Source organism: Homalodisca vitripennis, chromosome 7, assembly GCF_021130785.1.
Source record: "Homalodisca vitripennis isolate AUS2020 chromosome 7, UT_GWSS_2.1, whole genome shotgun sequence".
Taxonomy (NCBI): domain Eukaryota; kingdom Metazoa; phylum Arthropoda; class Insecta; order Hemiptera; family Cicadellidae; genus Homalodisca; species Homalodisca vitripennis.
In genome coordinates this window covers 74,861,899-74,933,987 of record NC_060213.1, presented here as the reverse complement: position 1 = coordinate 74,933,987, position 72,089 = coordinate 74,861,899, and positions in this window count along the sequence as shown.

The following is a 72,089-nucleotide window of genomic DNA, read 5'->3' as shown; positions in this document are numbered from 1 at the left end:
TACAGTTTTTTTATCACATATTACAAGCCTAATAATAGTATAATATGTAATAATAATAATAATATGTAAATAATAATAAGTATATGTACAGTTTCATTTCTAAAGTTAACTTAGTTCTCATGACAATATTCTATCATGCATTTATTAGTAATTTTTGGAATTCATGAAAAATTTACTCCACAGGCCTTTCATGTATTTTTGTGAGAAACTTCGTCTTTAAACGATGGGATTTGCGAGAAACAACGATAATCTGCACAGCTAACATTATATACACAGCTCATACACATGGCATTCTTTATTTGGATTCATTAGCATTACATCGGATTAGGAGTCCTACGTTTAAGAGCCCATAGCAGTATGCTTTTTAAAAGTACTCCGTATGAATCAACCATATGCATTTCATTAGATGAACAAGAACATATTAGTTTTGGTTCATTCTAGAGGTTATGGGCCGCCTCCTGTCGAGATCCTGACAAATCGGATTTTATTCTACCCAGTTTACTTTCAAATGGAAGGAACCCTCCAGAGACAATTATTTAACTATGTAACTAGTCGCATTTTTTATGTAACTCAAAGCCTGGGTTAATGGCAAACAGTTGGCATGAAAACATATCTTGTTATTGACTCTTGTTCAGTATCATCCACGATCCATCAGCATTACAGCAACTTATGTAATAGAAAAGGAAAATGAATAGTTAGTAATTAATAGTGGCCATCAAAATGAACCGATATGATAGGTATCATCATGTACTGCGCTTTGACCTCTTGACCTAAAAACCAATACAGTTCTCCTTAGGATTAAGAGTTACCTATGTACCAAGATACAAATCTCTGTCTTTTCTATCAATAATAATTTATCGTTACCAAAACGGACAAACGGACGTCAGCTGGATAACGACACGGATTTTTAGAAGGACCTGTCGGGTTATATGGATATTATGTTAAAATATGATCTCGTTTGCAAAGGTGCAATGAAGTGGCCTGTTATTCTAATGTAACACATTAAGAAACATTATAATTACTGGTTTCTTGAAAGTTTGATGCTTAAAAAGCGTTTATACTCATGAATGGCTGATGTAATCTTAGAGAGCATGTAATGTGTAGTTGTCCTTCATCTCTATTACGTATATTTCTCTGGCATTGTGCCATCTTGGTTGGTACACAGTGGGGCAGTTTGCCTTGGCAGAAACCGAATGACGTCACTAACACTGATATACAGCTATGAATTACTGCCTCAATCGATTAATTTTCTATAAATAGTTCTATAAACGGCTGAGTCTTCTACTGCTCAATCGATTAATGAAATCGAGGGATATGATCAGTTTTAATTTAGCATTATAAATATTACGAGTATCATATGGTAAAGTTTGAAACTCACAATTTTATTTATTACTTTGATTTTAACATAAAAAGTAACGAAAGTTGATGAGGATGAGGAATTTTTTAGAAATACACACAAAAAGAGCATAAAAACAAAAAAGGAACCTATTAGCTATCTATATACTGCTACTTAATACTGCATCTCTACAATAAATAATGCAGCTTATTTTAATTGCATATATATATAATTATATTATATATATATATATATATATATATATATATAAAATTCCATCGTAAATAGTAAGGGCTATGTGGTTCACCTTAATCAGCTCATTAAATTTAAATCAGCTGTTCAGAGTAAAACAGTTTAGAAAACTATACTTCCTGTTGTGTAGTGTTTAAAACATGGTATTATGTTTAATAGTACTAATCAGTTGTTTTTTATCCGATTTTAATGAAAAAACCACTTTTAGATTTAGAATAAAGTTCCTCAACATTTTAATATTCATGTAAAATTTTCATACAGGGTATCGATTTTGCGGAATTGAACATCAAAATTTATGATTGACTGCCATTTTGAAACGGGTAAAGTTAATTTGTTCATATTTCTTTCCCAAATGGGCATAAAAAGGCCAACACAACTGCAAAGTTTCATAACTTTATCTTTACTGGTATAAAAGATATAACTTTTTTGGTAAAAATCACATACAGGCAGATAGACGGAAAACTAAACGTTTTAGGTCATACCTCCATATGAAGTTTTTTGCTCATTTTCACGTCTAGGACAAAATACCAAAATATTGGAACACCTTTAGGAAACACCCTGTATATATATATTTAAATAAATAAATATATATGTATATATATATATATATATATATATATATATATATATATATATATATATATATATATATATATATATATATATATAAAACAGCATAGCAAACCCTACAGATTGGCAAAAGGTATAACATTTTATTAGACGAATGTAGCGTACAATATTTAAACTGAAGGAAAGTCAACCACAGTGACTTTAGTTTATATGCTAGTTCCTATCTGTAGGCTTGGTTTATATTATATTATCATCCTAATATAATAAATCCTAACATCCTAACATCCTAAAGTCTGCTGCACCATAAAAGTCTGAGAGGACATTAAACTTTAATATAGTTTCTGTGACACTTTAATGAGGATTATGCAAAGTGGAAATAAACATAAAAAGTATTATGACGTCACTGCACCGTGGATATCAGGAATTAGTTCAACAGCCTAGAGACAATTTGCATTGTATATATTCAAAGTTATATCACTCTAGGAATTGGGATATTAACGGAATCGTCTATATTAATGGAAATCATTAATTAGACATAAAGACTTGGCGAAAAGTAAAAAAACGTTAGATATTGTTGGCGTTGTATCAAGACCTCCTACTTAATACTAGATCACACCTGTTACAGCGCAGGTTAATTAGCGTAGCCAGCAAGAGGGCTCTAGTACAAGGACAGCATGCCTGTTCTGGCTTCCATCCAACTTGGTACACTAGTTACCACCATGCTGGCATTAGTCCAAAAGACGAAATCATTGACATTCTACTCTTGACTTCTACGAAATTGTTTGTACAGAATTATGCATTGTAGTACATCGTGCATTTACCATATTTGAGTGATTAAGACAATACGTATATATTGAGCTACTCCTGAAAAATAGGAACGATTTGTAGAGAGTCCTCCAACCCAAAATGGACGAACGATTTTGTATTTCTTAGCAGTGGCGTAACTAGTACTTACTCTTGGGGGAGGGGATGGATATACCGAAGTGCATAGCAAATCTGGGAGAAATTTAATAAGCCTAGTTAAAGGTAAACCTCTGTATTTAAAATAAGTTGCATTGTTGTTAAAAAAAATATTTTTTAATTATTAAGACTCATTAGGGGGAGTATCCTATTCCCCGCATCCCCCTCCATGGTTTACGCCAATGTTCTTTTCTTAGAGGCCCATATACACCGATTGATTTTCCACTCGCATTTCGATATGCAGCCTGCCTGCGTAGGAACAACGTAAGGAAAATGTATTATCGATAAAGTGGAGCAAGTAGTTGAAAAATTAGGATTATCTGAAAACCATACTAGTATTTGTTTTAAGAATTCGATTCTACAAGCTTGCTTTCAGCTATAGTTCAGATTAATACTTCATTAACAGTACTACGAAACCGACACTTGGAATATTGATTGACCATTCCTGGGTGAAAGTAATTGAAATGAACTTATAGAACTTTTAAAACATAAATTCATTCTTGGTGCTGTTTTTAGTTATCCAAGTAATGCAAACCACCTTAAGGTACTATAAAGCTGAAACTTTACGCATAGTAAAAATAAATTAAATTGAGAACAAATTTGATTGAGATTTAAAATGCTTAATGTTTATCTTACACGAGATAAATAATATCTTAGTGAATCATTACAGTACTATGGCGTAATTTAGCAACAACAGATGAGTTTTTTTAAGGAACTAGACGATGTTCGTTGAGGAATGGACGTCAAGAAGATTTTCATTGTATGGTTGTATTAGAGATTTACCGGGTCTCATAATCCTTTGATGGACCCCTCCCCAATCAAAGGCCTGAGGCAATCTGGATCTCAATTGATACTTTTCCTTTGTCTGCCCAATAGCTTATTATGCCTTGATGTATTATCTATCTGTAAAAAATAAAGGAGTTTTATTATAGAATATAGAGAACAGACAAAAAATTACTCTTATTTTACACTATTAAAAACATGTATTTTACAGACTGTGTATTAAATCCACTTAATAAAATAACAATCTCGTAGAAGAGTTTTATAAGATATTTATTTGCAACATCTATAATATTTTACAATAATGTTAGTTCTCATTTAAATAGACTGAAGCGGAAATGAAGTACAGCTAACGTCACGAGGAAATGTCATGACAACTCATCTTGTCACTTACAGATGTTTGGTTCTCTGACATTCATACATTTGTTATAATTATTCTAGCTGCATCCCACACATTCTATCGTACTATTTTAAAATTTTCATTCACAGCTTTCCCAACCCCTTGTGTGTAAACGAAATACCATAACCACCATATCGTCTAATTTACTATGTCATGGGGTTAAATAATTAAAAATAGTTTGCAAATGTCCCTAGGGGATTAACAACAGGTTGCTTTAAAATTGTTGATTTAGACCCAGTATATAAAACCAAAAAATATTTAAATTACGAAGTATTCTTAAAGTATTTGGAACATATACTTAATTTACGCTTAGGTCACATATAAATGATTGCTAAGCAAACTCTTAAACATTTCTCAATTACTGGTCTTACATCAGGTAAAATAGTCTTGTATGTCACGAGTTTTTAAATAATAATAAGTATAAGTACAGGTTCGATGGTAAATTTAATTTAGTTCTCAAGATGATGTTCTACCATCCATTTTGTTAATAACTGTTGGATTTCTTGGAAGCCGCATTGGCTTTTATGTTAGATTTCTTACTGTTGACTCCAAAAACATAAAAAAGTACTTTTAAGATCATATGAAATATAATTCACAAGCTTGCAACGTAATTACGATATATTCATCAGCAGGGTTCACCTGGTTGGTTTATACCTTCCTGTTAAACCTGCACTGGGTGCAGCAAAAACTGATTTGTCACTTAAATCTGAGCAACCTTATAAGTGTCCAAGAGTGGTGCATCACTAACCGCAAATGTCAAGATATTGGGTTGCAAGAGTAGATTGATAGGTCTTGTTTACTATGGAGGATGACGGAGTTTATGAGGTTTCTTAATCTTTTAACTCAGTTGTTAGCCCAAAATAAGGGCGTCCCACCCCCAGGTCTTGTTTACTATGGAGGATGACGGAGTTTATGAGGTTTCTTAATCTTTTAACTCAGTTGTTAGCCCAAAATAAGGGTGTCCCACCCCCAGGTCTTGTTTACTATGGAGGATGACGGAGTTTATGAGGTTTCTTAATCTTTTAACTCAGTTGTTAGCCCAAAATAAGGGTGTCCCACCCCCAGGTCTTGTTTACTATGGAGGATGACGGAGTTTATGAGGTTTCTTAATCTTTCAACTCAGTTGTTAGCCCAAAATAAGGGTGTCCCCACCCCCAGGTCTTGTTTACTATGGAGGATGACGGAGTTTATGAGGTTTCTTAATCTTTTAACTCAGTTGTTAGCCCAAAATAAGAACGTCCCACCCCCAGGTATTGTTTAATATGGAGGATGACGGAGTTTATGAGGTTTCTTAATCTTTTAACTCAGTTGTTAGCCCAAAATAAGGGCATCCCACCCCTGCCTGATTTGACTGGTGAGGCTGGTAAAGAGCTGGCCTCTCATTCTTTCAAGAAGAATACTGAGAATAATGTCCTAAATTCTTCCTCATGGATCTCGACTGAAGGCGGTCCTACCCCATTCTTACCCATCTAGAATGTCCTGTTACTCCAGCAGCAGGTACTTTTAGGACTAAGTGTTCTATACTAAGTACCAGGTACCCTAAACAACGTCCTATAATGGGACTACTGCTTATTAACTTTCCTTCTAGACCCCTGATTTGACCATTCGTTACACTGTTTTTATAGAACAGTGTTGATCCACGTCAAGGGGCCATTGGTGAAAATAATGTTTAGTCTTCATTTGGAATCATTTTAAAGTTAATAACGTTAAAGTACAGCATGATTAAGTAATTACGTATTATGTGTCTATTAAAACTTTTTTGCAGAAATTTCACTATATACGCTAAAATATAATATTTATATATAATATATATATAATAAATATATAATATAATATATATATATATATATATATATATATATATATAGTTTTACAACTACGAACAGTCTGAAATTTCCTTACGCGTGAAAGGTCGTAACTAAAAGCATGTACTTTTTGCGTGATTGTTTAAAGTTTAAACATTATGTTTTTATTTGGTAGACTAGTATATATATTGTTGTTTTATTTTTAACTAAAACATAAAATACATGGTTCGGAATGCACAAATCAATAGAAAAATTATTTAAAATTTTATTTCGCACATTGCCCCCTCTGCATACACCCCATGAGTGTGACAAATAAGCGTTCAGATCAACACAACGATTGTAGGATCAACACAGTGCTGGAACAAGAAGGCAGGGGTTTGGATCGATGTACGCCTTGCAGAGTCTGTCCTTTTTGTCCTGGTAGTGAATAAGTCTGGAGGCTGACTTATCACGGATCTCTATTTGCTCTTCTCTCTAGACCTAGCCACTTTTCTCGCTAACTTAAATCAGTAGTAATTTCCCTGTTCGACTTCTATCACAGCACTAAAAAAGCTTTAATTAATAAACATGACAAGACAATATTACTAATTACTCACTGAGTCACTGAAGTACAGAATTAAATACCTTTATACAATTCCAGTACCTATGTAAATACTTTTGTATTTGTTTAATTATTTACTTTGTTAAAGAACTTATTTTACTATGAAAATGAGATAATAACGAAACGAGCGATTTGTTTTAATACAATGTTAAAAACCTTAGCTAAGAGTTTGCTATTTATTGACTGAGCTTTAGAATCGTCTTTAGAATATTTCATTTGTGTTTATTTGTCTGCGTAGACCATATCTCAAGAACGAATTTTCCCATAGAGTTGGAATTTTCCATGTTGCTTCTTTTCTATACAGACAACAACATGTTTTATGGTTTTGTATTTTACTCCATGGAACAGGTCCATGGCTGGGCGTTAGCGAATATTTTCACGCTGGTTTTATGGAAAGCCAATATGACAACGAAAACTTTTTGCAGAAATAATAAAATTTGTAAACACACTACAAGAATATGACATATTAACATGTGGCATACTAACACGAGTAGCCTTTGAGAATTAAAGTAACTATAAACTTTTAATTTATCTTGCATGTAATCTCAGGGAAGTCTTACGAGTATATTAGAAAAGTGACGTGAGGCGTACTTCTACTCAGTACTAATAGTTAATTTTTAGTGTGCCGAAAACTATTACTATACAAGTATAAAAAAATGTAATATTAAAATTTATTGAAATATAATTGAATCATCACTTTCACTAGTTATGAACTTCGTACACATTTCAACGTTATGCAAGGTGAAGGATTAAAACTGGATAGAGAAACAAAGTATGAAGACGTTCCCGTATGAGACGCCATATTTACACTGACTATTACAGTCGTTATTAGTGTACATTAATCATATTTTCTTGATACCTTGCCAATTCTTGGGTGAGAACAATATTACTTCCAGAAATATGTGGAAATTAGCAAGAACCCAGAAATGCACTGCTCGGAACATTGATACACTGTTGTATATTGTAGTCTACATTCGGCAGATTATGTGGTGTCTTCAATGACGTCTTGTACACCACTAGCTGGTACTTAGCTCGTCTTAATTTCCCCTTATAGTAATGTTTGATAAAATGGAGGAATATACCAAAATGACGATTAATTTTAGATACGAAATAAAGTTTTCAAGTACTCTCAGTTTTAGTCGAGTTAATTTTTTTAAGAATTCTTACTTGCATGTATTTTTTATGTGTTTAAAAATACATCTGGCACTAAATAATATTAAGGCTTTATCCGAAAATTGTTTTAAAAAAAATAACTTATAACAGTATTGCTTCAATTTAGCGAATTTTTACCAAATAAAACTATTTAATTGTTATGAAATCATCTGAAATGGAAAACCTTGATGGTAAAAAAGGGACATTTTGTAAATATTATGTTCTTTTTTTCTCCAGACAAAGTTGTAAAAGATTACCAATCTTTCGGATCATCAGTAACTAAACCTTGTTAATTGGTTTTGGTTAATTACCAATTTATATTCTTGAGGAATTGTTAAACATGTATAAAAATGCAGATGAACCTTTACACACGAACACAGACACAGCAGACACATGCAGACTCATTAAATCGAATGAATAGAATTCACTGAGAAAATGAATGTCAAGGAAGAAATCTGTATACGTTGTCGCCTGAAGTGTGACCGACAGAATGTATCCTACAAGACTCTAGAAGGATACTGTTGGCGGGCTGTGTTCATACCATATTTGGATGACTTCTGCAATCCCACAAAAAAAAAAAAAAATCTGCAATTATAAACAAATTAAAAGCTTGGTTGAAAACCATTTTGGTGCACAAACATACACAACATCGTATTGCCGGACCTGTAACCTGTAAGAGAGAAGTAAGGATGTCAAGTATGTTTGAGTGGATCATTGTCAGCGAGAATGGTTAGGTTAGATATAAGACGATTGTTATAAAAAATGCTGTATTGTATTCTCACAATAAACGACATTATTTGTATTATTATTAATTCTCCTAAAGAGCGTTTTGAAGATCATAAAAAAACAATTGTGTCATTACAGCACGTCCTTTCTGCTTTAATGAACAATGCATTAAAGCAGAAGTTTCTCCCTTGTCCCCACATTTACGTTTTAGGAAGAGGACATCTTTCAAGGATATTATAGAAAGTAAATTTATTTTATGACAACCAAAATGGGCTCGGGAAGATTGTTTGTCTAAGACTGCTGTTTTCGGGTATATTTAATTATGACAGGTAATTTTTTCACAATATCTTCATTCTGTTGACGCTGTCCTTCCAATTTCAGTAGCTTCTTCTTTAAGAGAAGCTTTCCGTCTTTAAGATGGCTATAAACCTACTTAAGAAATACCACTTCAGACACCATATTAAACGGTTTTGCTCTTTTATCCATACATAGAGACATTAATATCACTGACGATTAAGTCATAAATAAGTTTGCAACCCATGTAAGATAGAACTTTAATATTGTCGTACAGAAAAAAATGGTTCTCATTACCTACATAACCAATACTTATAATGAACACGAAATAAAAAAGAATTTATTCATGACTGTGCTGTATTTTATAGTTCATAGTTGTTTTTTATACAATTTGTTGTATATCACCAACAATTAAAATATTTAAGATCGCCAAAAACATAAAAAATATTAAATATGCCATTTAGACTAATTTTCAGGTATCCTTCAAAATAATACCTCATTATCAATATTAGGAAACTGATTGTTGGAATATTGGTTGACCATTATTGATTGAAAGTAATTATTTGACTTTATTGTATGACAGGTATATGAGTAGGACGTAAAGAAAAACAAAACCTTTTTGAACCTTTGAAATATGAAATATTGCTTTGTGCTGTTTTGGGTTATTTAAGTAATGCAAACCAGTACAAGTTACTAAAACACTTGCATTGTGCGTATAGTAAATATAAATTAACATGAGAACAACTTTGATTGAAATTTAAATTCTTAACGGTTTTCTTACATAGGACGAATAATGATCAATTTAACAAGTATTTTAATACATTACACGAGTATGGACTAATTTAGCAACAACAAATGATTTATGAAAAACTGTATGAACAGTCCTAAACGATGAATTATTCGTTGACGAATGAATGTCAAGAAAGTTTTCATCATATGGTTGTATTAGAGATTTATCGGGTCTTATCAGCCTTTGATGGACTCCTCCCCAATCAAAGGCCTGAGGCAATCTGGATCTCAATTGATATGTTTATTTTGTCCACACAATAGGTTATTATGCCTTGATGTATTTTCTGTACAAAAACAAGGGTTTGCATTATATAATATAGACTACAGACCACAATTTACACTTATTTTACACGATTGAAATAATATGTTTTACACACTGAAATTCATTTAATGGAATAACAATCTCGTAGAAGAGTTTTATAGGAAATTTTACTTACAATGTTATCTCATTCAAGTAGAGACTGAAGTGAGAATGAAATACAGCTAACGTAAGAGGAAATCTCATGCTGACATAAGTTGTCACTTACAGATGTTTGGTTCTCTGACATTCATACATTTGACGTAATTCTAGCTGCATCCCGCACATTCTATGCATACTATTTTAAAATGGTCATTCAAACCTTTTCAACTTTTTTTACAAACGATCTACAAAAAATCACGAAATCGCCTAATTGACTACGTTATACCACGTGGAGGCTTTAAAATTGTTGATATACGACAATAACAGTTATGTAATACTATCAAAGATTTCAATTACGAAGACTTTTAACTCTGACGAACAAATACTTAAGTTCCTTTGAGATCGAAAATGGTCGCTAAAAACAATTTTAATCGTTTATCAATTGGAGGTCTAAAATCCGTTAAAATAGCAAGAGCATTGTTACAGTTTTTGTATCACATGTTACGAGCCTAATAATAGTATAATATGTAATAATAATAATATGTAAATAATAACAAGTATATGTACAGGTTCATTTCTAAAGTTAATTTAGTTCTCAAGACTATATTTTATCATGCATTTATTAATAATTTTTGGAATTCGTGAAAAATGTACTTCACAGGCCTTCCATGTAATTGTGTGAGAAACTTCGTGTTTAAACAAAAGGATTTGCGAGAAACAACGATAATCTGCACAGCTAACATTATGTACACAGCTCTTACACATGAAATTCTTTATTTGGATTCATTAGCATTACATCTTAAGGATTAAGAGTCCTACGTTTAAGGGCCGATAGTAATATGCTTTTTAAAAGTACTCCATATGAATCAACCATATGCATTTCATTAGATGAACAAAAACCCATTAGTTTTCGTTCATTCCAGAGGTTAGGAGCCGCCTCCTGTCGAGATCTTGATAAATTGGTTTCAATTGTACCCAGTTTACGTTCAAATGGAAAGTATAAACGACCCAGAAGTAAACCCTCCAGGGACAATTTTACTATGTAACTAGTCGCACCTTTTACGTAACTCAAAGCTCGGGTTAACGACAAACAAGACAGGCTGGTTGGTTGTGTTAGTTGGTATGGCAAACATATCTTGTTATTTACTCTTGTTCAGTATCATCCACGATTCATCAGCATTACAGCAACTTATGAAATAGAAATGGAAAATGAACAGTTAGTAATTAATAGTGGCCATCAAAATGAACCGATTTGATAGGTGTCACCATTTACTGACTGCGCTTTGACCTCTTGATCTTAAAACCAATAAAGTTCTCCGTAGGATCATGAGTTACCTATGTACTAAGATACAAATCTCTCTCTTTTCTATCAATAATAATTTATCGTTACCAAAACGGACAAACGAACCGTCACCTGGATAACGAAACGGATTTTTAGAAGGACCTGTCGGGTTTTATGGGTATTATGTTAAAATATGATCTCATTTGTAAAGGTGCAATGAAACGGTCTATGCTATTCTAATGTAACACATTAAGAAACATTATAATTACTGGTTTTTTAAATTTGATATTTAAAAAGTGTTTATACTCATGAATGGCTGATGTAATCTTAGAGAGCATGTAATGTGTAGTTGTCCTTCATCTCTATTACGTATATTTCTCTGGCATTGTGCCATATTGGTTGGTACACAGTGGGGCAGTTTGCCTTGGCAGAAACCGAATGACGTCACTACCACTGATATACAGCTATGAATTACTGCCTCAATCGATTAATATTCTATAAATAGTTCTATAAACGGCTGAATCTTTTACTGCTCAATCGATTAATGAAATCGAGGAATATGATCAGTTTTAATTTAGCATTATAAACATTACGAGTACGATACGGTAAAGTTTGAAACACACAATTTTATTTATTGCTTTGATTTTAATATAAAAATAACGAAAGTTGATGAGGAAGAGGATTGTTTTAGAAATACACACAAAAAGGGCTAAAAAAGGAAACTATTAGCTATCTATATACTGCTACTTAATACAACATCTCTACAATAAATAATGTAACCTATTTTAATTGCATATATTATTGGTAGCACATTCACCCGGCAAGTGAGAGATCCGGGTTCGACTCCCGGCAGAGCAAATACTTTTTGCGATTCAATGTTTATTGAAATTAAATAAGGCTATTGCCATTTATACAAATTAATGTAAATAAAAGTCGTTTGACAACTATTTGGTCTTCCGATCATATGTTAGTTTGCTTATTTAAACGCATATGTGACAGATACGGCCAAATACAAAATAATTGAATCGGAAAAAGTAAGCGCTTTTTATATATATAAAACAGCCTAGCAAACCCTACAGATTGGCAAAAGGTATAACATTTTATTAGACGGATGTAGCGTACAATATTTAAACTGAAGAAAAGTCAACCACAGTGACTTTAGTTTATATGCTAGTTCCTATCTGTAGTCTTGGTTTATATTATGTTGTCTGCTATCACTATAACTAATTCCTCTAAAAGTCTGCTGCACCATAAAAGTCTGAGAGGACATAAAACTTTAATATAGTTTCTGTAACACTTTAATGAGGATTATGCAGAGTGGAAATAAAGTAACCTGCCTTCATCCTTTTGTATTAATATAATAATTATAATAACTCAATAATGCAAATGTTTCAGAGTGAATTGTTTAGAGAACTTAAAGGTTATTGGAACCTAGTCAACATGTATTTTGTACATTAGTGTAATTTTAGAATTACTTCAGACGTGAGTACATTCAATCTGTTATCTCATCTTTTCTTACTTGCTTTTATCATCACGTACATCTGTGGTTCATTTTAAACGTTGAAATGTCGTGGCTAACTTGTATTCTAATCGTAAAAACAAGTTTGGACCTCAAAACATTTTTATTTCACAAGTACAGTTTATTTAAATTTTCCCTTTTTTCCCTCTTCCCTGCAAATCACTATTACTATTCCAACCTATTCTGATCGCTACTGAAGACTGACTAATATCATATAGCAGGAGATGAAAGTGCAAAGAAATTATTTTTTAAAAGTTCTGGTTCCTTCCAAAATAGCTCATTCCATTAAAACCTTTAAAACACTATAACTTTTGTATAAATTGATACATAATGATACAGCAACAACTCATGTTAAAGTAAGTTCAATTCTCTACAACTTATTGTCTGGCAAAAGTTCCTATTGAATGAAGACTTGAAGCACCTGAAAGATATTGTTGACGAAAGACGTGTTGCTTTAACGGTATTTTCGAAAAATTACCAATTTACGAGAGCTTACATGTCATTAATAATAAATAACAAAAAACAAAAAACTATAGTAAAACGAGATGTAGAAATAATTATTTTAAATTTAAGTTTGCACACATTGAAAGTTTTCGTACGACCACATTCTTATGATAAATAGGCAAAAAATGTAAAAGGGATATTTGTTTATATCCCTTCCTGTCTTCCCCCACCACCAGAGGCTTTTAGTATGTTATACTACCAGGTACCCTAAACAACGTTCCATAGATTGTCTTTCTGCTTGTTGACTTACATTCTAGACAACTTATTTACATGTGAATAAGTAAATATTCTATTCCATAACATAAATCAATACACATAACGTAGGATTGATGCAATGTGAATTTTGAGTTCACTTTAATCTTATTGCAGCTTTTAGACTCTGACACTCACACAGACTTGACTCCTGAAATCTGGAGTCATGTTCGCCTGAAGAGATCCAAAAAAGATGAAGAAGCTCAAACGAACTCCTTACATCGTTTCGACATCAGGGAAGCATGAACTACAATATATAGTGTAATCTAGGTGAAGAGGTATTCTCATTGTCTCATCAGGTACACAATTGAGTGCACTACGATGTTTAAGACACGATTTCAAAGCACGGTTTAACAACCGAGTTTTTTTACACATGACGTAAATATGGTGGGAAATGTTGATACAATGTGAATGTTTAGTTTCGATTCAGTTAAGCTTCCTGTTATTGCATAATCTGGAAAGTTCCATAGAACTTATATTTCTTCCCACAATACACTTCCAGGAGTTTAGTCTGTGACTCCAGACTGTGATATTCCAGACACTGCATTAAGAGGAAGCTGAAATGGCTCTAAATTTAAACATTCACACGTATATTATAATATTAAGAACCATGTCCAGAAATTCATCTATGTTAAGGAATAATAAATCCTAATATAAAATGTTTGATTTTTGCAAAATTAAAACATTAGTTGTTGGCTAAAAATGATTGGTACTTTATATCTAAATTCGATTGGAGGGATTGCATTATTTAAAACAGCTCAAAAACCCATTGTGAATTTTGAATTTGGCTCCACTTCCACTTAGAACAGCGACGGAAATCTGTCACACCTCTGAGAACAACTCTTTACTTTTATTATACACTGGATGGCTGCAGAGTAAACGACACTCTTCGTTGTGTAGGTATCTCTTAGATGTCGAAATGATGCACTCTCCCAATACTGTATAATATGGAAAAAGTAAAAAAAATAAAAATGAAGTAAAAATGTTTTTATTCATAAAAAAGAAAAGTAGTTTACAAATATTCTTTGTTATTTATTAATTAATAGGTGTCACAAATAGGGCCCTATGCACCAGGATTACATTGCTTACGCAAGTCTCTGCTATGCTGAGTTCTTCTTTTTTTATAAAAAACAAGGTATTACAAAAAATAAAGATTAAAATAGTTTATTTATATGAATAAAAATGTTTAAATGCCACTTGTAATATGCTAGAACTAACTTAGATATAAATTGATATTTCCATTTTTGTTACACATTAAAAACAGTATTTATATTTGTTTTTATGATAGTTCATAATATGTTTAGGGCGATACCCCAATGGTTTTCATTTTCCAGAATCTAATGGTCAACAGTGTTACAATGCAGCTCTATTAGCGGTTTAGGCGATATTTTTCTTTGAATCCGTGGCTTTATTACCTTTTTTTTAATAATCAATGTCTAGTATAAAATCAGCAATGGTCTAAAAACTTTAGAATATGAGTAGTTGAAAGTACAGAGTAATAGTAATACATGATGCGAAAGAATTTGCACAAAATTATATATATATATAAAAGAGTATAGGGATAAAAATTTAAGTACAAAAAAGCAACATGTGACAATGACTATTACATTACAAATAACAGACTATTGTTTGTACTGGCAGCAAAAGAACAATGATTGTGAGGCAGCACCGTATTGCTGTGAAACTTTAGGTGCATAGCGTCACATGTTTATTGAATACTTCATAGGCAACTAATTTTGAGCAATATTACAAATTATTATAATCTCTAAGTGCATAGAAACAACAATATAATATTCTAATAATTTTACTAAACATTCCAAGTTGTCATAATTAAAACCTTAGCTGTCATGTATGAAAACAATATCTAAGCAAGGTTATGTCTGCTTGAACGTTTGACACAATTTAGAGGAAATAATGGGTATATTTTCAACCGCCTAGAAAGCGCAATGTCGTAGTTTGTTGTCGGTCTGGCACCTTGAGATGGATTTATGACCTTTCTCATTTATTAAGTCTTTCCCTGCTTCCAGCCATTCTATTTTTTCTTCTCACCCAGTATGTATCTGAAAAATTGTCTCCCTAATCACCGAAATTACCGCATCACTTCAGAACAGAAATATAAGGTTTATTAAAATTCAAAGGAACAGATAAGAAACTCTTTTCAAATGGTGATAGTGGATTCCGGTCACGGGCAATACATACACCACTGTTACAGATGGCCTGTTACAGGTGGCCTGTTAAAACTGTAAAATTGTGGTTGTCTTAAGGGACTAAGGTGATCACCTCTATGCAAAGCTAGTAAACACAATGAAAAGAGAGTGGTGTATGTAATATTATCTAAGAATACATCGCATGATCTGTAAAAGAGGTTGACAGTCTGGTTTAGTGGGGTTGCTATGTTAAGTAATTTCCGTGCCCTAATAGTGGTGATAAGTTAGTGATAACTCGTCATTTACGCTTGATCTGTATCATAAAAGTAAAATTTCCAGGTAAAGTAAATCATCCTTACATCGTGATCAATTGGAAAAAAATCTGATCAGCTCCGAGTTCTTATTACGTTTTAGTTTTACGTATATGCTGCTTGGTCTATAATAGGAAATTTTATATTGATGTTATAAGGTCATCAGAGCTGTGAATGCTCACGAGGACCCACCTAGCCCATGTTTCAGAGATCAGTGAATAAAAAGAGGATAGGATTGCGTGGCATTGGAACTATTTCCATCAATCCTTTCCTCTTTTATCACTATACCACTTTCAGTCTTCAAAAGGGAATGATAATTTTGTTACTGAACGTTTTAGTGAGAGGCTGATTAGTAAAATATTAAAACTTAACAATTATGCACCTTTACAAGAAATATAGTTTTCTCATTTATTAAGATGGAGAACATTATTCGGTCCTATGGTCCTTTTTAGGGTTTAATATTCATATGAAGGCAATGAAATATTGGTTAGGTAATAGATGCCCAGTTCATCTCCAAATATTAGTATAGAAGTGATACTTCTTGTAGGTTATCTCTCATAGATACTGGTCAGCCTGCGGCTTTCAACGCTTCCTCAGGAGTGCCTCCATTGTGTAACATTATCCTATTACATTTTTATGTTTTATCTCTTACTTACGGTGAGTAAAACGCTCTTAATTTGAAATAGAGATTGAGTTGTTTTTGTTAAAATGTAATTTTATTCTAAATAGTCTACAGATTACGTATTACAGGAAACCCAGTATTTTGTAATTTTTATTAGTCATTTGTGTAAACGTGATAGTAGCAACAAAATAGAAGAATACATAAATTCAAACACAAACTGGTTACAATAATATGTTATTTAACGTGTGATATGTTATCATTTTGATAATTGAATAGATTAATAGAGTGGAAACTCAATATTCAAAGTTGATGATAAGATTTGGTTTCAGTCACTTAAGCATTGTAGTATCCTGCCTAATTCAAAATGAGTTATATGGACCATAGTCCATGTCCAATAATGGAATTCAGCAAAGCGTCATTAGAGCCTGTATCTCAGTACGCTGAAATAATATTCTTCTCGTGTACCGGGGGGGAGGGGGATTTTACGCATTTATTGTCTGTGTGATTGGTCGTCTGTATATCGGACCGTAGGCCTTGAAAGGATCCATAATCAAGGCCGTAGGTCTTCTCGAGAAGTATATATTTGAAAGTTTGCAAGCAAATTCAGCGAAGCCCGTTACGCGACACGTGGTGTGGCATAAGATTAATTAATACCTTGTTTACGTTACAATAATATTAATGTTTTCAATAATAGTTTTGATTTTAAGACCTGATAGTGAGGATTAAGATTTATAAAATACGTATACTTATTTAAATTTTAATTGGGGCTGCCGCCCACCGTTATAGTCCAATTCTAATTGTTAGTGTATACCTAGTCAGTAGAACTGCCAAGCATTTAAAACTCAAAATATGCATGCTTGTAGATCCCTGAGGTATAACGAAATGAGGTCTTAAACAAAACGAACGTCGTTAATTCTCCAAACTGTAGTAGCTCGCATACTATATTGTGAACGTTCTTTATGTGAAACAGCGTAACGCAGGGTGTCACGTAAATAGTCCCAAAAATATTTCTAAAATTTAATTTATATATCCTTGTAATTTAGGAACAAAATTTATTTTTAACATAATAGGTATCATGACGTCACCCTACCGTGGACCTTATAATATCCATATGATTGTATTACCTTTTATCCACGTAAACTTGATCCAATGGAATAAAAGGGGTAAGATGATTTGTATATTGGCGTACATATTATGGCTTGTATATAGTGGGCCTTTTGCCATCTTGGTAAACAATTGAACAGATTTGGCGAGAGCCTGTAGAGCCTGCACAAAAGGACTATTATCGCCATCACTACACAAGTGTAAATTATAGCATTCATCAAAAGACTGCCCACTAATATTGTGGAATGAAAAATAATATTCACACAAATATAAGCATTTTTGTAATCGCGTGAAATCCAGGAAAAACCTTTTCTCCATAGCTATTTTAATTTAATTACAGTTTGTATTATTGCGTGAGTGAATATTGGTCTTTAATAAATGTTCAGAAACAAACGTATATCACCAGTAGCGTAGCCAGAAATTTCGTTCGGGGGGGGGGTCCGAAACCCGGGGATCCGGGGGACGTTTTGTGTGTTATTTGCCAATGAGTTCACTGGTAAAAGGTAATTAACAAAAATATGGAGCTTTAGTAACTACGCTTTATAGAAAGTGGAAAGATGTAATAGGCAAATTCAACTCTCACAGCAACTCTAGTACCACAAATTTTCTTGTATAGCTACAGAAACTTTACGAAGTTCGATTCTGGCCGAGTAGAAGGCACCAAAGTGATGTTGGATTCACTGGATAAGAAAGAAAAAGAACAAAACAGAGCATCACTCAAGCGTATAACTGACACAACTATATTCTGAGGAGAAAATGAAATACCCCTTCAGGGACATAGGGCCATTGACGGCCGAAAACCCTTTAGAAAAGGAGGGAACAGTCGGAAAATGCACAGAAAAACTCTACTAATTAGAAGTTCGGCTACTTTGGCTTTCACTGATTGAGGTATTTTGAATGAGTTGTAATGACGATTTTTTGTATCATTACACTGTAGACGAGTATATAATTATCGGAAAAAATAAAAAAAATCACTTTCTGTCGGAAATAAAATACACCTGAAAAACTCTAATGATTAGAACTTCAACTACTTCGGACTTCGGTTATTGAGGTAAACGTGGTATTTTTGATTGAGTTAGGACGACGATTTTTTGTTATCATTAAACTGTACTCGACTACCTATATAATTATCGAGAAATAAATCACTTCCGGTCGGTAAATACCGAAGAAAAGCTCTCTACTGATTCAAGTTTTGACAATTTTGGATTTCATTGGTTGAGTGGTTGAAATAAAAGTAGTACTTATAATTATGTTAGGACATTGATTTTAGGTATTAATTCAACGCCGACTAATAAATATATAATTATCGAAAAAAAAAAACAAAAATAATCACTTCCGATCGGAATATACTAAGGAAAATGAAATAATATCTCAGTCAGTGAAATCCAAAGTAGTCGGAACTTCTTATCAGTAGAGTTTTTCCGGTGTATTAACCGACAGGAAGTGATTTTTTCAATTTTCCTTCTATAATTATATAGGTATTAGTCGGCGTTCAATTGATACCTAAAATCAATGTTCTAACATAATTCTAAGTACCACTTTTATCTAAACGACTCAACCAATGAAATCCAAAATCGTCAAAATCTGAATCAGTAGAGCTTTTCTCGGTATTTTCCGACCGGAAGTGATTTAATTGTTTTTCTCTCGATAATTATGTATGTATTAGTCAGCGTTGAACTAATACCTTAAATCACCGTCCTAACATAATAATTATTATAAGTACCACTTTTACCTCAACCACTCAACCAGTGAAATCCAAAACCTTGAATCTGTAGAGAGCTTTTCTTCGTTATTTACCGACCGGAAGTGAATTTTTTATCGATAATTATATAGGTACAGTGTACAGTCTAATGATAACAAAAATCGTCGTCCTAACTAAATCGAAAACACCACGTTTACCTCAATAACTGAAGTCCATATTAGGTGAAGTTCTAATCAGTAGAGTTTTTAAACTGTATTTTCCGACCGAAAGTGATTTTTTATATTTTTTCTATAATTATTTACACGTTTACAGTTTAATGACATCTAAAAATCAACGTCGTAACTTAATTCTAAGCAGTCATTTTACGTCCCCAAGACGAATTTGAACGAAGTGGTCGCTAATTTAAACTGTTCGCCGTGTTACGGTTCAGGTTACTTTGCGACGTCACGTGACCGCGCTCTATAGAAATACCGTGATTACACTACACTATCCGAAAGGCCGAGCCCAAAAGTATCGTTTGATACTATATGATTTAACGAAAGGACAATTATATTTTTAACAAATTTTTAACAACGGCCACTTCAATCAATTAAATCAATCAATTTAATGTTTGTAGACAAGAGTAATGATAACTCTCCTTTTTTCTCCTGCTCCATGCTTTATTTTTTAATATGTCTTAAAATTTCGGGGGGGGGGGTCCGGACCCCCTGGACCCCCCCCTTCGCTATGCCACTGTATATCACTCGTCTATATTTATCAAAAAATATGGCCTTAATGTTAACAAAATAAATATTTTGTTGTGCATTGTTAAATCCGACACTACCTTTAGGCGTGTGCTACCTCCGTACTTGCAATTATTACTAGCACCTTTGCCGTGTATTAAGATCCGTACGCACACTTATCAACAGAATGAGCACGCTTAGTGCAAAATGTTTTCAAAGTGAATCATTCAAAGAAGTCTAACCGGACGGCTAGACTCAGTAGAGTGCCAATATTAAAAAGTTAATGTACCAAAAAAACAATAAGAATAATTATTGCTTATTTAAATTGTTATAGGAATCACATAAACAGTTAGTAACAAAGTGATAAACCTTACAAGGCAGACGCAAATAGCTTGCTCCAGTGACGTCATGCGTCATCTGCGCTTTCGCCTCGTGATCCGTACCGTGTATTCTAGGAACTGTGGATCACACTATGACATTTCTGAAATGTTTAGATTTTGCTGCGGATAGTCATCTTCAGATTTTAAACTGAAGAAGGATTAGGGTACAAAAGTGCCAATCATAAAAGGACTAAAATTATGAAATGCCAAATATAATCAATGCCAAAATGATGAACTACCCATCGCAAAAAGATTTATCATAGAAACCTCAAATAAATATTTGTTGTATACATATTTCGATCTGGTTTTACATAACTTTTTTTGTATTATGGCGCAAGTTATAATTAAGGAAGAACTTCATATTTTTGTTACAATGGGTATATTTATATAAAATATTCATCATTGGCTGCAAGAAAATATTTATAATTATTTTCGAAAGAGGAAATAATTATAAAACCATACACGTATAAAATACTATATGTGTATAAAAATTCCCGTGTGTAAAAGACATCGCTATTTAGAAAATTATATCAGTTTTTAATTCATATCATTATATTTAACATGACTTCCTATAGTGTTAGCTCACCTATCAATGATTTTTTAGATCTCAACACACACTTTAATTGTCTGTTATTGAAAAAATATCGGACCACGCCCCCCACACTCATTAGCAGACACGCAAACTCTATTTTCTGTTCTTCATTGAAGAGTAATGGTGTATGTTGTGCCAGCAAACCAGAGTGCTTTGTTGTACTAGCTATTGAACAATAATGTCGTAGCCTACACGGAACCTCCTTTCATGCGTGAAAATAGACAGAACACAAAGGATAAGCCTAGTATTGAAACGGACTGCAAGTTTAGCAATCACCGTATCGATTACTGAAAAACTAACTTTCCCGTATATAACCATACAAAAAGGTACAAAGATAAATACACCATTTTAGAGAAAACGTATTTAATTTTTAAAGATTACAAACTTAGTTCCTAATTTAAATTTTTAGTTTCTCTAATTAAAATCTTTCTTATTATTTCTCGTCGTGTTTTTTCTCAGTGTGAAATATTCATCCAAATCTTATGGAAGTTAATTTAAAATGCTTAATGTTTTTCTTACATGGGATACATAATATATTAATGAACTGATTACACTACTACGGTATAATTGGCAACATTAAATGGTTTATGAAAAATGGTTATGAACAGACCTAAGCGATAAAATATTCGTTAAGAAATGGATGTCAAGAACATTTTTAATCATATGGATGTATTAGAGGTTTATCAAGTCTTATCATCCTTTGATGGACTCCCCAATCTCAGGCCTGAGGCATTCTTCGTCTCAATTCATGTCCTTTGTCCATACAATAGCTTATTATGCCTTGATGTATTTTCTGTAGAAGATCAAGGGTTTGTATTATAGAATATAGACTACAAACCACAAGTCATCCTTATTTTACATGATTTAAATAATTTGTTTAAAATACTTAGAATTGACTGAATTAGATGATAATATCGTAGATAGCATATTTTACTTACAATGCCCACATTACGTTTATATTCCTCCCTCTTCCGCCACTCCCAGAGGCTTTTAGTATGTTATACTACCAGGTACCCTAAACAACGTCCCATAGATTGGTCTTTCTGCTTGTTGACTTACATACTAGACAAGTTATTTACATGTGAATAAGCAAATACTCTATTCCATAACATAAATCAATACACATAACGTAGGATTGATGCAATGTGAATTTTGAGTTCAGTTTAATCTTAGTGCAGCTTTTAAAATTCGACACTCACACATTCTTGACTCCTGAAATATCGAGTCATGTTCGCCTGAAGAGATCGAAAAAAGATGACGAATTTCAAATGAACTCCTTACATCGTTTTGACATCAGGGAAGCATGAACTACAATATATAGTGTAATCTAGGTGAAGAGGTATTCTCATTGTCTCATCAGGTACACAATTGAGTGCACTACGATGTTTAAGACACGATTTCAAAGCACGGTTTAACAACCGAGTTTTCTACACATAACTTAAATATGGTGTGAAATGTTGATACAATGCGAAAGTTTAGTTTAGATTCAGTTAAGCTTCCTGTTATTGCATCGTCTGGAAAGTTACATGGAACTTTTATTTCATCCCACAATACACTTCCAGGAGTCTAGTCTGTGACTCCAGACTGTGATATTCCAGACACTGCACTAAGAGGAAGTTGAAATGGATCTAAATTTCAACATTCACACATGTATGTTGTATCCGAGACGAAACTTGAAATCATCCATAAATGGTATACAACAAAATATATTTTCAACTAAAATCTAAAATACCAGATCTGAGCTGAAAAATCAATATACCTTAATTTTAAAATATTATCCCCCATCTGCATCACACCTGAGAGTAACAACTATGGCGTTCAGTTCACATCAAGTAGACTCTACGATGAACACAATGCTGTAAAAAGAAAGTTTGGGTTTGGATCGATATACGCAATGCAGTCTAAGTCCTTTTTGTCCCGGTAGTGAGTAAGTCTGGAGGCTAACTTATCATGGATCTCTACTTGATGTTCTCTTTAGACCCTGCGATTTTTCCGCTAACTTAAAACGTTAGTTTTTCCCTGTTTAGTGCCATCTCGATACTAAAAAAGTTAATACAAATTTCATAACTATATGACAAATATTTAATTTACACTGAGTCTCTTATATACAGATCAAATCAAATCTTTAATTGCTCGTCACAATTACACATTGTATGGCAAACTTCAGAATTAATTATAAATTTAAAACTCGCATACCACATTACCACTACGTCCAAACTTACATAATTTTCATGCATTCCAGTCTCATTCATCCATCGCCAATTTCAACACACTTCCAGCGCTGGAGTCAGTCATCGAATTGGGCGGTCTCCCAGTTAAAACGCCAGAAACTCGTCAACGCTGTAGAATGCATTTGACACCAGGAAGCGCTCAATACGAGCTTTTGACGCCTTGGGCGTTTGGGCGTTTGTAATAGAATTTGGCAAACTGTTGATGAAGTGAACACCTGCCTGCGAAGGCAAGTGCTCATAAACCACCGTTCTGTGTCTCCCAGTACGGTAGTTATCTCTGCCTCTAGTCTCATACCCGTGTATGTCACGTCCCCTGATTAGGGCACATTTAGAAAAACAGAACAAAGATGTTTCTAAAATGTAGAGACTGGGCAAAGTAAACAGTTGCACAGTTTTGAATGCTGTCCTGCACGACTCTCTGAAATTCAACTTTTCGATGAGACGAATAGCTTTTTTTTGCAATTTGAACATCCTTAGGAAATGATTACCTGTACAGGCCTCGCACAACACCACTCCATAGGAAAGTTGAGAGTGAATTAGCCCATAATATGCCGCAATCAATACCTGACTGGGGCAGTACCGGGCCAAGGACCTCAAAACATATACTCCTGAGGACAGTTTGGCGCACACAGTGATGGTCAATGTGATTATTCCATGTCAACCGTCGGTCGAGGAGTATTCCAAGGAATTTTGAGGAGTAGACTTCTTCCAATATGGAATCTGCCAACTTTCGGCTGACCCACATTGGGAGTCCATTGGACGCAGTGTGAAGTTCAACACGTTGGATTTCGAAGAATTCGTTTGAAGGTTGAGGCTATTGAAATATTGCACACAATTGTTGATATCGATAAAGGATTGTAGCTCCAAATCTTCTTGTGTGTTATCTCTGAAACAGAGAGTCGTGTCATAAGCATACTTCACGATTTTACCATGCAGCAGCGATGAATGTACGACGTTGACGTATAACAGGAAAAGGATTGGACTGAGTATAGTGCCCTGAGAGACTCCATAACTCAGTTGAATTGGTTTAGAAAATTGGTTTTAGATCTGAACCACTTGAGTTTTCTGACTTAAGAATGATTTAAGCCATAAAAGCGGCACACCTCAGATGCCATGAGAATGTAGTGTGTCAAGCAGTATTTTATGATAAACGCAGTCGAATGCTTTAGAAAGGTCAAGGAACACACTAGTCTTAATGTGTGATCCTGACGTTCTAGTCCCTCTACAACCATATCAACCAGACTCACCACTGCGTCTATCGTCGATTTATTTTTCCCGAATCCAAATTGGTGTTCAGAAAGCTGGTTGTTTTTATTTAAGAAATAAAGCATTCTCGTTAGAAAAAGTTTTTCAAATATTTTGCTCAATACAGGCAAAATTGAGACGGGCCGATAGTTATTTAATGAACAGGGGTTTCCTCTCTTGAAAATTGGATGCACTTTTGCAATTTTTAGGAGAGAGGGATAAGCTCCTGAGTTAAAAGACAAATTGACCAATTGAGTCAGTGGTTTCACGATATGCCTTGAGCATTGTTTTATTAACCACATGGATCACGATTCTAGATAATTTGATTTTTTAGCTGGGAATTGTTAAATGATTTTATCGAGCTCTTCCTCAACTACAGGAGTCAGAGCCATTGAGGCTGTTGGACTCTGTTTACACGTGGGATTCCCCTGTGGCAGCGATGGATGAGGGCCCCGTCCACAAGCAACAGACGCAGACAATCCGTTAAACTCGTCGGCAACCCTAGAAGCATCACTCACAAGGGTGTCCCCGATTTTGACTGTGAGTTGCTTGGATTCTTGATGTTTATTGTTAATGATGCCCCATACAGTTTTAGAAACGTTATTTGAAGAAATAATTGATTTTGGGACATCATACGCTTTTGCAGCTTGGATCACCTTTCTGTACATTTTTTTATAATTTAGAAAACAGATTTTGAACTGTTCATTGGCTGTTTTTCTGTTTATTTCGGAGAAAAACTTGAGTTTTTCTCTCGAAACCAGAATGCCTTTAGTGACCCAAGTATTATTTACCTTCTTTGGAAGAGGTTTAATCGTTTTTGTAGGGCAGTAGGTGTTGAGGTGGAAATTCAAACATTCATTGAACATTTGAAACTGCTGCTCTACTGGGTGTTAAGAATTTAGAAAATTCCACTTTTCTTTTGAAAGGGAAGCGTTGATGAGAGTAATATTTTCTGGCCTCGTGTCTCTTATTGTTTTGGTAATTTTTGGTTCTCTCGCGATTTGTTTTCCACTAATGATAGCCTCTTGGCCATAGTGGTCTGAGATAGCTGTGTTGACCACCGACACTGTGACATTTTCAACGTTTGTGATGATGTTATCAATAGCCGACTGTGTTGTAGCGTCAATCTCGTTGGAGTTTTGACCAACAGTTCAAGGCCAAATGACCTCAGCAGATCGACTAGTCGCTTGGTGGATGGATGGTTGCTGTCCATCGCATCCACGTTGAGATCTCCCATCTTAGTCAGGTCAGTGAGTAACACTTCGAATTTTGAAAAAAAAAACTTATCTTCATTTCCACTGGGAGACCTGTAAATCCCTATCACACTTAATGTTGACCTGTTAGTTTGTACTTTGATCCCAACTGCTTCGAATTCTTTTGCGGTCGTTTCTTTGATTGGAAATTTTGTGAAAACTAAATTTTGTCTCAGAAAAATTGCTATACCACCTCCTTTGGAGGTTTGGCGACACTACGCTTCTGCCAATTGGTAATTTGGAATTTTGCATAGTTCAAGGTTTTCGTTGTTAAAACCGTTCTCGGTTACAACGAGTATATCTGATTTCAGCTCGTCACACATCAGCTGAATTTCATCCAATTTGTTGGTTGCATACTGAGCGTTTTGGTGGAGTAGTCTTAGGGAACCTTGAACATGTAATTTTTGATTTGTCTGATTTTGCCGATTTTGGTCTGTCAATTTAGTCCTTTGCTGTAAAGTGGGCCCACTAAAAAAACTGAATTTTCTTTTGTTTGCAGAGCATCCTTTGCTCTGCAGAATGTTTGGACTAGGGGAGCGTCGCGGCGTCCGCGTAGGAGACTTCCTGTATGCTAGCTGGCCGTTGAGGGGTAGTCGCCGACTCTCCTCGGCCAGCAGCGGGCGTTGGTATGCTGGCGGTGGAAGCAACCGTTGCGCGAGGATTCCCTCAGAGTCGCGGCTGCGCCTTCATTTCTGATTCTTGAGTGGCAGGTCTTATCGCCGCCACAATCATCCCAGCCAGTAACCGCTTGCCCCGCCAAGAGAGATGTTGGCCGTGTCTCGTGAAATACCTACGGCTGATGTCATCGAAGTTTAACACTCTAATATTGTGTCTAGCAGCCAGTTCCTCAATGTAGGTATTCACGAGCACGGTCTGATAGTGGACAGGGTTGGTCGGGTCTAGATCGTGGCGATGCGGCAGTGTGGTGAGGATTATATCGGTGCTGGAAGATCCAGTAGCGATGTACCCCTCCAGATGGCGGTAAATATTCCGTTGCCCGCCGACCGCCAGGTCGTTAGTGCCGGCGATCAGCACCTCGCAGCAGGGCCGGGGCTCAGATGCCGTTCGAGCTGGTCTCGCAATATCCAGAAACCGGCCACCGGGTACACAGACGTCGCCTACCGCAGTTGCAGGGCCGATCTGTTTCTTCACGAATCCAGCGATGTGGCGAGCGTGGCTGTCCCTTCGAACAGTTATGGACTTGAAATGTACGTTGCGTGTAGTTTTTGGAGCTTGCCATGATTTTTTGAAAGTCAATTGGATAATTTTGCTTTTTTTTATTTTAGAAGATTACAATTTTTTGTTGAGTTACATTTTTGGTTGGGGGGCAAATAAATTTATTTTAAACCGGTACTGGATATTTGGGCTTCCTCTTCTTCACTTCTGTCCACCTGTTGTTCTTTTTAAGATCAGCGCACTCGCAAGTTTTCAGCTGCTGCTTCAGACTCTGATTCTCAGCCTCTAAGACCTCTATTGTTGTCCTCAATCTGTTGGCTGGGCGTTTGCGAACATTTGTACAATGGTTTTATTTGTACCCCTGATGGAAATGAAAAGATTGAAGGAATAAATAAATTTGTAGACAAACTGCAAGTCATAGGATATTAATATATCACATAGAAGCACGTGTAGCTTATAAGAATGTAATGAGCAATAATTTTGCATGTAATCTTAGAAGAAAAGCCTGTTATGAGACATAAATTTTTAATGTACCAATTACTATTTACAACTATATAATTGTAATATAAATTAAATTTTGAATAACTTGGAATATTTACTTTTAATATTTTTGAACTTCGTCCATAATTATGCGTTATGCAAAACACATATTAAGAGCCTGGGTAGAGAAACTAAGTATGAGATGCTTCCCATACGAGAGCTGGTATTAACATTGACTATTACAGTTGTTATTGTTGAATATAATTCATACTTTTCTGTCACTTAACCAAATATAGGGTGAGGGCAATTACCGCCAGAAACGTGTGGAAATTGCCAAGACCCCAGAACTGCATTGCACGGAACATTGATGCACCCCTGTATATTGTACTCAGCAGATTATGTGGTGTCCTCAATGATTATGTATTGTACCCCCACTAGCTGGTACCTAGCTAGCCTTATATATTCCTTATAGTAATGTTGAATAAAATAGAGGAATATGCTAAAATTACGACAAATGTTAGGTTAGAAATACGTAAATAAAGTATCCTCAGTTTTAATAGAGCACAATTTTATAATAATACTAAGACGCATCTACTTTTGTCTTTGATAATACTTGTTGCAATAAATTAAGCGATTTAGTTCTTATAAAATCAACTGAAACGGAAAACCTTTATGATACTCATGATACTGCCGCGTAAGTCTGTGAGTTAAGAAGTAATAATTCCGAATATAAATGTTTGATTGTTTTGAAATTAAAACATTAGTTGGTGGATGAAAATTTATTATCATTGCTACCTTACATCTGAATTCGAATGGAGAGATTGCATTGTTTAAAACAACTCAAAAACCCATTGCGAGTGTTTAATTTGGCTCAATTTCACCTTCCACTTAGTGTTGCGTCAGAAACATGTCACACCTCTGAACACCTCGTTACTTATGTTATACACTGGATGGCTGGATGGCTGCAGAGCAAACCAAACAGATCTCTTTGTTGTGAAAGTATCTCTAAGATATCGAAATTGTACAGAGTACTTTTCAACTTTTTCGTTGTCGACTTTCGCACGCTGAGCGTCATTCAAGCCTCTCTCTCAGTAAGCTGAAATAAAATTCTTCTCGTGTCCCGTGGGGGTGTGGGGGAGGGAGAGTTTCACGCATTTCTTTTCTGTATGTTTACCCGTCTGTATATCGCACCGTACGCCTTGAAACGATCCATAGTCAAGACCGTAGGTCTTCGAGAAGTACATATTTGAAATTTTGCAAGCAATTTCAGCGAAGCCCGTTACGTGACACGTGGTGTGGCATAAGATTACCTTGTTTACGTTACAATAATATTAATATTTTCAATAATACTTTTGATTTTAAGTACTGATAGTGAGGGACAGGATGTATCAAATAAGTATACTGATTTTAATTTTTTAATTGGGACTCCCGCCCATTGTTACAGTATAATACTATTTGTTAGTCATACCTCGTCAATAGAACTCACAAGCATTCAACAATCAAAATATGCATGATTTTAGATCCCTGAGGTATTATACTAATGAAACGATTTCTTAAACAAAACGAATGTCTTTAATTCTCCAAGCTGTCGTAGCTCGCATGATAAGTTCTGAACGTAAAACACACCGTAACGCAGGGTGCCACATCACTAGTTCCAAGAATATTTATAAAATTAAATTTATCTATCCTTGTAATTGAACAAATTTTATCTTCAATATAACAGGTATTATGACGTCACCGTACCGTGGACCTCATAAAATCTTCATGATTGTATCACAATTTAGCCACGTAACCTTGATCCAATGGAAGAAAAGGGGTAAGATGATTTGTATATTGGCGTGCATATTATGCCTTGTATATAGTGGGCCTTTTGCCATCTTGGTAAACAATTGAACAGATTTGGCGAGAGCCTGTAAAGCCTGCAAAAAGGACTATTATCGCCGTCACTACACAAGTGTAAATTATAGCATTCATAGACAGACAGCCCTTTAATATTGTGGAATGAAAAATAACATAAACACAAATATCAGAACTTCTGTAATCGCGTGAAATCCAGGCAAAAATACTTTATATAGCTATTTTAATTACAGTTTGTATTTGCATTAATGAGTATTGGATTTTTAAAAAAATGTTTAGAAACAAAACTATATCGCTCGTCTACATTTACCAAAACATATGGTTGTAATGTTGACAAAATAAATATTCTGTCGTGTAATTTAAAATCCGACACTACCTTTAGGCGTGTGCTACTTCCGGACCCACTAGCACCTTTATCGCGTATAAAGATCTGTACACACGCTCAACACACACGTGGATTATCAACATAATGAGCACGCTAAGAGTAACTCTTTTTCAAAGTTAGAATCATTTAAAGAATTCTAACTGGACGGCTAGCCTTGGTAGACTGACAATGCTTAAAAGAAAATCTACCAATAAAACAATAAGAAGTGTTGTTTATTTACTTTGATAAGGAAATCAATTAGAAATTTAGAAACACATTGATAAATCTTCATCTATTCTATCTAACGCCTGTACTAATGGCGTTACGAGGCAGACGCAAATGGCTTGCTGCAGCGACGACAGACGTCATCTGTGCTTTCGCCTCGGGACCCCTACCGTATATTATAGTAACTGTGGGTCACACAATGACGTTTCTGAAATATTTAGATTTTTCTGCGGAGAGCCATCTTCAGTCAACAGATCTTAAACTGAAGAAGGTGTGAATAATAAAACTGATATGTTAGATACGATACCGGACGCGTAATAAAAACTACGATGAATAATTTTCTTAATAACCAATATTATTATTACTCGAGGATATATTATTTTTCTTTAGATTATGTACTCAATCTTAAATAATTATAAACCAATAGCCATTTTGTTATGTATAAAAACTCCTGTGTGGAAAAATTTCGAATTAGAAAATTATTTCCGTGTTTAATTCATATTTTATATTTAACAATGACTTTCCGTAGTGGCTTATCACACACTTGATTGTTTATATTGAAAAAATCGGACCACGCCTCCACACTCATCAGCAGACACAAGCTCTATTTTCAGCACTTCATTGAAGGGTAATAATGTATGTTGTGCCAGCAAACCAGAGTGCATTGTTGTACTAGCTATTGAGCGATGATGATGTAGCCTACATGGAACCGCTTTTCATGCGTGAAAATGGACGGAACAAAAGGGATAATCCTAGTATTGAAAAGGACTAAGTTTAGCAATACATGTACTGATTATTGAAAAATTAATTTTTACTTATATAAAATTGTTAGTTTGAAACATTTACATAAATATACAAAAGTAAATAAACAATTACACAAAAAACTTCTTTTATTTCGTTTCATTTTCAAATATCGCAAGCTTAGTTCTCAATTAAAATTTAACTTATTTCTCATTATTTCTAATAGTGTTTTTTATATGTGTGAAATATTCTTTCAAACCGTATGGAAGTTAATTTATAATGCTTAATGTTTTTCTTACATGGGATAAGTAATACCTTAATGAACAGATTACATTATTAAAGTACAATTTGGCAACAAATAGAAGATATAATATTATTTTGTTAATGAATGGATGTCAAGAACGTTTTCATCATATGGTTGTATTAGAGATTTACCGAACCTTATCAGCCTTTGATGGACCCCTCCCAAATCAAAGGCCTGAGGCAATCTTCGTCTCAATTGATGTTTTCCTTTGTCCACACAATAGCTTATTATGCCATGATGTATTTTCTGCAGAAAATCAAGGGTTTGGATTATAGAATATAGACTACAAACCACAATTCATCCTCATTTTATATGATTTAAATGATTTGTTTTAAATACTTAAAATTAACTGAATTAGATAATAATATCACAAATAGGATATTTTACTAGCAATGCCCATATTACGTTAAAATAATGTTTAGTTTTTACTCAAGTAGAAACTGAAGTGGGAAGTACAGCTAACGTCAGGAGGAAATGCCACGGCAACACAACTTTTTCACTTACAGATGTTTGTTTCTCTGACATTTATACATTTGACATAATTTTAGTCTGAATCCCACACATTCTAAGTTTACTATTTTAAAACTGTCCTTCACATCTTTGTAACCTTTTGTTTGTGTTTAAACGAAACACCGTAATCATCAAATCGTCTAATTGACTACGTAATTGGGTTAATAATTTATTATAAAGTTTCCAAATGACTCTTAGGGCTTACAAAGAGGCAGCTTTAAAATTTTTGATATGGAAACATAACTAATATGTAACAACATAACAGTTTTTAATTACGAAGACTCTTTTAACCATTAGGAGTAAAGATTTAAGTTCCGCACCGATTACAATTGATCGCAAAAATCAATGTTAAATGATTTAGAATTGTAAGTCTCAAGTCCGTTAAAATAGCCAGAGGATTCTTACAGTTTTTGTCTTAAATTACGAGCCTTACATAATACTAAGTAAATGTTGGTGTTAACGTGTAATAGAATTTAGCTCCCAAAACAAATTTGTTCTACCACGCCATTGTTGGAATTCGTGAAAAACCGCATTGCAGGTAATGGTAGTTTTTCCTGTTAATGATCTCTAAACATTAAAAAGTACTCTTGTGATAATATAACATGTACTTCACAAGCCTATCATGTAGTTGTATGAGAATGCCCGTGTTGTTATGTATGCAGTGTTACTCTGCATACATAACACTTACAGATATATAACCCTGGACATCAGTAGGGTTGGCCAGATATAAGTGACATCAGTGTGTGCTGTACCCAGTGTACGTTTAACTGGACTGCACAGACCATCCAGAAGGTAATCCTCCTGGGAAAGTTTTACTAGCGGTACTTTTTTAGGTTACTTAGATTAACGCCTAAGGTTGTGTTGTTTGTCATGGAAACGTATTTTTTAAAGACTTTCGGTCAGTATCATCCTCGAGCCATCACCATTACTAGATTTTACGAAATATAAACAGGAAAATTAACAGTTAGTAATTAATGGTGGCCATCAAAATAAACCGATACAATGGGTATCAGGATGGACTGCGCTTTGACCTTTTGATCTAAAAACCAATAAAGTTCTCCCTTGGACCAAGATTCTCCATGTCTCAAGTTACAAATCTCTAACTCTGTTCTATCAAAAACCGTTGATCGTGCTAAAACAGAACAAACAGACAGACAGTCGGATAATGACATGATTATAAGAAAGACCCTTCGGGATCTCAATTTTGTTAACATTTTACCTTATGTTTTAAGTTTCAATGAAAAGCACTAGTTCTACCCAAACAAATGAAAAAAACATGATAATTACTGGTTCTTGAAAACTTGATCTTTAAAAAGTGTTTATACTCATGAATGGCTAATGTAATGTAAGAGAGCAATGTAATATTTAGTTGTCCTTCATCTCTATAACGAATATTTCTCTGGGTACTGTGCCATCTCTGTACACAGTGAGACAGTTTGCCTTGGCAGAATACGAGTGACGTCACTAACACTGATAAACAGCTACGATATTTACTTACCTCCATCTTGATTAATTTTCTACAAATAATGGACAGTTTTTATGGCAGAAACTTTAACTACTCAATCGATTGGTCAAATCCAGTGATGTGATCAGTTGTAATTTCACATTTGAAATTTCCCGTAACTCATATCTTAAACTTTGAAGTACACATTTTTGTTCATTAGTTAGGTTTTAATATAAAAAGTAGCGATGTGGGTGAAGAAAGGGAGCGTTTTAGAAGCACGCAAATACGATTAAAACAAAAAAAATTCTATTAACGATCTATATATCGCTTCTTAGAACTACCTCATACACTACAATCAGCAATAATTCAATTTAACCCATATTTTAATACGAATTATACATAAAATAGTACACGTTTCCTTATAGATTGACGTAGCAGATACAATTTCGTTAGATATATGAAGCTTACCGTTTCAAACCGAAGGGAAGTAAACCACAGGGACATTAATTTATATGCTACACCCTGTCTGTAGTCTTGGTTTATACTACGTTGTCTGCCATCAGTATAATTAATTACTCTCAAAGTCTACTGCACCATAAAAGTCTGAGAGGACATAAAACTTTAATGTAGTTTCTTTGAACTTTAATGACTATTATGCGGGGAGGAAATAAAGTAACCTGCCTTTACTGTAAATGTAATAATAAAAATTTTGCAGCTCAAATTTTTCTGGGTACTTTTGTTAGAGAAATTGAAGATGTATTGGAACTTAGTCAACTCGTCCTTTTTCCTTAAAGGGAATTTGGGAATTAGTTCAGACGTGAGTACTTGCAAGCAATATTGTTACGGATTTTTCACTTGATTTTATCATAACACACATCGGTGGCTTATTTCAAACAATGAAATGTTTTCTAATGAAAATAAAAACTTGGAATAAGAAATATTTGTATGTTACAAGTACCCTTCATTTCCAATTTTCTTTCTTTCCCTCTCCACTGGAATCACGATAACTGCCACCCTGGTCTGATCATAACTGAAGACGAAGTACTATCATATAGTCATATAGAAGGAGTTGAAAGTGCACAAAAAATTAATTTTTTTTCTTGTAGTTCCTACCAAAATTGCTCATTACGGTAAAATTTTTTAAAACGTCATAACTTTTAACTAAACTCATGTAGAATCATAAAGCACCAACTCATGCAGAAGTAAATTTAGTTTTCTATATCTTCTTTTGTAGCAATAGTTTCTGTGGAATGGAGACTTGTTACGCTGGTATTTTAGAGAATTATTAATTTATTATAGCCTCTATATGTCATTAAAATTAACACATAACCAAAAGAATATAATAAAAAAATATGTAGAAAATTGTATTAGTTTAATTTTGTACATGTAGAAATTTTTTCTAGGACCTAACTCCTACTAATATATAGGCAAAAAATTAAGCGGGGATTTTTGCACATCCCTTTCACCTTCTTCCGCCACCCCAGGGGTAAGGTTAACATACCAACATGTTGTACTACCATGTACTCTAAACAACGTCACATAGTTGGTATTTCTGCTTATTGAATTTCATTCTAGACCTCTCATTTGCTACTAAAAATGTGTGATTATTTTTTGCAGAAATATCACCAAAAAACTAGTTATAATCTTAAAATTAATGTCTAATTAATCTTAAACATAACAACTTAACATAGTATATTATATTTTTCCCAATGTTTTAAACAAGACGCCCAAATTACAAATTAAATTATCGCCTGTGGACTTACAAGAAATAGTACGCTGGAATACGACAATCAACATTCGCTCTATGTGTTACTATGTGTAGGGAAAACCATAGTAGTAAAATACTTAAGACAAAAACTTGAAAATCGTTTAGCCATTGATTCACGGATGGACCATTTTTCTTCTCTTACCGACCCCTACACGGAGCATATATATATATATATATATATATATATATATATATATATATATATATATATATATATGACATGGTTCAGATTCGGTTCTGGCGAGATCCTTTGAACAGATATTTCCGTTTTTGTATGTTTATGATAAGTGAAATTTGTACATGATATCTGATAAAAAACCAATATAGCACATAAATTGAATATTTAAAAATTAAATAAAAATGAAACAGGTACATGTTTGTCATTAAATATTTCTCCTACACGTATAAAGGAACTTTTCACACTGATCGCAGTTGAAATATTGTACTTTGGAAAATTTGCATTGTAGCAACAACCATAAATAAAGTCTCTCGCCCACTTTCTGGTCTGTGTTCCTTATCTACTCCACAATAGTTTCATCTTGGTATGTCAGTAATGCTGAACTCCAGAAAAGAATCAACACTGCCTGATATAGGGATTAGGGATCACAAGAGTGTAGTTATATATACAATGTTTAATTCTTCCATTTCTAATATTTTCTTCACATCTACAAGGTAGGAGTACGCCACACCACATTTCGCGTGACAGACTTCCATGAAGTTACATGCAAGATTTAAAGTCAATAGCTCATTTCATTCTTGAGATGTTCTTTGCACAGACAGACAGGCACACTATAGTACAGAAAAAATTGACTTTTACATCCCACTGGCAGACAACAAGTTGTGCCAGGGTACTGAGGTATAGACTTCAAGAACGCTCAGCCAAATTCCATGGATGCAAAATTTCTATACAGTATGCAAAATTTAAAGTATACATATGAAGTTTTTCTCGAGATATTTTGCCACATGATACATTAACTTCTAGTCTTTAATTGAGTTTCATAGCAGTCTTTAAATAATTAATCATTATACACACCAAGTCATCAAAAGACTATGTATGTGTTGGGCTAGTTAGGCTACATGTGTTAATCTTATACTATTTTACAGTTTAAAAATTGATTTATTCTGAGATTTTCTACTTGCTGTCCTTGTTACTCCCTATGAGCAATGTAAAAATATTATCTAACGCTGAACGAAATCCCGTGGAGATACATGCACCGAACATCATTGATTTCGGTGTTGCCTATGTAGATTTGGAACTTCATGCAACATTTCAAGTTTATAAATCATATCGTTCTCAAGATATCTTTCGGGCATACAGATAGACATACATGAATGAAATTTACCAGCCCCACGAGTGATAGACTTAATAGCAATAAAGAAGATTCATATATTACACGTTAATAAGCAACTATTCCGTTTCATAACATTAATCAATACACGTAACATAGCTATGGTGGGAAGCGTTGATGCAATGCAAATTTTAAGTTTACCTTTTTCTTAGTGCAGTGTCAGGAATTTGACGTTGACACACATTTGACTCCTGGAATCTGAGGTCATGTTCGTCTGAAGAGATAAAAAAGTCGGTAACGAAGAAGCTCAAATGAACTCGTTTCGTCAGGGACATCTGAACTACAAAATATAGTGTAATGTCGGTGAAGAGGTAATTCTTATTGTCTTATCAGGTGCAAAATTGAGTGCAGTACAATGTTTTAGGCGCGATCAGTGGAGGAATCGAGTATTCTACACATAACTAACCCTTGGTGGGAAAGGTTGCTTCAAAACGAATGTTTAGTTTAGCTCCAGTTAACCTTCCTATAAGTGCATTGTCTGGAAAGTTGCACAGCACTTTTATTTCTTTACGAAGTTCGATTCCAGTCACTGCACTAAGAGGAAGGTGAAATGGAGCTAAATCCAACATTTATACAATAATCGTTGTTGTATTATTATTAGGAACCATGCCCAGAAATTGATGTAGTCAAAAGGATATAATAATATGCGTTATGTTATTATTATATTCAGAACATATTTGTTGTTTTTATTATTGCTAGTTTAAAGTGGCCGTTCCTGGAGCTGACTAGTTACTGTATTATAGTTTTCTACCACGAGGATTCGTGTTCGAGTCTTGGGTAGGGGCTTTTCGCACGCTAATAAATCAGCCTAGCCTAATGTAGTTTGATTAATGTTTCCGAGAAAAAAATCTGAAATCATTCAGAAATAGCATAAACTTAAATATATTTTCAATTAAAACCTAAAGCGCTAGATCTGGGATGCAAATTAAATATACCTACATTTACAAATGTTATATCGCCTTTGCATCACACATGAGAGCAAGAGGGAGATGAAACTTAAAATCACTCAGAAAATGGTACACAGCAAAAAATATTTTTAACTAAAACATAAAATACATTGTCTGGAATGCAAAATAAATAGAGAAATTATTGATACATTTTATTCTTCATATCTCTCCTCTGTGTTCACACCCTGAGAACGACAACTAAGATATTCAGATCAACAAAGCGACTGTAGTATCAACACAATGTGGTAACAAGAAGGCAGGGGTCTGGATCGATGTACGCATTGCAGTCTAAGTCCTTTTTGTTCTGGTAGTGAATAAGTCTGAAGGCTGACTTATCATGAATCTCTATTCGCTGTTCGATCTAGATTTAGCGATTTTCACGTTACCTTAAAACAGTAGCAATGTCCCTGTTTGGTTGCCATCGCAACACTAAAGAAAACTTTTAATTACTAAACATGTCAAGACAATATTACTAGTGAGTTACTGAGTTAATGAAATACAGAGTTAGATATGTTTATATACTTAATAAATATGTTATATAAACATACTTATTTTGCTGTTTAAGCATTTACTTTGTTGAAGAGGTAATTTTTATTGCAAAGATAACAAAATGCCAAAAAGACGGTTTTGTTCAATCTAATGAAATGGTGTAAACCTAGAATAAGAGCCTTTTGATTTTTATAGTCTGAGCGTTAGCAGAGGAGCTGGTAAAGATTTAATGACTGTCTTTCTGTGCACTCGATGTCTCCAAAACGAATTGAAATTTTCCATGAAGCTTCCTTTATATATAGGCAACATCAATTAGATAAATGGTACAAGTTAATCCATGTTGTTCAGCTGTGAATTACAACATTTTTCGCTGGTTTTTGGTTAGCAATGATAGTAACAATTAAAACCGCAAAATACATAAATTTTAAACAAACTACAAGCGTGTGACAGTAGCACGTGTAGATTTTATGCTTGACATATATGCATTATTTTGTTTGCTTGGAAATACTTAGGGAAATATATAACACTAAAGGTTGTCATCAGAAAATTTTTCTATATAAAACAACTTACTTTAACAGTGTTGCTTTGTTTTAGTGAAAATCTGACACACCTCTGAGAACACCTCTTTATGTATATTACACTGGAGGGCTGCTGGGTAAACCAAACATACCTCTTTCTGGTATAGGTGTATCTGGATATCAAAAGAATGTAAAGTTTGTTTTTAACGTCTTCGTCTCAGGCTTTATTGGATTTCTACAGAAGAACGTGGAACCCGTATTCCAAGGGTTAAGTCCGTGACAGTGTCAGATTTCAGACCATACGCATTAGTACATAAAGTAGAGATGGTTTTATTTAATAAAATATTTTGTTTATGTTCTTAATCTTACTTAAAATAAGCATGTAGTATATAAATAATACTACAATATGCGACGTGAAGCAATCGATAGTAGGTGTAAATTTACAGCCCGCAGTAAAGTTATCGTAAAAATAAAAATTACAACAAATTAGTATTTTGTTATTTATTAACTCCACATTACATAATTATCTTTATATTAGTATAATTAATTGTTTATTATTTATTTAGACGTTAATGTTCACACTGATGTTGGTTTAGTACCGAAACACGTATCTGGAAATAAAATAATTAAAAAGGGTTTTAGGTGACCATTCAGCATACTAGTATTTTGTTATTTAGGAATTATTTCGACGCCAGTGATAATTTAATTTATTATTGTAAATGTTAATGTTTAAGATCTTCCTTAGAACTGAACCCTTGATTTCTGAACCAGAGAGCCGTAGCATTACTCCTACGCTACGTTGGAGGTTAAGGCAGTTTTTTTATTAATAAGAAGCAACGATTAGTAGATAATGGATTCGAGCATTTGTAATTGAGCAGGAAATAAATTTTCTGCCGCAGTTGTTATATCGATGTATGCTTATCGATTACTATGAGGTAATACAACGTCCTTCACAGTATAGCATTGGTACTCTCCATAGAATAGTGGTGATTAGCACTATCACTAAATGAGAGACCTGGCACCTCTTCCTCTGGGAAATATTCATGGGTTATTTCTGACTTTCTCAGGGTGTTCAGGGAGCTGATACTACGATATGATACATCGATCCTAGTAACACCAATGAGTCGCGTTATGTATCTTATGCTTCCTTAGTTTACTGTTCCATATAAGCACAGGCACTTATCCAAGCGTCTGAAAAACAGGGACCATTTTCCAGAAAAGGGACAGAAGAGAATTTTTGTTGAGCTTTCGAATCTCTACAATACAGACCAGCATGCCAACATTCAGTTTATCTTGAGCCCTTATATGGCTCTTATGGTCCTTTAAACCGACTGAAGGTGGTCGATCCCAAAGGACTTCATGACTCGTTCTCACCAATGGATCCTGCAATTGAACCATTCGGTCCTGAAGAGGGTCTCTGATACAAGATGTTCGACAACGAACATGTTTCTAGATTGGATAAGAGAGCTAAAACAACTCATCTTGTAAATACCTGGTGAGTTCATTCGATAGCTTGGTAAATTACGTTCTAATATGATATTAACACTAAAAAAAGAACTCTGTTACTTGTAGAAATAGAGAAAAAGTATTATGTGTAATGCACATACACTTTCTTAACAATATGATATAAACATTGTTTTTGTATCTCAAACGGTTTCTCTAAATGTTGATCACGTAAAAGTCTTTTTTTTATCACCAAGAACTGGCAAAAGGAATGGCGAAACAAGTTCAGATTTGGTACAGTAATTGATTATGAGGTTCATGGCCTCTGTACTACATCCTGTATTGGTGATATGACGGTCGGTAAGTTTAAACTAATTATAAACGCCGTTACGTATGAGCCTAGAGAAAAATTGTGTCAGAACTATTTACTATCCTGTATTTGTAAAATAAACCACGTTTATATTTCAGCTGTCATAAAATCTACCTAATTATTCCGACTGAGACGATTAGAACTAAATTAAACTCTTCTGCTTCCGCCTGTCCAAATATACAGGGCAAGCGAAATGTTCTAGTTGGTTGATGAAGAAGGCAAGCTGAAGGCAAATACTGGGAGGGAAGTAGAAATGTAATGGTTGGAAGCGAAAAAGAACTTAACCGATGAGAAAGGTTATAAATTAATTTCGAGGTGCCAGACCCACATCAAGCTACACTTTCTCAGCGAATGAAAACATACACCTCTGTTACCCCTCAAGTATTTTCAAAAAAAAAAAAAAAACAGAATGAACGTACTGTAATTCATAACTTTGCTTAAATATTGTTCACACAGAAGAGCAGAACTACGAATGGGATTATGTCTTGGATCTTTGCCAATTCATTGTTAACTAGTGTAAAGAGTTGGTAGGAAGCCAGAGTAAACTTAATTGTGCTATACAAACTGTTTTAGTTTTTAGAACCAGCTCATTGGCTGTACTAAAAAATACTGGAACGCGTAGCATTGTTAGTGTTAGTGCACGTGTGGTAAAAAGAGTTACTATTTCGGCAGAAGTATGAGCCGCCTCTCTTTAAATACTCGTCTTTGTATGAAATCCAAGTGGTTTTTTTACATGAATTAATTAGTTATAAATTTAATCTAAGAAGAAAAAAATATTCGTTTTCGTAGTTTAATTAAATCACATCAATGAATTAATTCCGCCTATATCATATATCACTGTACGCTATAAAAAAGCTGAAGCCATTTTTACGAACAACTAAGCTTAACTGAAGTGAATAAGATTCGATTAGGTAGCGGCAGATAAAAGGATCAGTGTCCAACAAAAGAGCTGGAAGCCTAAAGGAGTTTACTTTGTGTATTACTGGCACATTTTAAATCTTGTTTTGCAGTACACATTCCATTAATTACCATTGGTCATTGCTTAATCTATGAAGAGAAAGTTTTAAATCATACATTAGAATACAAATATAAAATCACTATGTCAAATTTAACTAAGAAATCTAATTGTGTTATACTTCCATCATACATAGCCCATAAGTTCCCCCTTCTTCTATTAAATGTTGAGCAGAAATACATCAACCAATAAGAATGTACAACTACGAGGAATTCCATAAAGGTTCTGTGTAAAAATTAGGTACGAAAGGCAGTCTAAGAGTACTTTTTATATAAGTATATATTAAGAGACTTTTCAATGGTGTACATACACTTGATATAACTGAATAATATGTATTGAAAAAAATTACAGACAATATACTATAACAATTTTGCATTTCTGTCGAGTTACATCTCATGTTAAAGGCCCTTGTTAAAGAAGAACAATACAGCAAATCAGAGGTTTATATATCCATTCATATAAAGTAATTTTGGTTGTCCTATAAAATAATGTTTAATGTTTATATAATATTTTAAAAATGTATTTTTCCTAATTTTTCTGCAATGCAAAATTACGCTTTGCAACAGTGATGTACTTCATTGAAAGGTTTGCCAAGGAAGAGAATATTTCTCGTGAAATAGTCGCCCTTAAAGTTATTTTTATTTACTCCAAATGAAAAAAGCTCCTTTCAGCAATGCAACAGTAATTGGACAGCCCACAAAATCCTCTACACAATTTGAACATTGGAAAAAGAGTTACGATTTAGATACTTAAGCACTTTAACTGGGCTGTCAATTTCATCTGGAATTATTTTCTCCTTCGCCTCTTTTGTCACCATTGCTGCACCGTGCTTGTGTTCAGATTTGTTCAAAACAAATAATTAAAATCTTTTCACTACATAATCCTTTTACATTCTTAATATTGTACAAAACGTTGCCAAATAAATTGCTTGTGGTAGAAAACCCTAAAGCGTATACTTACGAGTATAATGATATAATATAGAGCTTTCAATCGTCATGAGAGATTATATTTTAAATAAAATAAAAAACTAAATTTTTATGTGAAAGAAATAACAACTATAAATTATAGTATTGTCACTAAAAACAATCTGGAAAAATAAAAACATACCATAGGCATATATAGAGGCTACACGATATTGTTTAGTGTTATTTTACCTTTTCATCGTATTCAAATTCTGTACGTGTTTTCTAATAGTATTTCCCCAAATATTACATTTTATAATTTTAACTTTACTATTTTATTGTTACTAGCTGTTATACGCTGCTTCGCATGCGATCTCTTGCACCTTAATAGAGATTTCATAGACAGATCTATTTTAAAATACACGTTATTGTTATAGTTTGACAAATAAGTGTTCATCATAGGAAGATACTCCCATCTCTAGATCGATTTTTGATTAATGGGATATTTATAAATTTATAGCTACATGGAATTTCTATAACCCTTAATACTGTATTTATATGTGAAGTACATTCCTATATTTTATAGTTTTTTCGAAAATCTTAGTTGTTGTTATTGAATGATTGACCAGTAGTGTAAAGCCTTGAAGCCAAAGTATACATACATACTTTGGAATTAAGCACCTATAATATAATAGGATAGACGCCTATCTAATTTTTTTAACGTAAGTACATTATTCAAAGTTTAAACTAAGGCACTAAGGTACCGTACAAACATTTAAGGCAATAGTGGAAAATAATTATTCTTGAATAAAAACACAAATTCCTGCAATATCACATTTATTGGCTGAGCTTTAGCGAACTATATCACTCGTTTAATTGGAAAGTGTAATTCCTGTCAGCCTGTGTCCGCACGATATCTCGAAAACTAATTCTCTAAGGAATTTGACTTCAAGTTGTAAAATTGCGGAGAATTACAGATTATGTATCTGAATTTGTGAAATACAAATTAATGCAATATTGGGTTGCATTTAATCGTGTTTATTGGGCTGCATTCAATGGTATGTCTGCATACGAATTTTCTAGTAGAAGAGCTTTTGAGAGTATCATCTTATTATATCATCGTATAAATTCCCTCTCACCTCACTCAAACCCTCTCTCAAGAATCTTGAAGGATAATAACAGATTCAATTAATTAATTATTTGTTTAAAGGTAATTAATAAATTAGTTGTGGCCAACTAGTAGTTAATTATAGGCCAGCTGTGCATTATACTAGAGTATATGTGTGACAGCTTATTACTATATAAGATTCATACATTGACATCGTCCTGGCTAATATATAAAGTGGAATAGTCTTCAAGATTATAGTTCAAGAAGACTTGTTCAATTTAAACGCAAATTATTATTATACTTAAATTAACAACTAATACTCATAGAAAATTCTGTCATGTTTCTACACATTATGGTCAATATCAGAAGATGCATCAAATTATATTTCCGGCAAAAGCGCAATGGGGTTGAAACGGTTTTAGTGTCGATCCTTCCCCACAAGATCACACCCAGGATTAACTGAATCCTACTTCCGGTCAGGTGACAGATGGGAACATTATCCTGTAACTGAGCTTTACCTTAACACCTTTCCACACTGTAATAGTAATAGAAACTCATCCGTTACTTAGAAGTGAAGGGAACATGACCGCATTGTAACATGAAATATATTTTTTGGAGAAAAGTAGGTAAATTCAAAGTTTTATTGTATTATAAAAAATAGTTTGTTGTTAGTATATTTGAAGACAGACGACATAGCGATGTAAATGTAACTTACATCCATTACACAAGCTGAAGCAAGGTTTGGAATGTTGCCAACATGATGCTGAACTGTCAACATAACTTATTACTTTCAAGAAAATCGCTTGTAGCTTAATCGCTGTAATTTTCGTCACTTAAGCAGTTAGTTTCATAACTGACAGTTAGGTTTTCCAGTTCTCACGGTGTCGAAACGTTGTTTCTAAGTTAAATTTTTGAAAAATAATTCTGGCTCATTGTGGAATACAATCTTTTGTCATAACATTTAAACCGAAAATTATAATAATAAACATGGAGGATAGCATCGAATTTTCGAAAATCTGAGAGCCTGTGATAAAGAATACTGTTTTTGCTGTTTTGTGAAGCTTCAGCCAATCACGATAAGGCCCTTGCCCTTTCAAAGACCTCTCCTCCTCAACAGACGGAAGTGCATTATTGCCAGTGTCGGTTTGAGAGCTTTGGCAGAAGATAGCTCTCTAGCGAGAGGCTCAGATATTTCAAAGATTCATTGCGTGATCAATAACTTGAAACTTGCACATTAGTAAATCCACCCACACTAATTATACAATAATCCATTAAATAATTAAATCACTTAACAGGGTGACTATGTGGATTTAATACACTCAATAGGCATGTGATATTTCCGTGGTTCACTGCTTACTGGTATATAGGTTAGAGAAATTATACCAATCCTAGAATTAACTGGCCAAACTATATTGGTTGGAGTTTGGATGAATTTGTAATACTACTAGTAAAACCTTAGTCATACAAACCCCTTTCCCTACGAATGTACAAAAAGTTGATAATAAAGTCATGCAGTGAAACACGAAATAGAAGATAATATTATTGTTCTAACAGGAAGAGCTGATAGGCTAGAACCTGACAGAGGCCGGGAACTGCAAAAGGACAGAATCTGCCAGAAGGTGGTAGCTCCTGCAGGGTGAGAGCTATTATGGACCGGAAGAATCATTTGAATATATTGATTAACTGAACTATAGCCAATTATTTTAATGACACCAAAATCTAACTTGACCAAAATAAAAATGTATTAACTTGAGCAGTATTTTTTTAGAGAGATAGCCCATTATAAACTTTAAAATATTTGAATTAAATGTATTCCCTATCGCGAATCCTACTTGTTTAAATTTTCCTCTCAATACTCACGGCTATGCCAAATCTGTCTTTTCTGACTCCTTGGGCTTCGTGGCTGGATCGTAACTAGTTATCGTTCTGTTGTCGTCCTAGTCGTTTTCCCTCTACTACAACGTACCAAAAGAGAATAGCTTGGAGGTAATAGCCTTTAAATCTTACTCACCAAATACAATTCAAATCTTATACAATAAATACGAACACCAATTAAGTTATACAAGTTATGCTCTACAAACACTAGTTTCATAATAACGATAATTACTTCCTTAGTTGTTATACATAAGAGTATGTTTTAATAAAACTACCTGGTGTGTAATCGGTTTAACATCCACCCCTTAATATAAACAGAATACATGTATTAAAAGTTAAGGCTATTATCATAAAATACATAATTATTACATAATTGAAATGTAAAATATATCAGAGGACATTGAAAAAATATCAAAGCAACCATATTGGATCAAAGTGTTACCGTATCAGAATTAAACATGCAATCTTATAAGAAGTTTTATGAAGACATTTTTGCAGTATGTAACTTTTCTGTGTTAGGTCTGCGATAAAAATATGTTATAATTATATTTATATTTAATATGAAATCCTTTCTGAAAAGAAGTAGTCTCTCGAAAATACAAGATATTGTGAAAAATATTATATTAAAAATAGTTCAAAAGCACTTTAATACTCTTTAAACTAAATTAATAACAATACAATGTTCAATATTATTAGATATAAGTATCAAAAGAATTTCAATATTTTTAAATATCATATAGAATTCAAAAATATATGCCAAAGTTCGGAAGGGAGCTTGTCCAGTTGAGTAAAACGCTTTTTGTTGTCAAGCGCTAGAATCCGATTGTAGTTTCTTGCCGCCTAAGCCCTCGAGGCCCGACTCGTTTTAGAGCTTCTCAGCGTTATATGGCGCTCTAGATTCCAACATTATCATATCATACGGCAGAAATCTATAAAGCTATATTTCATTGTGGTGTAACACTATTTTTATAATCATAGCACTCGTGTGTGGCTCACAATTAAAATAGTATATAAAAACTACGAAATACTCTTATTAAATTGTTTATATATTATCCTAAATATATTGCTGTATAGTATAGTTTTCAGATGATATGATACATTTTTATTTCAGCGGAGATTTCGAAAATATCAGTCCTCCTACGTTATAACCTTCAACAATGAACGGGATCCCTGTTTCCTGCTCAGGAGTTGTGGAACACTCAATTACGATTTTACTAAGCATTGTAATGCTCAATGATATGTGTCACATTATCCGGAGATGTAACTATACTACAAGTATTTTAGTTGAAAATTATAAGTTGAAAAATACACGAGTTAGCCAAGCTGTGGGATTTGTTGATAGTAGCTTTCACTACTCATAGAATTGTCAAAAATGCTTCTTTCCAGTTGAAGCTATTTTGTATGTTCCAAAAATATTGGAGAAACACATTTCTTTAGTTCCGTTTTTTTAATCTGATTAAGTTCAAAGTTGCATTGCATTTTAATTCTGCTTGGATGTCATTGTTCTGCTAAAGTTACACTTAAAATATATGTTTTACATATTTCCTAATTTGGTTAGCTACAGGCTGTAAATTAATCCATACTAATATTTAAAATATAAAGGTGTCTCTTTGTGCGTTTGTGTTTGTGAGTGTGTTACCCAATCAAGTAAAATACGGCACAGATTTTACTGAAATTTTTCATGGCCATTGTAGTGACACTAGTTAACATAGGCTTATTCTTATTTTGTAGTAAGGCCTATCCGGGCTGATTCTAACGTTGCAAAATATCTCAAGTTAATTGAAAGAGCCTGTTAAATGTAATCGACTCTCCTGTGTACATATTGATTTATGGCGGCATTTATGATTGTTAAATTACCGTAACTATTACTGTACAATTGTTTATTTTAATGTCTTGAAAAGAAAATGGCAAGCTTGATAGTGCCAAACTTCTTAATTAAGTTTTCCTGTAATACGAGTAGCTGTTCAGCATACAGTTTATTCATAGAAGAAAACTATGTTTTAGGATAAATATACTTTTAAGTATAGGTTTGAGCAAATATTAAGTAAGCAGTGCTTGGTAAGCAGTACTGTAATGCAGATTTCAAAGACAAAGTACTTTTTAACTTTTTCGGTAAATTTAAATTGTGTTATAAACCCCATATCTTTTGACAGAAATAGGCTTCTCGACCTGCTTATGTATGTATGGACTTGTTCAGGGCAACAAAGCAAGCTCACCAGTAATAGCTTAGACTGGAAGTAAATTAGAATGGCCGAAAATGGACGCTTTATGACCGAAGGAACCTTTTTAGAACTGTATCTGTATACATGTACTCTTCATCGGGGAAACAATCAAGTATTATGGTACAAAAATATTACTACTGGAGAGAATTACAAAGACAATAAAGACGGCAATTATGTCCCAGTTTATTAAATTGAAATTACGTGCTGAGCCAAGGGTAATTGCTTGTAATTATATTATCATGGTAACTGATACAGAGGGAGGCAATGTACATCAATATAGACACGTGCGCTCTATATTGATTATAACAAGTAACTGCAATTATTGAGTTTTGTTTATCCTTACCCCGTCATTTGATCATAAAGAATCCAAGTATTTACATGTGATCTTTGGGAGGGGGTTTTATTTGTTTGTACTTAAAATTGTGTACCCCTCGTTAGTCTTTATCGATATCAATTTCAAATCTCACACTGACAACGATCCAAAGCAATTTACACAACGTTTAGTGACCAATATTTTACAGTAGCTTACAAGACAAAACAAAATGCATAATCAAAATTAAACTAAACTGTCCACTGAAAGATGAGGACGGACATGTAATTAAATTCATAAAATATTTGTTATATTCTATTATTTTACTATTAATAACAATGTATAGTGCACTGTTTCAAAAACATTTCAATTCTTCAAAATATTAAACATGACATACAATGTATGATGGTGAGGGGGGAGCAGACATTTTCGTTTGTTAATGGTACATAACTTTGTTTTTATTTCCTAAAACATAAAACTTAAGTAAGCTACATTACCATTAAACAAGGTATTTATTGAAAGGTGGTGCATTAAGTATGGCAATATTTCGTTGGTGTCAAATCCATACCACTTCCTCTCTCCTACTAACAGAAGTAAATTCCAATAAATCTTTAATAAAACTCTACTGTAGATCATTCATAAACTAAAACGTACTGTCGGCAAATCTCAAGCATCCACAAGTGGCTTACTCCTCACCTGGATAGTCTTGGGGCTTTGGAGCTCCGTCCTTAAAAATTTCTTTATTGTTACAAAGTGAACATTGGAAAATTTATTAGTATTGGAGAAAGTTTGTCTAGATGTCTTAAATCAAATGTCGCTGTTCATCAGTAATCAAAGAAATAATACTGAACAAATTATACTATGTAATGATCGAAAAGCATTAAGGTTTATCAAAAGGAAAAGGAAAAAAGATACAAACGAATATAAATAAACAATACAGTTCTTATACAATGATAAATAATGCAGATATATTGCGCAGTTTTTATTGATCCATGCACCACGTCTGTTGAAAAATCAAGGTTTGAACACAGTTTATGTCTTTATATCTCAATTACATTTATATAGATAATTGTAATAGAGCTATCGTTTGTGCATTTCATATAATATAAATAAATAAAGTATAAATGGTTTAGTAATAATAACAGAAGTAGAAAAATTCCTAGTTGTAAAGAGACTTTTAGGGTGTCCCCTTTTAGGTTTTGTAGTAAAACTCTGAAATCATAAAGTATTTTTTATGTAAACGTTTATTAAAAATATTTTGTTGAGTATAATTAAAATGCTTATTACTCATGTATACAGAAAATGTAATTAAAACTAACCTGGTCGTTTACAAACTAGTATATAACTTAAACCCGCTTTTCATCTCGGGTGTTCCCTAAATGTAGATATCCACGAAAACTAAAATGAATTTTATAAATAAAGTCAGGTATTGATAATGTAACATGCGAATATTGGAAAGATATATTTTAAAAATTCAAAATAAATTGTTTTAAGTTGGGGTATGAAAGATTTGCAAACAATTAGTTTTGGGCTACGTATAAATTACTAACAAAAGTTGTACGACGATAATGTTATTAGGTAGTATAAGAAACTATTTCACATAAAAATAGGAAAATAATTCTTTAATTTATAAGATTTTTTCATGATAAAGAGCCTACTTGGGCATAATTAACGGACTTATACAGGGTGACAATTAAGTCTGGAACCTCTTTTTGAATTTTTGAACCACAACAGAAAGAAATACCAAAGTTCACACGTGCTTACTGGTGATAGTAACGCACAAATCTGCCCAATTAGCGACCGGATAATCCCTTTAGGGAACGGTCCACAAGGAGTCAGACAAAATTCTTAAATAGGAGCATAGGTCAAGTTTGGTATCAAATTAAAGGTTTTACTTAGCAGAGTACCTACAATGCCGCAAACCGGACTTCAAAAGGTGGATTCATTCAGTAGTTATAAATATTTGAATTTTAAAACAATCGAACAATGTAAATTATTAAGTATTACAAGTAAACACCAATTTTTAAGTACCAGTGATCAAAGTAAGTGTTCAAAATGTTCCCCTCCCATTGTCTGGCAATGTCTTAGGCGGTTGTAAAAGCCATCCACTGCATTTTGAAGGTAGTCACGAGGAATATCTTGAGCTTCTTGGACTATGAGATTTCTGAGGTGCGCCAAATCTCGAGGCTTAGTACGATAAACTTTATCTTTGAGGTATCCCCAAAGAAAAAAATCCATCGGAGATAAATCAGGGGAACGAGCAGGCCACTCTACTGCACCACGCCTTCCAATCCATCTGTGAAGGAATATTGTATCCAAGTATTCTCTAACAAGGAGAGCAAAGTGTGGTGGCGCGCCATCTTGTTGGAAATAAATTTTTTGAAATTGTCGACCAAGAGCAGCTTGTAGTGCAGGAATTAACTCATTTTGGAGCATTGCTAGATACGAGTCACCATTTAAATTACCATTGATAAATAATGGGCCCATAATTTGATTTCCTGTAATACCTGCCCAAACGTTAAGTTTCTGTGGATGGTGTGTATGACTCAATCTGCCACTTTCACATTTTACAGTAGTTGTGTTATTGGTAATAATTATTGATTCCTGGCTTTGATTAATACATTGTCAGATGATGGGAGGTGAACATTTTGAACACTTACTTTGATCACAGGTACTTAAAAATTGGTGTTTACTTGTAATACTTAATAATTTACATAATTCAATTGTCTTAAAATTCAAATAGCTATAACTACTAAATGAATCCACCTTTTGAAGTCCGATTTGCGGCATTGTACTCTGCTAAGTAAAACCTTTAATTTGATACCAAACTTGACCTATGCTGCTATTTAAGAATTTTGTCTGACTTCTTGTGGACCGTCCCCCAAAGGGATTATCCGGTCGGTAATTGGGCAGATGTGTGCGTTACTATCACCAGTAAGCACGTGTGAACTTTGGTATTTCTTTCTATTGTGGTTCAAAAATTCAAAGAGAGGTTCCAGACTTAATTGTCACCCTATACACAAATTTATACACGTGAAGATTACGCATTAGGTAAACCTGGGTTTGCATCACATCCCAACACTATTTATGCATTAGATAATGTTTTGCTTTTTTGTTTATAAATCTTTTCGATAATGAGGGTTAATTGGCCAATTTAAGGAGGAAAGTAGCAGGAAGAAAAAATGGTTTTTACCTTTAGCATTATTTAGATAATCGCACAATATCTTCCGGATCTTCTTAAAAGAGCTCATCTTGTGAAATTGAAATGTTTTAAAAGATATTTGTTTAAAGCAATATAATATTTTCCTTATGAACGCAATGAAATATTAATAGTACTGAATATCTGATTTATGGTAATAAATATATTCTAACGTTGAATATTTAGGGACAGTTAACGCCTGCAGTGTATTGAAGATATATGGATTACTTATCATAATTGATATCCCCTAAAGCTGCAGGCACTTCTGTTATATCACTTGGGAGATGCTGTAGTAGGAGAAATATCATTGGAAGCCTGGCCACTTGACTTTAGTATTTATATTTATGAATAATATAAATAGATCTCAATTATTACATTTAATATTAGTGTTATCGGAAGAAAACAATATTCTATATTCATGCAAAAGTCCTACCAATTCTAGTATACCAATCCAAATGAAAGTCAATTGTAGTGAAACGACCTTGTATTTTATGACAAAAATTACGTTTTCATATAACAGATTTCTTTACAAATCTTTACCATTAAATGCTGTTTTGAAATTGGAGAGGTCAGAACTATTAGAGGATAGTGTAAAACAGTTTCTTGTGTCTTTAGTGTATGATGTAATTCTTGTAGGAAAATATTATTTGATATACGATAATTTTACAAGACATTTAAATTGTACTATCTGAACTAAGATATAAACCGTTATTAGTTAATATTTCAGAACGAAATATTGTCTTTAATCCCTAATTAATTTGTTCACCATCATGATTTATGGAGAGAAGTAAAAAGAGATCTTTAAAATATTCCCGCTACAGAATGTACAGTGTTATGTACATGATAGTAAACATTATTATATAACCTTCTTTGGGGTATGACTGCGACACTCTAACCAAGAGATGACGGTTTAAAATTTTAGGGGAGGTTATAAAAATTTTCAAATGAGTTTGTCAGTTGTCCTTGAAAACCATGTGTTGTACTCGATTTAAAATGCCATTAGCTTTGACAGAAATCTTAAACTGAGTGGCTGATTCCTCTTAGAACCCGGGCTCCAACACCAGTTTGGACACAGTATTTTTGCACTGTATTAAATATAGCTTTAACTAATATGGTAAACGAATATGAGATAGAAATTCAGATACATATTACAGGAATAAAAAGTTGAAAATTAAAACCAGGTCTTCTTTTATATCTGCAAAAAATCAGGAAAATTATGAAGATTTCTTAATAGTTCTAAATATACATAACAGTAATTATTTTTATTTAAGGGCATAATTTCTATGTTAGTTCCATTACTATTTACTATATCAAACGTAGGTAAAGGAAAAAGGTCCAAACTTAAATGCAACTTTATGACCTCCCCGAGAATCGAACCCGTTACCTCTCTGTTGGAGAGACGCAGCCTTATACCTACACTACGGTAACCTAATAATTTATTTGTGTTTTATCATTAACCTTGAGATGATGTTTGAAGTAGACAATAATGCTTCCATCCATCACCGAGTGATCGATCCAAGCTTAGCTCGTGGGAGGTGGTGTTGCCGGGGGTGGAAAGGGGACTTATTTGTCCGTTGAACAACAATGTACATATGTTGTATTGAATATTATATACTGAGAGACCTGATACTATATACTGTAATGATAACTGACAATACATGTCATCTCTCAAACCTGTCTGCTTATGCAATATGTCTTTTGTTTGAGTTTTAACAAAAAAGTGTTCCTTGAAAAGTAAATGTGATTAAAAAAATGTCGCATTTACAAAAACACAGATCTTTGCACAGTGGTTAAAAAAACAAGGTAGAAGTACACCACACCATGGGCGTCGTTACAGACGCGGTGGGTGGCGGTAGGATAATTTGTCGCTAGAGCAACAGTGTGCACGTATATTTCAAAAGACGACCTGATACTACATACTGTATTACTGACTAAAAATTAATACGTTACCTGTCAGTCCTGATGATTTATGTATTTTGTTCAATATCTCGCAAGATATCGCTAGTTGAAACAAAAGTAATCTTTTGGAAACTAAATTCGTGATAAAAAAAATAAATTTTATAAATACTATTTTTATTCTGTTAGGACAAACAGTTAAGGACCTTTGCGCTTTTTTATGGAGCGACAATGTGTTCCTGGATGTGGAAGAGTGGGGGTAGGAGTCACCTCCTGAAGAAGGATTTAGGCCAATTGTTTTCGGTCATGTCTCATTGGAAGAAGGGGAAGCCAGCTCTGCAGCAGCCTCTTCAGTCAAAAAGGGCCACTTAACACTTAGGTGATTAACCCCAAAAGTAACTCCATGTCGAAGTAAATAGAATATTACCCTTGCACCCGATTGTCTCGAAGTTTGGTGTTAGGGATGTGCCGCTCCTGGTCATCCATAAGGTTTCCCGGATTTTTAGTAACACTTCTGTTTTTGCTGTACCCATTACAGGTTTAACTGGAATATATAAACCAGCCAAAACTGAGTTTTCCTGGGTTTGGTTTTCACAGCGGTTAAAATAATAACAGTACCTATTTATATATCATTTACAACTAATTCGTGTTGGTTGCAGATTAAATTAAAATATAAATTCCACCAGTTTAGTTTATAATAATTGTAATGGTGTTCAAGCAATGTTAAATGCAAACAACAAATATGCAAAATCGTTTTTACACGTGTTACCTCCATAGGCAGTGCAGTGTAAAACCTTAGAAAATGTGATGTGACAAGAAAATTACCTCGAAACCATAGTTTATTATACAAGGAAAGGAAATGAATTTGGACTAGCTTTGTTTAGAATGTTTATAATATTCTAAAACACTGTCCAAGAGCATGAATCGTAAATGGTTACATTTTGAATGTTTTTTTGTAATTTTGAGTTTATTAGTTGTGAGATTTTTTGCCTGTATTATCTTGGAAGTGCTAGAACACTTGTAATTTGTCCCATTGTTTACTGAGAATTTACTCGTAGAATTCCTCACGTTCTAATGAGCCATAAACAGGGAAAGCTTGCTGGGGTGTTGGGAGGAATAGTATTTTTGGAAAGAGGGATAGTAAAGCACGTAAGATTAATAAACTTGCATTTCAAAGCAATCAATAATCAACATAAAAGTATAGGTAAATTATTATTTGTAAAATATAGCAATTAAATTGTATAAATGTAATGAGGGATTTACAAGGTGCCTTAAGATAATATTTACTAAAATAAGGGATTATGTCATCCCTCTCAGATTAGAAACATTTTAGAAAAAATGAAATTGTTCCTTTAAATGTCATACACATGATTAAATACAAAAACAAAAGTCGCGTAGTTTTACAGTTACTACCGTATATTACAGTATATTGCATTATTACCGGTAGATTGCTCTAACCTTTTTCTTAATTTTAGAATCATTATCTAGGATATGTAAAAATAACAATGTTTAAGAATATAAAGAAGAATCACTTAACGTCAGCATGTTTTTAAGAACGTTTTATTATATTTATACTGCAAGAGTGTGGTTGGAGAAACTAGGTAAGAATATTTTCAAAGATAAACGAACTTCAACCCGCTGTTAAGTTGTTGTTAGTATAGTTGTTGACCACATTCCCTGACATTGTACTAATCCGGCCTCGACGACACTATACTGCCAAAAAATGCAGGAAGTTAGTGAGCTTCAAGAATCACTGCATTATCCAAACTTAAATTTAAAGTAAATACCTGCCACAGGATGTGTTTTCCTGTTTAAATTTTTAACAGTCTATAGTTTTGACAGTTGTAATTGATTCTATCGTTAAAATATTGGCAAGATGGGCAGGTTCATGTTAGATTTCTCGTTTTTTAAGAATTCGGAATCTCAATAAGTTCTTTTGTGAGCATCACTAATGGCCTGATTTTTGCCAACGTGGAAGCGATCTCTAGTTTCGTATGTTTAAAGATAAGTAATTGTACTAGTGTAAACGTATCTCTCCTTTGTTATTAAGCTATTAATTATTAATATACCCATTCGTATTTACCTTCTGAAACCTGATATACTTACTGTTTTTAGACGAATGAGGTACTAGGTTACACGAGTTTTATTCTTCTTTTGCGGAGAGGCGCGTAAAGAAGCATAACTACAGTATCCATATTTACTATATAAAATTAAATGTATATGTTCATTGTAATTTATTAATTTCGATTTAAAAAAATCTTTAAGTATATTTTTATATTAATCTTATTAATAATGACATTTAATTTCAAAAATTAAGCAGATAATGCTCTTTAAGATGACACAAACAGTTTTAATTGGAAAAAAAATATTGGATTGGCCCTTTAAAACATAAATATGAGCTATGTAGCGTTGTGATCAAAATTTGGATAAAGGGAACAAGCAAGGTTGTTTTTCAGTGATGAAGTACATTGTTCGAACCAACCAAAATGAACCAGGCGAAAAAAATGAATTGTTTATTGAGCAAGTACTGCCAAGGTAAGCTGGGATACAATGCATTTGAATGAATGCAAATTCCTACCCACACCTTGGTGGCAGACACTTGCATAATAAACACTTTAACTCTGGTACATTCCGCTGTTTCCCTAAAATTAAATTGCAAAATATTAAAAAAAATTATAATATGATTCTAAAAATTCTCTCCTAACATTAAACAATAAACAAACTTAGATAACAACGCAACTATGCAACCACGTATATTTCCTACATTTTCATAACGATTCTTAATTTATGTAAAAATTCGCAAAATTTGGTTTGGAAATTTCTAATTAGAAAGCAAAGGTACTAAATAAGTTTAGGGACAAAAATGCATGCACATAAATCAGGATATAAATAAGAATGGCATGGCCTTTAGAGCTCGATACCATTAATCGACATATTGCTGGACTATAAAATGTTAAATTATCAATATCTAGATTGTTGATAATTGTTATGTAAAACGAATTTTATTCAATTAAACACATGTTTATTTTATAATTTGTAAATGTAGATTGTTAATAATATAAAAACAATTCTATATTTAAAGATGCTCTTATTAATAAGGCAATTCAGTTTACAAATTAAGTTAAAAAAGCTCTTTAAGATGACGAAAATGGTTTTAATTGGTTATAAAATGTTTGATTTACACTATAGTACTTAACATGTGTGTTATGTTTTATTGTAAGAAAGATTTTAGTGAAATAAGCAAAATAACTTGCCTATGCAGCATTACTTTGTTTTCAATTCCTTGCCATTTTATATTTTCAAACATACATTAGAAACATTCTAATATGAATGATCAATTCTTAACAATGTTTAATATACAGATATCTACATACGAAATTAATTATTTTTATGTACCCGTTACTGAACGATGATATTATTATTGATTGAAGAAATAGATTATACCTCATCCTGAAGTCTGGCCGATTAATCAATCAACAAACCACGACCGAGAATAAGTTAATTTACCAAACGACAATGTGTGAGAAAAAGCGAAGTTTCAGACCTCTAATGTAAGCTGTAACATTTTGACGTTGACGGTTAAAAAAAGTTTAGGGATGAGAAATGCAGCCCTTATCCTTTAAGAGTAGGAAATGTAAGAATATTTGAATAACTTTGAACCGAAAAAAAACTATTTTGCACTTTCACTGAGGCTCTGCATCTGGCTACTATCATATCGTAGTATAAACGAAGTGATATTCAAAAAATGACCAAAGAAAAGAAATATGATTTTATAATAGTAGTTTGCTAAAATACTCCTTTATATTTATAACCAGCTTACATATGCTGTATTTCTCAATGAGCTTGTGGTATATTACATAGTCTAAGGACGTATTCATGATAGTCTAATAATGTCCAAATTATTACAAATCCATATTAAAGAACATGAGCTTTATAATTTGAAATTGTTAACGTAAATTAAACAAAAATCATATATTGTAAATTAAAGATTTTCATGCTAATTGGATTTTTCGTATTTAAAAATTATATACAGGCGAAACTTTTGTTCATGCCTTTTAAAGTAATAATGAAGATATATGTTGGCTTTATTTTGGAACTAAAACTAAGATTCCATACATTCTCCCTTAACAGATTGTATGGCCAGTGGCATTGTACATTAGGTATAAAGGTTATAGTAAAGATAACTGAGAGATGCACTAGTGTGGATACTACTTGTATAGGTAACTTCTTTGGTTTTTAGTAGACCACCATACCAGCCCACAGCCATCGGGGATGGTTCAGAAATCTAACTTAAGCAGTTGGCTTGGAGGTTTTGCTGGAGAGTGCTCATTGACCTTATTTTTGGCTCATTAAAATCTTCCCTAGTTTTAAAGTAAAATGAAGGGTAAATAACTACTTAATTATGTATAGTCCATATCTAAATTAACATTGAACGTAGTTTTGATGGTAATACTAATTGACGATTTCAAAGGTATTTCTTTTGCCATGGAATTAGAAACAACACCCGTTTAACTAATAAATACTTTATCGTATTTTATGTCAAAGACTAAGGAACATAGAAATAATGTTTAATAAAAAATGGGCAGCAAGGAAGTTTACGATGCTTAATTCACTTGAATAACTTAAATTTCCTGTGTCAAACATACAAACTCAGAAATACTATTTTACGTAATTAAAATTTAAATATATTTTTGTTTACTATGCAATTACCATATAAAGAGTGTCTTTGTAAAAGTTGTGTAACTCCAACGAATAAGTTAACCAAACTGGAATGGCCCAAGTTGCTTATCCCATCGGGACAGTAATACCAACCGTCCGAGTGTAAACGAATTTCTCGACAGCGTGACGACGCGTATATTGCTTGCTTTGAGTTGCAACCTCTTTTTTTATATTTTAGTATTCGTCCTTATACAACGATTGAATACAAACAGGCTTTTATATTTCATACAAAAATTTATTTAATACATATTTGTAACTGTATTTCAATTCGTTCTATAAATATGGTTTCTGTTGTAAACAAAGCTTCTACAAATCCTCAGTAGAAAAATAATTATATAGTCATCGAACTCAAAGTAGCTGTATAGAAATAAGTTGTACGTAAAATTTAAATTTTATAAAGGTTTAGATATTGTTCTGCAATACTTAGTCTACGGTACAGTTCAGCTAAATGCCTTCTCCTGACAAGCACTCTCGTCAATCTCGGTATGACCTATTAAGTTATCGATTCTATGCTCTTCATAGTGTCACCGAAGGATCTCGCTTTGTTTGAAAGGACCATGTAGTTTGATTTGTTGGCTAAGCGTTATTAAAGATCACTCGAGTGGCTGGAAAAATTAATTTCTTTCTTTATATCTGTCTGCATGATTTATGTAAAACTAACTTACCTATAGATTTGTAAATTTTCACTAAACTTAATTTTTATACGCGCAACACTGAGTTCGATTATTGCGGATGTCAAACGATGGAATTGAAATTTGGAATTTTCGAGTGTCATTGAAGTTAGTCACTCTGTAGATCGATATAATTTCCCTTTGCATTTTTATGCATTATTATGGGTCTGTAATAAATTTAAGAAATAAAAGTAGATATATACCTGGTTGTACTTAACAAAACATATGGCCTTAATGTTAACAAAATAATTACTCTCGGCCGTGAAGTTATAAGTCCAACACTACCTTTAAGCATGTGCTCTTTTTGGAGGTCCAATTATTACTAACATTGCTATCGCGCATTAAGATCTGTACGCGCGCTTCTCAACACAAATGCGGGTTAATAACAAAATGTTCACGCTAAGTATAACACTTTTCCACAGTTAGAATTATTTACAAAGTCTCAATGGACGACCAGGCTTAACACAAGTGTTGGCCTCCTTGAACCCAGATGGCAAGTTATTGAAAAATTTTATGCAAGAGTAAAGGGTTTGTTTTTCAAAGAATGTTGTTGAATGTTTTGGAAGAGTTAAGGAATTTGTACCGCGGAGATTATAATTTGACTGTTGTACTGGAAAAAGGTGTTTGTTTTTAAAGACAAATGTCAAACATTCCAGTATATATAGACTAGGAAACGTCAACAATTTATTTTGTCTAAAAAAACCTCTACATGACTGAGAACGATTGAGTCCACATATCACTCTTATGGCTTTCTTCTGGAGGGTAAACAAGGCTTTAGTCTTAGTGGATTCATGACCCCATATGATCAAGCCATAACTCATGTAAGTGTAGAAGCACCCATAGTAAGCTGTCAGCAAAACATCTTTACTAGAGAAAGTAGCCAATCTTCGTAAGATGAACAGACTGCTGCTTAATTTTTTAATTACTTTGTCGATGTGATTGTGAAAGGACAAATTACAATCAATTACCAGACCCAGAAAATCAGCGCTGGGACTAGGACTAAGACGAAAGTCGCCAATGACTATATCAGAAGAGTTTGCATCTGATCGAGACGATCTTAAATAGAATTCAACAAGTTTTGTCTTCTTTACATTTACATGAAGTTTGTTTTTTTTCCAGCCATTGCAACAAAGAACTACTCTGAATAAATATATCAGTTTCTAGTCGCTCTCTGTTTCCATTGGAAATGCTGAAGGATGTGTCATCAGCAAAAAGACATAAGTTACCCATATTTACAGCTGTAGGGATATCATTCACAAATAAGAGAAAAAGTATAGGTCCGAGAACGGAACCCTGTGGCACACCTGTCATAGTAGACAACTCCTTCGACTCGTATGTGCCCAGGCAATCCGAACTGTCAATATATGGAACAGCCACCACTTGTTTTCGGTTGAGCACAAAAGATGAAACCCAATCATAAGCATTGCCTCTAAAGTTTAAAAGTAGATCTACTAATAAAAAAATAAGAGGTGTTTTATTTATTTACAGCGTTAAGGACAGTCATTTAAACATTTAATATCTATGTAATAACTCCATAATATCTATTGTAATAGCGACAAGTGGCAGCCGAAAATGTCTTGCTCCAGTGACGTCATAGTCTAATGCGCACGCCTCGCGACCCCTACTGTGTATTCTACTAAACAAAATCCAATTCTTTAAAAATGTAGTCTTTGCCATCTTCAGTCAACAGAAGAAGAAGAAACGAAGAAGGTGTGAACCGGGCACTAACATGTTAGTGATCGGACGCATAGGCCTAAAAACTATGATTGATTTTTTTTAAACTATTACGAGTTTATATATACATTTTCTTTAAACTGTTTATCTAAATCATAAATAATAATAAGCAAATAACCATTTTTACGTAGAAACACATTTTGTGTGCAATCAAAACATCCTCATATTTTTTTGTAAGTTGTTTATTTATATTTAACACGAATTCCTATAGTATTAGCTCACCTGTGAATGATTGTTTGGATCTTAACACACAATTTACTTGTCCATTATTGAAAAAATATCGGACCACGCCCCCCACGCTCATTAGCAGACAGTACTTCATTTAAGGGTAATAATGTATGTTGTGGCAGCAAACCAGAGTGCATTGTTGTACTAGCTATTGAACGATGATGATGTAGCCTACATGGAACCGCCTTTCATGCGTGAAAATGGACAGAATACAAAGGATAAGCCTAGTATTGACATGAATGGACTGTAAGTTTAGCAATTACTGTATCGATTACTGAACATTTTACCTGTATAATTATACATTTGTTTCAGTTTTGAAAATTAACATAAATAAAGAAAATATTGAGAAAACTTGTTTTATTTCAAATAATACTAACTTAGTCCCCAATTAAAATGTAATTTCTTTTTAATTGTTTCAAGTCATGTTTATTTTGTATTGAATATTCTTTCAAATAGCATGAAAGTACAAGACAAATATAGGTATATTTGTATGGTACACAAATATATGATAACTTATTAACAGTTCCAAAATGTTTGTTTCTGTAGAATTATGAGTACAGTTTTTTTAACTAAAGTCCCATCGTCAACATAAAAACACGACGTAAGAACACACACAGGATTCATTAAGAATAATTCAGTACTATTCTATATTCTAAGAATCATTCAGAATAATGATAACAATACATCCTCGGCCACAAGAATACTTCATTAATATCAGAGAAGAATCTACTAAATAAGAACGAACCAGGAAGTAGGGGAATAGGAGTAACAACCTTTAGCATACTGTTTCTGAGCTTCCAACCGACTGGTTCGGGTCCCAGGTTGTGTATATCGTAAATTATTAATGTTTCTAAGTAAAAGAATATTAAAGGAGTAACTATTGCTTGATCGTGTATATAGTTGTAGCATAGTGGACCCACTATTGTGAACTTAAAAATAAACAGACAACAATAACATTCACAATGAGTCATTTGAAAGGATAATAGGTGTTAGGTGATTTGTTACTCTATCGTTATAGTAAATGTCAAATCAAAAAAATATATGGCTGCTTTTTATTCGCCTCCCAAAAATCACCTTGTGTCCACTTTTGTTTCAGATGGCGTTCCTTTTTGTCACAGGAAATATAAATATCGTTTTTCCTCTGCCTTTCACCTTATTTAGTGTGTGCGGATGTATTGTTCAGTGTGCTAGTTCTGTGCAGTGACATGATTGGTACTTGTTCCAATCTGCTGGCTCTTCACGTATAAGCTTTGTTGAGTTAACTATTATAACCATGACTTTGATAGGTTCATCGTCACTTACTGATTAGTTTTTAGTTGTATGCTTTATTTTATGCCTGACAGTTGTTTCAAACATGATAAAAGAGCAATATAATCCAATCCTCGAAATGGCCAATTCCCGAAAACCTGTTATAATTTAAAAACATAATATTTATCATTTTAAAAATAATGTTTACTAAAGACCTGATAGTGAGGAATAAGATTTAAAGGATACGTATACTGATTTTAATTGGAGCTCACGCTCATCCTTATATTCTAATTATATTTGCCCGTAACACATGGTCTCTAAAACTCCTAAGGATTAAAATATGTAACAAATACATGCATCTAGATCCCCGAGGTGTAATATTTAATGAAATGAGGTTTTCATAATGTCATTATTTTGCCATACTATCGTCATAGTTAAAGTTTCTTAGCACACTGAAACCAGCACAATTACAAATATTCTTACAATTTTGAAAAAAAAAAAAAAAAAAATTACCTATTATAACGTCATTCACCGTGGAAATCCTGGATCGGGTTCTAAAAGTGTTGGAGAAGAATATGATGTCCAATATTAGCGATGAAACTATTAGCATAACCGTTTATAAAAGGAGAATCCCCCACTTACTCATAACTAATTCTCTACTTCCTGAAGTTGACGTTTGGCACATTTATGCTTCATGACTTTAATATAAAAAATAAAGCATTTTAATAAGGCCAAACATTTGCAAACACAAATACTGAATTAATCGGTGTTGCAACTCCTACAAGAACTATATTTTGTTTTTCAATATGTCCTATAAGTTAAAATTTGACACACGTTTGTTATAAATCCGATATACCCAAAATATGTATCCCCATATCCCCCTCTGGATACGACAATTACAACCTCCAGGCGCTCAGATCAACACAATGCTGGAACAAGAAGGCACAGGTTTGGATCGATTTACGCATTGCAGTCTAAGTCCTTTTTGTGCTGGTAGTGAATAAGTCTGGAGGCTGACTTATCATGGACCTCTATTTCCACTTCTTTCCAGACCTAGCATTTTCCACCTAACTTGAAACGGAAGCAATAATTGTCCCGTTCCGTTGCTATCTCAACCTTAAAAAAGTTTAAATGAATAAACATGTTAAAACAATCATTATCACTAAAGTCTTTATATTAAAGTACACATTTAAATACGTTTATTACATTCCAATATGTAAATACTTATATGTTTGTATTAGACAATTTTCGAAGAGCTTATTTTCGTTATGCAGTTTATATAATGTCGAAAGAAGTGTTTTGTTTATTTTAATAAAATGCGCAAAACTTAGGGTGGAGTTTGCTTTTTATTGATTTAGCGTTAGCAAAGGGGATGGAAGGATATACTTTTTTCTGTACAGACGATATATCAAGAATGAATCGAGCTTCCTTTGTACTCTAGGGAAGTTATAGCATGACCGGTGGGATGCGCGTGAGGAGTGGAGGAGTTGAGCGCGTGGGGGCACAATCTAAAGTAGGGGAGTGAATACGGTGCTACTAACCCTACTGAGAGTTTTCGGCTCCCGGCTCATAGTGGTGGCGGGAGCCGAGTATTGTAGTGTTTGCCAACATTTCTAGACCCTTATAATCTTACCACGGTGGTCTTTTATGATGAGCAATTTAGTATAGGAGACCTTGAGAATATATGAACATTTCTAGACTCTTTTGAAGTTACGGCGACGGACTTTTATGATGGGGAATTCAATACAGAAAATCTTGGAAATATTGGGACCGGATGTACGTGATCTTAACAATGACTATGTTTTGCCGAAATTGTGTTCATAGCTCACCCTTCTTAATGAGTTCGCAGTAGAGATACCTGGTGGTAAGAAAGGGTACTCATAAATTGGGAAAGGGTAGGAATTTATATTATTCTTGATCTCCAACGACGACAACAGTTCAGAATTGTAATTGTTACACTTTGTTAGCCATTAAAATTCAATTTATCATATACTAACCGTGTAAGCTTCAGGATTTACGATAGTAGATACAACACTACAAAATCTTCAACTGACATAGCCTAGCTGCTAAATTAAAAATTAATATAAAACTGGATAAACTAATTTGTCAATATACACAGTAGAATAAGAAAAAACTCAGTTTTATCTACCAACTTGTATCAAGTTAATTTAATGATGTATACTTAAAATAACAATAACGCCAACGATCCACACGCAATAGTTAACATAACAAAACCCTTTTTACATTTTTTCTTACTTTGTTGGGCGTACTAAAAGAATTGCCAATTGGATTTATTTTTTTTCCTCCTTCAAAATTCGTCTCAGCGTACTTTCAGAAATTCCAGTTGCCTCTACGACACGCTGTTGAACTTTCTTCAAATTTATAAGTGTGTTGGTTTCTGCTTCCCGTTTCATAAAATGGGAAGCACGTCTCTTGCTTGGCCGTGTATAACCTTTCTACCTCCAATTTTACTTTTTACATTATGATCCATCTCAAACTCTTTACTTAAAACGTAATGAGCACAACGCAATTAATTCACAAATTGTATTACAACTCGTGAATTGGCACAAGCGAATGTTTTTTGGGCGGCACGTATAGAAGACTGGAGACCGAAGTTCACAAGGATAAATACGGCAACAGACTGAGCCGCTCCACCCCCCACCACTTTAGTTCCGTCTTTGCCTACGGCGCATCTCGAAGTCACCGGTCATGCTATAAATTCTCTACTATATTTCACTCCCTGTATATACAAGCAATATGAAGCTGATGATGTTACATGTTAATCTATGGGGTTTGACAGGGCGTTAGCGAATATTTTTACACTGGTTTATGGTTACCCAAGATGGCAACTTAAAAATCGCAGAATAAATAAATGTTTAAACAAACTGGAAGCATATGCTATTGTAACATGGACACATAGTAATATGTGTAGTCTATCAGAATGAAATGTGCAATAAACTTGTAATTTAGCAAGTAATAACAGCAATGCCCGTTATGAGACATGTGGTGTAAAGTACTTCTATTCCATACTAATAGCGTTAATTTTTAATGTGCCAAGGAATACAACTATAACATTCTAATATAAATTAAGTTTTGCAAAAACTTAGTACCTTCACTTCAAATAGTTAGGATCTTCGTGCAAATTTTTGCGTTGTAACGCGTATCCTAAGAGCCTGTGTAAAGAAACCAAGTATGAAAACTTTCTCGTAAGAGACCCGGCACTGATTATTACAGTCGTTATTACTGTATATTAATCATACGGTACATTCTTGTTTCTTTGCCAAATCTGGGGTAAGGTCAATGAATATGTGGACATTGGCAAGGCCCCAGAAATGCACTGCTAGGAACATTGATGCACTGCTGTATATCGTACAATCGGCAGATTATGTGGTCTTCTCAATGACATCTTTTACCTTACTAGTTGGTACTTATTTGTTCCTTACACTAGTGTTAAATAAAATGATTGAACATTCTAAAATCACGATTAATTTCATGTACGAAATGAATTTCTCACGTACCCCTAGCTTTAACAAAGGGGAATTAAAAAAAATTAGTAAGTCAAGTTTTTTTGTAGGTTTGATAATACTTATGGCAGTAAATATTACTAAGGTTGTTAATAGAAGATTGTTCTAAATGTAACAACTGTGTTGTTTTGTTTGGTTGGAAATCTTACAAACCTCTGAGAACACATGTTCATTTAGATTACACTGGATAGCTGCTGGGTAAATCAAACATGCCTCTTTCTAGTCTAGTTATCTCTAGCATATCAAAGAGATAACTAGAGTTATCTCTAGTAGAGTTCATTTTGAGCTTCTTCGTCTCCGGGTTTTTTGTTTTATCCAGACGGACGTGGAACCCAGATTCCAAAAGTCAATTCTGTGACAGTACCAGATTTAAGACGCTACACTCCCCTATTGCTGCATAAAGAAAACGTGTTTTTATTTCATTCAACATTTACTTTATTATTCTTAATTTTGATTTAAATAAGCGAAAAAACAGTTTAAAATATTCTTTAGTTATTTATTTATATAATAGGCGTCTTAGAAATATGAGTACAAAGCTTACTGTACGTCTACTTTAATAAGAACTTGTTCTGTAGTGAAACTCTTTCATACAGGGCATCACACAAAAATATGCAGTTAAATACACAAACTAATTTATTTATACTTGTATGAACTAAAAATTTATACTTACCACATTTTAGTAAAACTAAAAAAGCGATTGGTACTTCCAATGTTTTATCAGATTTTGTTTACTTTTTTGATTGTTTATAAAATATTTAGTTTTAAGTCCCACCTTACAATTAGACCATAGCAATTTCACTTTTTCGTTTTAGTAAGCGCATCTCCTTTGGGTTTCATTTTCCAGAAGCCAGTGCTTGAACTCTACATAATATATAAAATGAGTGTAGGCATAACAATCAATTGCAGGAAAGCAACATGTTACTATGACTATGTCATTATTAATAACTACTGTTTGAACTAGCAGCAAATAAACATTGATTGTGAGGTACTGTTCTATTCTGGGTGCATAGCGTCCAATACATGAGAAACTGTTGGTTATTGAATTTTGAATGGCTAACTATTAATAATTATACGCAATATCACAAATTATTATAATCTATAAGTCCATAGAAACAGAAATATAATGATAAACAATTTTAAATACCATTCTAAACAAAGTAATATAAAAATTAAAAGAAATAAAAAATTAGCTGCCATTAATTGTAAACACTAATGTTTTACGCACTTTAAGGCCCAATTGACGAAGTTTTTTTGTTTAAAGTTTACCAAGTGCTTTCCACTTTGAAGAAAGCGGTGATACCAATACTAACTCATAACAACAAACATTTCTCTTAGAAATAAAGTTTACCTACTTTCTTATGAATAGTATGCTATGCACTAATGGGGTATGCGGTGAGTGAAATTGAACTAAAATCAACATTCACATTGAATCAACCATTACTTCCATTGTTACGTTATGCGTAAGAACCTCATATTATTTAAAGTTATTTAAATCTGACAAAATATTGCTATCTCTGGCGTTGATGTAAACATAATTGTATTTAAACTACAATTAAATTGAACATTTTTATTTATTTTATGTTGTACAAAACTGGACGTTCTCCAAATTGTATTGATAATTTTACTACTGGAATTGAAAATAGTGAAAATGAAATAAATATCCTGACATCGGATTATCATGCAAGTTTTCTAAACTCTCGCATTAATAATAATGAAATAGAACAGTTAAAGAATGCAATTAAAAACAAGAAATATTCCGGCACTGATTAATTCAGTTCATAGTTCTATCAAACATAGTTAAGCATGGAATCACGTCATTAAAATACACCAAAAACTGTAATCTTTTTTACCTCATGTGCTACGCGTCCTAGACTTTTAGTACAACTAAGGAACTAATTATATGACAAAACAGCTGTTATAGCCCAGTTAAATTTACTCTGGCTTCCTCCCAACACGGTACACTACAGTAGTTAACAATGAATTGGTAAAGTTCCAAGACATAATCCTATTCATATTTATACCCCTATAGATGTGTGAATAAGATTTACGCGTTCGTTCTCTCGGTTAGCCGGTTAGAAATAATTGAGAGGTAATAATGGGTATATTATCTCCTGCCGAGAGAATGTATTGTTGCTTGTTGTGGGTCAGACACTTCAAGATAAATTTATTGTCCTTTTTCATCGGTTAAGTTCTTTACTCGATTCCAGCCATTCTACTCTTCTCTCCCAGCATGTATATACTAAAATTGTCTCCATCGTCACCCTACTCAAACATCCAGTCTGCCCTGTAAAATTTGATAAATTTGATTTGTATTTTTTCTATTTCTTTTTTTATTTTCAGCGAGTACTATACGAGGTCCTATAGTCAGGGAGTCCACCCACCAATCCCATATTTTAAAGTTCAGTGAAAAAAGAGGATAGGATTGCGGGTACTAGGGACATTTCCATTCCTCCCATGTCATTATACCAATTCTTTTTATTTTCCTAGTAATTTATGAAAGTAACTTCTTAAAGTGACCCAGTCACCAAAACGGGATTATCTTATGGTTACTAAACATTTTGCTTAGAGAGATCAAACAGTAAAATATTAAAATTTAACAATTATGCAAATTTCTTTATTATTTTCCCACAAATAAAGGTTGAGAATACATTTTAGTTCTATCGAATTTTTTAGAGATTATGATTAAGTGGAAGACAATGATTAAGTAATGGAGGCCCAGTTCATCTCCAATTTTTATTGTTATAGAAGAGAGACCCCAAGAAGTCCAAGAAAATCGGCTTTCATCGATACACGTCAGCCTGAAGCCTTCTACGATTTCACAGAATTGTCTTGACTGTGTATTAATATCTTATTACAGCTTAATGTTTTATATTTTATATGAAATTCTTAATTATTGTTAAGAAATTATTATATACGCTATGTTGACGAATAATCTAAAGTTGATGTACTACAGTAAAACTAGTGTGTTACAAAAAGATGAAACGTAGTATATAAATAATCAACGTACGATTATTGATCTAATATAGGTAGAAAGAGGATTGATAAGTATAATTGTTACCGAGATACACTGATATACTAGTATTCCTTTTGTCACTTGCTAATAAATTCCTAACTGTATCCTATGTTACAGAACATATCATCTGAGCTTATTGGTAACTTTGTATCACAAATTCTAATCCTTTGGCTGTAAACCATCAAATATACAATTTAGCACTAGAAAGTTAGCAAAATATTTCAATTTTTGTCGTAATTTCTGGAAATTTTGTCTATATATTTCACAAAAAGCAGTTCTTCTATATTTGTTATGGGTAAGGTAATGCACATGCACGATTATATTCTAAATATAACTTCAAACTAATGTGTTGCTATCTTAAGATAACGTTTGGAAATTCATACTACTGTTTTAATAGTACGTCGTAAAACAATCAGCAGTCAGACTAAATTTATAGCCCGCAGTTAGTTAACACAAATCTATTTTATAACCACCCTAATTTTGAAGTGATTTTATTAAGGGAATCTATATACCATTGGAATTTTAATTTATTATTCTAAACTTTAATATTTTTAACCTTTTCAGGAACCGAACCAGTGACTTCTCAACTAGAGAGACGCTACCTTGCCCCTACTCTACGGTGAATGTACGCTCCTTGAGATTTAGTATAGCAAGCCCATGAAAGAAGAAATAGAATGGCTGGAAGCGGGGAAAGAACTTAATATTTCAGAAGGGTTATAAATTAATCTGGAGGTGCCAGAACCTCTATAAACAGCATTTAAATTTCTCAGCGTGTGTAAAGAAACCCATTATTACCTCTTAATCCTTTAAAACATTCCGACAGAAAGAAGGAACGTAGTGTAAATATTGTTTACACAGTCATAAGAGTATAGCTATGGATTATGTCTTGCATTTTTGCCAATTCATTGCTAACTAGTGTACCCAGTTGAGAGGAAGCCAGACAAACTTAATTTTGCCATACAGAACGGTTTTTGTAGAACCTATTCATTAGATATACTACCAAAATTAGAACGTGTAGCATTGTTAGTGCACACATGGTAAAAAATTGTTAACGCTTCTAGTAGTATTGGAATAGAAGTATTTTCCTCCTCTCTTTACATACTCGTCATTGTATAAAACCAAAGAGGGTTTTATCCTTGTGAATGAAGTCCTTATTATGTAAATGCAAGAACCATATATAATGATTTTTATAGTTTAATGGAATCGCACTAATGTATAAAATACGTCCATGTCGTTTGTCACTGTACGCCATTAAGGAACTAAAAGCATTTTTTACAAACAACCAAACTTAACTGAAGTGAAAAAGATTCCATTAGGTAGCGACAGTTAAAGGGATTAGTGTTCAACAAAAGGGCGAGAGGCCTGAGGTGCTTTTATTTGTGTGTTACTGATGTGTTTACAATCTTGTTTTGCTTTATTTTTCTTCTTTCTAAATCGACTTAAGTTTAAAATCACACATTACACTATACAATATCTACGACCAATTTAATAAATAAATAAAATGGTGTTGTAATTCGACTATATAAAGGATGTAACAAATAGGTTGTGCTATTTATGCATTTTCATATTCGATGTGTGATATTAAACAAAAAATGAAGAATAATGTTTATCCAAATTCCTCTTCGTTTAAGAGCCAAATGTCATTTTGCTTTATTTATTATAACAATTTTATCTCTGCTGAAGATGGAGTTTATATTGGCTACTATTGACTTAATCTCTACACTGAGTACACAAACCAATATTTAAAACTTTTTTTCTGAGGCCTTTCGATGACAAGATCTTCTTGGCAAGACACATCACAAAGTTCTATTTGAATTAATATTTCTGTAGTTAATTTAAGAAGTAAACATATTACAACAGAGTTTTTTAATCTATAGTATTATAATATTTTCAATGTTAATACTTAATTAAATCTAAAATATTTTATTTAAATTTTTACACCATTGATTTTGCCCCGTATTCGTCACAGTGATACAAAAAGCGCACCACTTACTATTATTTTAATTTTTAGCTTCAAGCGGTGTTACCCGGAAATGTTCCAGATGGCATAAAATAATTCCACAATCACTTGGAAGGCTGTTCATTGTTGAATTACATTACTTATTTATCTTTGTTACATCAATATATTCTCTAAAACACGTGGTTGAAGACATCGACAAGTTTTTTTTTTTGTGGTAAATAAGGTCATGATTATATTTTATTAAATAAAAATGTTTTTTGATAAAAAATATAATTTAGATCTATTAATTACTTTTTTACAAATAAATATGTATTATAATACAAAAATTAAACTTGGTTGTTGAAAAAACACAATTCATAGAAAACTGAAAATCGCAATTAAGAAAATAAATTGAAGTCCCAATTAATGTCATCATGCACTCTCTGAAAAAATTTAGATGTTACATATAACAAGCATTATGAAATAGGAATAGGGCATGAAGTCCCAATTAATGTCATCATGCACTCTCTGAAAAAAAAATTTAGATGTTACATATAACAAGCATTACGAAATAGGAGCAGGGCATGCGCGTAGGGGTCAAGAATTGTCCTGTGGTCCTTACTAACACAGAAAAAAAGCGTAAAGCGCAAAACAGTGTTCAGTTGATGTGACATTTAGTTTCAGATCCATAGCAGGCGGCCGAGAACAACGAACAGAGCGCAAATATCTGATGTTCAGTTAAAACTTTAAAGCGTTTTGCCACTGGTTTTACAAAAATATAGTTCGCGATTGAAGACAATGTCTTTAATAGCGCGGTTTATCGTCATACGCGTATGTGGTCATCTTTATTGTGTGGTATTTCTTGTAAAGAAAGATAAATGTAAATTTTAATATTAACGTGTTAAAGGTTGAGAACTATTACTTCATATATACAAAGAAGAAGTGAAAAATATTCAAATTGTATATAAACTTGAAATATAAGCATGTCACAGCTCGTATATTTTAAAAATTCATTTTGCTATATTTGTTTAGCCATCAGTCTCAAAATTACGCTTTGCAACTGTGTTGTACTTCATTGAAAGGCTTGCCAAGGAAGAGAATATTTCTGGTGAAATAATCGAACTCAAAGTTATTTTTATTAATTCCAAATGAAACAGTTCCTTTCAGCACTGCAACAGTAATTGGACAGCCAACAAAATCCTGTACACAATTTTATCATTGGAAAAAGAGTTGCCATTTAGATACTCAAGCACTTTAACTGGACTGGCAATTTCATCTGGAATTATTTTCGCCTTCGTCTTGCCGTGACTAGTGCTGCGCTGTGTTTCTAATCGTATTTGTTTAAAACAAAGAAATAAAAACTTTTCACTATATAGATCTGTTATATTTGTAATATCGTACACAATAAAGTGGTAATAATGAATAACAGTAAAACGTTTTTATAGTGATAAAATATTGAGCTTTCTGTTGTGTTTTCTGTTGTCATTTCCCAAAGTATTTTATTTTATCATTTTAACTTTACTATATAAGTAAAACAACTGTGTTAATTATAGGCCTGGAGAAAAAGTAGCAAGTGCGTTATAACGCATATAACATTTCTCAACTATTTGTTATTATAAACATTCTTATTGTACCTCGAACGATATTAAACACTTCAGCTTCCACCTATCTAATTATACAGGGCAGGCGAAATGTTCGAGTTGGTTGATGAAGAAGACAAATACTGGAAGGGTAGAAGATAGAATGGTTGGAAACGGGGAAAGAACTTAATCGGTGAGAAAGGTTATAAATTAATTAGAGGTGCCAGACCCATAATATACACATTCTCGGCGGTTGAAAATATACATAGCTATTACCTATACATTATTTTAAACAGACAGAAGAACGTACTGTAAGAATAACCTTTGCTTAAATCTTGTTCACACAGATATAAGAGTAGAACTTAGGTGAAAACTAAATAAAGTTTAAACTTAGTACAGAAATTGATCTTGAAGTAAATTAGCCTCCTTACTACGCTCTGTTTATGTGATATGGCGGCTCAACAAAACATTAAAGCTCAAACAAGTAAGCAACTTTGTTACTTATGGGCCTAGAGTACAATTGTGTTCCTCAAACTTTAGTTGGAATCCTGTATTTGTAAAATAAAAAATATTAATATTTCAACTGTCATAAATTATTCCGACTGAGCCACTAGTTAATTTTACGCGAGTTAATTAGTACTCGTAAATTAAACATTTTCATTTCTTCACTACTTGTGACTACCCAGTTATACAGGGCAGGCGAAATGCTCGAGTAGGGTGAAGAGAAAGGCAAGTTGAAGATAAATGTCGGGAGCAAAAACAAATAGAATGACAGGAAGCGGAGAAAGGTATAATCGATGAGAAATGTAATAAATAAATCTCAAGGTGCCAGACCCAAATCAAACAGCATTTCAATTCCTTAGCTGGTGAAAATATACACCACTTAACCTCTTAATTATTTCGAACGTTCTAACAGAGAAGATGAACTTACTGAAAGACATAACCTTGCTTAAATCTTGTTCACACAGTTAGAAAAGTAGAGCTACGAAT